At 38.5% G+C, this 60948-nt stretch overlaps 3 protein-coding genes across 3 annotated transcripts; 1 reads left to right on the top strand and 2 right to left on the bottom strand.

Moving 5' to 3' along the window:
- Positions 1-359: 359 nt before the first annotated feature.
- Positions 360-3900, bottom strand: lage3 (L antigen family member 3). Its single transcript, XM_002937932.5, has 3 exons — positions 3775-3900; positions 2862-2990; positions 360-1325 (listed from the first exon to the last, which is right to left on the bottom strand). Exons 1-3 carry the CDS (start codon positions 3795-3797, stop codon positions 1208-1210), a joined length of 270 nt encoding a protein of 89 aa, XP_002937978.1. The 5' UTR covers positions 3798-3900; the 3' UTR covers positions 360-1207.
- Positions 3901-4181: 281 nt separating this feature from the next.
- Positions 4182-24228, top strand: ankle1 (ankyrin repeat and LEM domain containing 1). Its single transcript, XM_002937942.5, has 9 exons — positions 4182-4494; positions 6560-6712; positions 9972-10077; positions 12267-12378; positions 12758-15844; positions 17006-17168; positions 19869-20028; positions 21581-21710; positions 22751-24228. The coding sequence occupies exons 1-9, from the start codon at positions 4436-4438 to the stop codon at positions 22921-22923; spliced, it is 4143 nt and encodes a 1380-aa protein (XP_002937988.3). The 5' UTR covers positions 4182-4435; the 3' UTR covers positions 22924-24228.
- Positions 24229-24911: 683 nt separating this feature from the next.
- On the bottom strand, positions 24912-36503 carry ccl25 (C-C motif chemokine ligand 25). The gene is made up of 3 exons (XM_031905116.1): positions 36341-36503; positions 30103-30211; positions 24912-25556 (listed from the first exon to the last, which is right to left on the bottom strand). The coding sequence occupies exons 1-3, from the start codon at positions 36481-36483 to the stop codon at positions 25539-25541; spliced, it is 270 nt and encodes an 89-aa protein (XP_031760976.1). The 5' UTR covers positions 36484-36503; the 3' UTR covers positions 24912-25538.
- Between the last annotated feature and the right edge of the window lie 24445 nt (positions 36504-60948).

Below are 60948 nucleotides of genomic sequence, written 5' to 3'. Positions count from 1 at the left end.
GTCTAAAACCAAAAAACCCAAGGACTGCCCAGTTCAAAACCAGATAGGTGGTGAACCTAGATATGCTAAGTCTTAGCTTTTATCACTATAATAGGATTACATTTCGGTGTATACAATTTGGGTGCCATCTGAAAGGCATGTATAATGCGCCCATAATTATATCACCTTTAAAATGCATTTTTCAGTCCATACTACTATTTCCCACCAATTACAACCAATGAAGCAGGCAAATAATGTTTGTATCTTCGTTCTATCGTTATAAGAATGCACTTTAACAATAACTCTGCTGTGGTTTGTACAAAAGTTTGGCACTGCCCTCTAGTGAGAAATATCATAAAGACACGTTAAAGAACAAGTAATTAACATAAGGTCATTTTATTTTAGGATGACTTTTCTTTACGCACAAGACCATGTGGGGAGAAAATATGCTGTACAGTGCAAGTTTTGAGTCAATATTTGAGGGAAAAAAAGTTTGTAAAAATGTGTAGTTTAAAGTGAAAAGACATGCAGTGTTTACTCATTTTAATTGTCCTGAAAGTGTAGTTCTAGTTCTTGTTTTTTATGCACCAATAATATTTAGGTGTGTCTACACCTGGTTATCAAAAATAAAAAACTTGCCACATAATGTAATCTCCACTTTTATGAATTCACCCTTTGTGTTCGATAGTTTTGCTCAGCCTTTAAAAACATACTTTATGACTCGCCCCTCTACAATTTGTGACATTATTTTTATTATTATCGAGCAGCAAATTTAGAAACTGGTTGCATTAAATATAGCAGAGTACCCTTATATTTGTTACTGTGACCCAAATGCATACACCAGCATTGTTAAACAGTTCAACATCTGATGTAAAAAATAATTTATTCATGTAAAATATCAGCAATGCAATTCTTATCAGAATGGTCACATACTACAAATGAAAGACATTAAAGAAAAATATATGCTAAAGTTAAAGTAGTTTGTAACCCACAAACTTATTTTTAGATTTTCAAATGTTGTCAGCAATGTGAAATCCTTGCTGAGTGGGCAGAGTCTTCCATAAAATCCCAACATTAAGGTCAAAGCAATATACCTTGATATTCTAAACAGAAGAAGGCCCTGGAGTTATGTCATTGTACATAAATCAGGGACTAGTTATATAATTTGTTCAGGTCAATCAGTAAATGCTTGAACATTCACGAAACAATAAGAATCTGTTTAATCATGTCAGGGATTATCCAGAGGAGGGCCAAATCTGTCCATAGTCAATACAACAAGTGATAGGTGTTCCAGAAAGGAACTGACAGACACACGCAGGATACGTGCTTCATCTGCTTTCCAGTTTCTGTTTAGAAAAGGAAAATATGTCAGGATTGGGTCTTTACAAACAAAGAACATTTATCATTGGTAAATGAACAGAGTAATGAACTTTAATCATTTAAAATTATGTGTGCTTTCTTATTATTTAAGTTTGGTATTATTGCCCTGAAATTTTAATATCACCAGAGTTGAAAAAAAAAAAAAAAAAAAAAGCTTGAACCCTTTTTTAGGGCTGTGGCACACGGGGAGATTAGTCGCCCACCATCCCACCAGCGAGAATGTAAATCGGTGGTGGGATGGCATACGTGACTCCGGGGAAATCGCTGCACCGCGTATGCCATCCCATCGGCGATTTACATTCTCGCCGGTGGGATGGCATTTCGGGGAGATTTTCGCGACTAATCTCCCCATGTGCCACAGCCCTTAAAGTGAATATATGGGTAAATAATTAGTTTACTTTGATATATTTTATTGCATAGTGATATTTTATTTTGCCACACAACTAATAAATGTATTTTTAGATACATCTCCAACTAAAATACACACTATCCTATTTCTTTGTTGCTTGTTGCAGCCTATTGTATGTTATTGCTGCTGGAACTGTACAGTTCAGGCTGTTGATACATTTGTAAAGTGTGTATGCTGTATAATAATGCGCCTCAATTTAATTACAGTAAGTACTGCAAGTTACAAAAAGCAACTTTAGTGTATTAAAGCATGTCAACCCCAAAAATCATTTTTTGCCTAATAAAAGAAAACATAATTCTAAGCAACTTTTCAATATTAATTTATTATTTTTAGTGCTTTAAGTTATTTGTAAATGTAACTGCTATTGAAAGCAGCATTTGCTGAATTCCTGGTTGTTACTTTCTAAACAATGTTGCAAAGGTCAGTCTCCTCCAACAAACAAGTCTGCTGCTTTGTGTAACATTGTTTCAACAGCCTGACCCACCTGACAGCAAGGACAGGCAAACACTGCTTTTATTAGTAATTATACATACAAATACTACAAAAATCATTACAAATCTGTAATGAATGTTTATTGCAAAGTTGCTTAAAATTTTATTTTCTTTTATTAGGCAAAAATTATATTTTGGGTTGACTTAACAGACATTTTTGACTCCAATAGTGCAGATTATGTCTTGTCTTTGTCTAGACTCATTTTGGCATCCTATATCATAATGAAACTATGCCCCCTACATAAAGAATTATTTTTTCACATACACACAGGTGTAAGGGCAATATCTCCCCAGCCATTTTGATTACTGCTACAAGAAGTGCCCATCAGAATACATATGAATGACACAATAGGTCACATACTACTATACTATACTTATTGCATGATTGCAGGTAATACTTGTATGACTCATACATATAAATACTTGTCAAGTAAAATACATTAAAGAGAAACAATACTTATATCTATGCACTATTTATCCATTTACACCCACAAGTCCAAAGTAATATTACCCATATACACAACAGACAGAAGAGGAAAGGTAACAGCCAATTATAAAATGAAGTATTGTATGTGGTTTTATAATGTATTGGTTGAACTTACACATGCAGAATATTGTCTGTAACACTCAGAGTTTTGCTTACACCTCCTTTTCTAGGCTCTGCATCGGGGCACAGGGAATTATAGGCTATCTCAGCCTCCTTTGAGCTTGGGAAAGGCACACAGAGCTTGCTGAATAAAAGTTATGGAATCAGTGCGGCAAAGGGTATGACTTTCTATTTGTATCTGTATTAAATGTTCCTTTGTTTGCAGTTTTCCAAGTTGACCATATATTTGTAATGTCATCCAAGTGAAATATATAACATAACAGGAAAGCACAAAACAAATGTATGTTAACATAACAAATTATTATAGCACAGCCCCTCAAAGACTTTCAAGCACATTTGTAGTAGTCTTTCATGTTCCTAGGTAGTTTGAATTACTATTCACTGAAGCAGACTATTGTGGAGTCTAAGCTGTTGGTGATCTATTTTCTTTGCTATTATTATTGGTCTGATATTCCCATGTAGGTTTCTGTGTGACTTTCTTATGACATTACAATATATTAGTTTTCACCAACCCTTGAGAAAAACTATTAAGCAAAATGATATGATCTTATGTTTTCTGTGCAGCTGCTTAAAATAGCACTATACCTAGTATTCATGTACTTAGCAAAAACAAAAAAAACTATTGTTTGTTCTGCCTGTTCTTGCCACCGTACTGCCAAGTATAAAGTTTGTCACCAATGGGTGCAAAACTATACAACACTCATTACGTCACTTTGGCTTCACGGGTTGCCATGCAAGGCCTACCCTAAATAAACGCACCAAGGCTTAAGAAACCTCCGTTTAACCGGAACATAATAGCACTGGCACTTCATTTCCCTGTCAAAACCTTTACTACTGTCCCCCAACATTCTAATTATATCTAAATTCAGTAACGCAAAGTTAAAGCGCTCCCTCCAAGCAAAGGATACAATTGCAGCATGGGTGACACCATCTTAACTATTGGCGGAAGACGGAACCATTGGAGGCTTCCCTACATCCCAAGCGCCTTTCCGGCGGTCCTGTTGATGGTTACCCAGTGCATTAAATCTCGCTGCGACACCTGCTGGCCAATGTGAAGTTACAAGAATCTGTAATAGAACAGATTCTTGGAGAACAAAAAACAACTGACCCCAGCTAAGCGATTAGTCTACTTTTTTTTATAACAACGCAGTGAATTACTGTAAAGGATAGCATGGCATATACTGGGCTACTGCATGGGTTGGTAAATGAGGTGGCTGGCGCAGACCGTAGGGAAAGGAGAGGGACGTCCGCCTGTGATATTTTGAAGGGACATGGGTGGTGCAATGGGAGATGGGCTGGGCCTGGAGAAGTGGGCTGTCCAACGCCGCTGGTGGGAAGTTTGAACCCACGATACCATTGTTCCGGGCTCCACAGCTGTCAGAAATGTGGGCTAAAGCCCCGCTGAGGGTTTACCTTGGGGCCCATTTGGTACACGCTAATCTCGGTGCAGTATAACACGCAGCGTTAGCTTTCCCTGCCGAGGCTCTTGGAACCTTTTGTTTGATTTCGCTTTGGCCAGAGTTCGGGGCCATCAGCGATCCCTGTAGTTTCCCATGTCCCGATACCAGAATGGACACGCTGGCTTTGGCTCGGCTTTTGTGCGAAGCTGTGGAGAATGAAGACGCAAAGTAAGTAAATGCAGCCAAACCCTGGAATATCTCCTCCCAATTCCTGCTTCATTCTGCAAAAGCCACACATTCATGTTCTATAGAAGCTCTAAGTATAGGACTTGCCCGGGCATATACTTTACAGGAAGAAGCAGCCTAATGTGGTATGAATTTCTTGCTGTAACTATATAAAAGTACTATACTATCCCAGTATAAAAGGTCATCAGGATACAGTTACACAGCTAATGATTATTTAAACCACAGGTTCCCAACAGAAAACATATCTATTATCTGTTATTTATATAGCACCAACACATTTCCACAGCACCTTACAGATGTTAATCATCATTTACATCTGTCCATGCCTTGCCCCAGTGCAGTCGGGAGCTTACAATCTAATTGATCTAAAGGTGGCCATACACGGGCCGATTCTAGCCGACGATATCGGTCCCTTAGACAGATTCGGCGACTAATCGGCCCGTGTAGGGGCACCAACGGGCCTGCCGACCGATATCTGGCCTGAAATCGGGCAGGTTAAAAAATTTAGTCGGATTGGGCTTTGCCTATACTCAGGGCCAAACTACCGAATTAGCCTGGATTCTCCTGATATCGCCCACCCGTAGGTCGCCAAGCGAGCGGATCTGAAGGTGTATGGCCACCTTTACACACAGAAAGAAAGCCAGCCCAGACTATTCAGTAAGTTTGTACTTACTTGGGTACAAGTGCCAAACACAGGTAGAACACAACTTGATGCGTTTCGGCACTTCCCTGTAGTAGAGTGAGTACAAATGAATAGGCAGTGGTATTTTTATGTACATGAAAAAACACCCATATGTAAGAGCCCTCAGGTCAGGTCAGTTTTCATCAAAAGCCAAGAAACCTGCCTCTGTGTTTTTAGAGGAAACCCATGCAGACACAGGGAGAACATACATCAGGACCCCAGAACTGCAAGACACAAGTGTACTGACACAGGCGCATGTAAGCATGTTCTTTTCCACCTGCGTTTGGCACTTACATTTACCTGTGTCAGAACCAGCACATTAGGGAGAATAGGATGCTTTTATTTCTGCGCTTTCCTGCATTGCACAAAGGCTCTCCAGTAGAAACCCTAAGGTCCCTATCGTGGTCACAAACTATGGTCAGCTTTATCAGTTGGCAATAAACCTGCCCGTTTATTTTTGATACATTGAAAAAAATCATGCAACCACAGAGAGCAATATTATTAGATATTGAGCTGGTGATCAGTAGCTCGCAACTGCCCAGCTTTGCCACAAATAACTGAATTAGGCTAATGTCAAAAATAGCATTTTCTTTGCAGGCAGAGAAAACGCAATCACCACCCAGAATTGCTGGAGTCTAAAGGGCTAAACTCCACAGGGGTTTTTGTTGGATGGAGTCAGATTAACAAAACACTTCCTACAAGTCAGATGTAGGTGCATGGATCACAATATAATGGGACTGATAGAAAAATCTGATGTGTAAAATACAGTATTGCCATCTGAGATGACACTCCTTTTGGGAAGAAATTCTGCATCTGCATCCCACTACATAAAATCTGATGGTGTCAGACAGGCTCTTTTTTTTCTCATTGAAATAAATTGACATTGTCAGATGGAGGCATATGAACAACAGCATGGGGTGATGCTTTAACTTCACTAAAACTAGACAGCAGTCATCTGGGCACTCCTTGCTTTAAACGTTTCATATATTTTCCATTTTATTACTGTATGACATAACAGTTGATGAAAATTACAAGATTATTACAAATAAAATAAAACGGTTAATTCAAAACTAACTTGCTTGTCCAGTTGATTTTCTAAATGTCCTATCCACCTTTTTCAGTTTAGTTATCTAACCCTCTTATATACCCACGTAATTATAGTCAATAACCATCTTTTCTAAAAAAAATACATATTTATACATTTAAAAGCAAAGTTTTCTGAGAAACAGTCTACTGTAGACATGAATGTGTCTGTCTATACTATTTTATTTTACCTGACCTAAGAGTTCAGTTTATTAGGTTTCATTGGGTAAAAGGTAATTATTGCCTTAATACTACTAATTCTACAACTCATATTTTCTCTAGGGAGGTTGAAAATCTATTAAAAAATGGGGCAGACCCAAACCTTGTTTTGCCCACTGGTATTGCAGCCATCCACCTGGCTGCTGGGAAAGAGAATGAGAGTGCCCTAAGGTGTCTAACGCTAATCCTGCAGGAAGGAGGGGATCCCAATGTGAGGTATGTTTGTCTTTTACATAACAAAACAGAGCAACCAGTGAGGTCATAGTGAGATGGGCTAAATTTACACTACTTATTTCGGTTGGTATTAAAGAAATAATTATTTTTTTCAGTTGCTTTCTATTTTTTTCTGATATTTAAGTTTACATTTTAATATTCCTCTCTTTTAGTTATCCAGGCGCAGGCTCTGAGCTGTTACAGTTTGCTACATTAGTTGATACATTTCCCATCAGCGTCTGTGGGAAGGTTAGAAACTATTGTATCAATTATAGCAGTTGCCTTTAATGAAACTCAGGGTTTATGCTTAGCAGGGCTAAAGATAAGAAATGTATCAAATAGAACAGTTTATAGAGTCTGTGAACCCCTCCATGAGCTGCTCCACGGAAACACAGTAGGTGAAAATAGAAAATTTCAATATTAGAACAAAGGTCAAGATAAAAAATAGAAAGAAAATGAGAAACGTCTGTATCTCTGGTGTACTATCTGAAAACAACTAAACTGAAAAATATGTTCAGAAGGTGAACAACTCATTTAAGTCACACATATAACCAACAGTGCTTTAAACGCTACCTTACAGGGTTTTTGTTATCTGTGCCAAGCTCCGTGTTTACTTGCTTCAACATTCCATTAACTTTTAATACAATGTAGAAAATTATATTTTAAGATAAGTCTTTATTTCTTTGTGTTTTTTAAATTATTACTACTTTATTTATATTGTAGTCCATCAGCTCTCCAGTTTGGATTTCTGGAGCTAGCCCATTGCTAGGATCCAATTTAACCTAGCAAAAGGTAGAGGGTGATTTATTATCAGCCCTGACTATTTTGCCAACCTGACTGACCCTGATAAATTTGTATGTCAAAATTTCCAACAACAGACTACTAAAGTAGAAATATGGCAGCCCCCCTTATATTATGTTATGATAGTTGTAAAACTGAAAACATGATTTTCTAGTATCTCTTTAAATAGCATATTTTATTTATCTAAGTAGAGCAAAGCACTATTATGGTTGTTTGCTAAAGGTAGTAAAATTAATATATCCATCCACAATTCCTTAAAAAGTTTATGCTTTTTTTCTGGTTTTGAACCAGAAATTCATTGTTGGGACAGCAAAGGCCTCTTCAAGAAAATTGCTTTTACTTAAGCAGTCAGCAGCATGTAAAAATGCAGTTTTCTTCCATAACAGTCCAAAAACACAAAAATAGATTTCAGCAGCAAGACAATGCGAGAAAAAACTGCAAGGACATTGGCTTCTATGTGTCTCATTCTCAAACTTCTGTAAGACTGACCATGGTTTTAAAGGACACCTATTTAAAAAAATTGTCTCACGCACTCCAGTAGGGGGAAACAAAAGTTTTTTTTGTTTTTCTTTTAAATTAAATATGATCACTCTTAGTGCTAAGCCACTAAGAGCCCATTACCTGCTACAAAAGTATTTTGTCTTGGTTTTACCCATTGAGCCTTTCTTGGTATTTGCTGCTAGGGCAGCTTCTCTTAAGGAGCACAAGACAGCCTTTAGCCGGTCCAGATGACCTTGCCATGTTTTCCTGAAAACTACAACATCATCAAGATAGAAAGCTGCTCAGGGCATTAGTTTAGACATCAAACTTAGACAATTCACAGAACTTGTGCAGGTCTACATAAAACTATATTGAACCTCATTTAGGGACCAGGACTATGAGTATGACTTATCATCTCTGTTTCCGAGACTTTTTTTAGGCGCTGTCTGGATAAAAATGTCTGCATTTCACAGGGGAAGATAACACTAACACAGGGTTAGGCAGCAAAGGTGCATCCCCAACACAAAGGGAAACTGGTTGGTCATTAACCTTCAATGTTACCTGGGCTTTAATATTTCTTTATATCCCCATGAATAAGAGGTAACTGAATAGTTAATGAGCTTCTAGCAAATAGACTCTCTTAAAATAAGAGTGGTCATGGACCCAGAATCCGCCAACTCTGGTAACCTGTTTCCCATAGACCTCTACTCTTACAACTGGGGATGAAGACGTTCCTTGATGGTTGATGTTGTTGTGGTTCTAGGAAATGTGCAGTTCATATTGGAATCGTCAGAGGGGAGACAATAGAACTGTCAAAAGGAGGTTTGATAATCTCCTTGCTATTGTAGCCTTGGCCACAATGGGAGCCGACTGCTCTGAGATTTAACCAGTTGTGTTGTCACTTGTCCTTGTCCCTTAAACAAGGGGATTCCCTTTTCCATAAGGGAGACCATGAAGTAGTTTGGGGTAATGACTGTAACTTGAGGACACTGGCTGTACGGACAACTGTAGCTGGATTTCCTTTTCTATTAAAAGATAACTTTCCACTAGTTGTCAAGCTACTGCCCTCCTGCTAGCTGAACATCTTTGGACCCACTGCTGTTTCTTAACAGACAGGACAAGCAGGAACTACTTCCAAGGCTTCTGTTACCTGATTCCTGGATTTTGGTGCAGGCTGGATTAATTTGGTGCAAAAGTACATCAAGCGCTGGGCTAAATCTCTGGGACAGATGTGTAGATTATAGCTCTGACCAGAATCTTCAGCAGTATAACTCTGGCATGAGGCCCAATATGTCCAGTAAAGTGGACTTTACTTCTTGGTAGATTTTTTCTTTGTTTGTAGAAAGGCATCTGTAAGCTCACTGCTCTTTAACAGTCAGAAGTGATTCCAGCAATATTGCCTACTTCTCCTTAGGTTATTTCTAGCCAGAGGCTACCCTTTTAAAAAATTATGAGAAATGTCTTTGAATCATCAGAATGTCTCATTTTCATTAGGAGAGGTTGAGGTGTGGTTGCTGTCTTCAGACTGGATTGTGTGGCCTGGAGTTGTGCCAGTTGCTTCTGCTGTCTGGAATGCTGATCCTGCAACTACCTGATTTGTTTGACGTGCTGATCCTGTTGCTGGATCTGTTAATGCTGCTGCTGCTTAAAAAAAACAAAACAAACTTTTTTTTTTTTTTTGCTTTCAGCCCGCTCTTACCACCAAGGGCCAGTCTGCAGATTAATAGCACACTTCTGGCACCAAATGTGATTGTACAGGTATTGGACCTATTATCCAGAATGCTCGGGACCTGGGGGTTTCCGGATAAGATCCATACCTTAAGGCTGACTAGCCTGGAGCACTTAACCATGCTACACATACCTTTTGCTTTATAGGGTTTTGCTTACCAGTCAGGATTCTATCAAATATTTAATAATCTACTGCTTATGCTTGAGTTCTAAATTAGAATTTTTGTTTAATAAAATATATTTGCTGTTACAGATCCATGGAACTGTTGACTCCTGTACATGTTGCTGCATCCTGGGGCTGTCATAAGGCACTGGTATTCTTGTTGAGGAAAGGTGGTAACCCCACTCTTGAAGATCAGGTTTGTTTTTAATGTTCTGAATGAGCTTGCTGCGTATTGCTTAATCTCCTGTCAACGTTTTCTTTCCAAAGTAAATATTCAATATGAGGGACATGTATTTCCAGTGTGCCTACAGTGTATGTGTGTGTGTGTGTGTATATATATATATATATATATATATATATATATGAGAAAGGCCGCTGTTGTGGCCGAAACGTCAGTTCCTGTGTTATTCACTTTAATAAAGATGGAATGTTTTCTTCATAAGTCCTGAGTGATGCGATCCATTTTTTGTTTATTATATATATATATATATATATATATATATATATATATAAAATAATATAGAATCCAGGATTGAGATTTGGCTAAACACGTAGGGTCAGATTTACTAAAACTCTCACGTTTCTCATTTTTTTCTTTTTAAAAATTCTAATAAACTCATCCACAGATGTCTGACATTTATTAAAAAGTCTGAACCGAACAATTCAGTGAGGAAAAAGTGGCTAAAACCACTACTTTTTCAAATTGTCAGATAAAAAACCAGTGTTAAAAATCCAAAAACTTCTATTATTATTATCATTTATTTATAAAGCACCAACATATTCCACAGCGCTGTACAATAAGTGGGTTTCATACATTGGACATACAGAGTAACATATAAAGCAACCAATACAAGAGGTGAAGAGGGCCCTGCCCAAAAGAGCTTACAATCTACAAATATATACTAAAGTTTCAAAGCAAAGAAGGATCCTCCAGGAAAGGGGAGGACATCTGCCACTGACTTCTACATGATCACTGCAAGTGTTAGCTGGCGAGTTGTTGGATTCAGATTTTTAGCTGTTTTGTTACATAGTAAATCTCAAAGTCTCAACTTTTTTTTCTGTGCATCTCTAATACATTTTGCAATTTTTTAAAATCTGAATATGCAAATAAGTGTTTGGGTTTGATTTTGTATTTGTCCAAATCTTTTGTAGAGAAGGTTGTATATGGCCAAATCCAAAAACTATGGATATGGTGCTTACCTACTATATATTGTATTCTAATTATGACATTTTAGCTGTGTCACGGAATGTGCCAGAAGAACCAGGAAAAACAGTGATATAAGATGTGATGTAAGTTAACCATGTTTTACACCCCTGCAGCCTATGGTGATAAGAAAAGGTATGTTGCTGCCTATCTTGATAACCATATATTACCTTTATTAATTTTCAAGGTCCCCATACACCTTCAGACCCGCTCGCTTGGCGACATCGCACCTACGGGTGGGCGATATCGGGAGAATTCAGGGGGCCAAAACGATATCGGCAGCTAGAATCAGCCCGTTTATGCAGACCTTAACACATACTATGGGGCAGATTTACTAAGACACGAACGCTAGGAGCGTTCATTTGAACGCTCCAAGCGTATTTTTGCCGATTGCACGATTTTTTAGTACGCTTGCGCAAAAATTTTTTAAAGGTTTTCCTGCTGTTTACAATCATTCGGTATGAAAATTTTGTGACTTTCGGATCGCCAATACGATATTATCGTGACTAATATGATTTTTTTCGTAAGCATTTTCGTGATATTTGCGATCTTCAGAAATCCGAATTTATCCCATTTGGGATTCGAACTCATGATTTCATGAATCTGCCCCTAAGAGTGTGTTACCCACTGAAAGCACTAATTCTTTTAGATGTGTGGTAACAGACTAGCTTTAAAGAAGTATGTAGGAAAAATCTATTCACCGTTTTGTAAGCTGCTACTTTTTTTTTTTATTACCATAAACAACTATAAATGAACTGTGCGCTTTACTATGTTTGTTAGTAATTTAATGTAATCAACCTGCGTGGTGTCTCAAACTGGCATTCATTTAATTAAAAAAAAAATAGGGAAGCAAATCTGTTTCTCTCCACCTGATGGAAGCGAACAAACTCTATAATCCTGTGTTTGTAAGGAAGCAGATATGCATATGTATAGGGAAATGCATGCCACTATGTAAGCAAAATGGTCTTATTTTCCATACACATTGGTTTTTAGGCACAGGTGGAAAGGGGAATATCAACTGGCCCTTGTGAAAGCTTTCTTTTTTTAAAAATGAAATACATTTCTGATAGACAATACAATTTATTTTACAAAAATACCTGCCACAATGTGTACTCTTTGTTTTCTCACGTTCCATAAGTCTAATGTGTTTGTTCTTGCGCCTCTGTTATTTTTTGGCTAAGGAAGGGAATACTGCATCAGATTTGGCGTTAATGGAGGGGAATCGGAGATGTGTTGTGGCTCTGCAGGAGTATGACAGGAGTGTGGAAATCCCATGGATGGAAGAAAACCGCGGTAAATTATTTAACAGGTCTTGTTCCTTTTGCTCTGTTTTCAGAAAAATGGAGTCCTGTGTTCCCTGAAGCCTGTAATCTTGATCAGATATCCATCTGCTGGTGGATCTTTTATGATAGTGAATGCTTAGTAACTGGTCTGATTGTAGTCATTAAGACATTTATAAAATTAAATTACACAAACAAAAATAAAGGGTCTTATGTAGCTATACCATTACCTTACCTCTGTTTGTTTGTTTGTTGCTAGCTGTAATTTAATTTAAATAATCCCTACACACATTGAGACAAAGTCTTTATCATATAGCATAAGTTTTGCAATTATTTGTTATAATTAATGGCACCAGTAAGTTCTAACGTAAAAATGAATCCTTTCTTTGCAGGTTATGGAAACTATGATGATATAACACAAATTAGCAGCATTTCTCTCCTTCTTGAGTCTACAGATGACAACTCTCCATACAGTAGCACCAAAATATATCCTTTTTCTCCTATGTGCAAGAAAGAAAATATAACACAGGGCATGAATAATGCAGTGGTGACAAGCCAACTGGATCCTCCAGGCAGGGATGGTAAAATCAACTCACAGGGGGAACGAAGTGTTGACTTGAAGATCAAGACACACCAGAAAAATGAGGGATCATCAGAACACCTAAGTGTTAGCTTGCAAACCATCCACAATGATTTCTGTGAAGATAATCTAACTGACTTTGGAGTACTGTGCAGCACCAAGCTTTCACAAACCAGCCACTGCATTGCAGATGCCTCTGATAATCTATATATTGATCTCATAGATACAGGTGTTTTACCCCAAGAAGAACAAAAAGAAAACAATAACCTGTCAAATAATTCTCAAACCTTGATGTGCAATGCGAGTAATCTGTCACAAAATGTTAATATCACCCAAAATCAAATGGAAAAGGACATTTGTAGCAATAGTACTAATACATCTGCAAAAAGATTTTTAAAATCTATTGGAGAGCTTATTCTGGACTTTTCCACCAGCAGTCGACTAATAGACTCCAATTCCCGTTCAAGACAAATAAAAGGTTTAGATGTAACGTCACCAGACCATGTCTATATCTTCAGCAAAAGCAAAACCACCTATGATGATAGCTTGGAGAAGACTTTTATTCTTGATAGCAGTAATGGTGTTAATGCAGAAGAAAAGGATCAAAGTTCCAGCAGCAATTACAACAGTTGTGAGAGTGAGTGTTTTGCTAGTCTTGGAGAAAGTCCTTCCTCATCTGAAAAGAAAAAGAGGTCAAAACGGGACTCTGGATGCTGCATCAGTCCAAAAAATAGCACAAATGTTTACAATCTAAAAAATGGTGAGGAAAAGGCAGATATTAAGATGTCAGTATTTGAAACTGATGATACTGATTCTCTAGGGCAACATCAGAATCCTGTGCACAACAGTCAATGTCCTGGAGAGAGAGACTCACAACTTCCATGCAAATCTCAGTCTGCAACACTGTGTGTAGGTTATGCTGGTGAACATACTAATTTAAATGTTAAAAGTTCAAAAGGCCAGTCAAGGAATCATATGTTTTGCAACAAGGACTTTCTTGCAAACAACAAAAGCCAAATCTGTTTGCATGATTCAAACGCGCTTAAAGATAATAATCAGATAAAACTGACTAGGGAAGAACAACACCATGTACTGGGTAGGCAACATAACGATATCATAGTTTTGACCGTGCAACAAGACGGAACATCTAATTTGATGGCTAAACCAGACATACTCACAATAGAAGGAGCTGCACATGATTTGCATGATACAAGTAATGTTAATGTAGACCATGTATTTAATAACCAGTTAAACGATATGATGATTTTGACCAAGCAGCAAATCAGTCCCAGTAATTTTACATCCACATGTGGAACCCAAATCCAGATTTATGATTCAGACACTCTTCCAATTGCTAGTCAGATACATCTGAATGGGAAAGAAAACAAGGTACTGGATGGGCAATTAAAAGATATGTTGTTTTTGACGAAGCAACAAGTTATTTCCTCTAATTTCATTGCTACATCTGACACACTTTCAGTAGAACCAGGTACAGAAGATGTGCATGATAATGCTGATCCAGAACAGGAAATTATTAAGCAGCTGAAAGATATGATGTTTTTAACCAAGCAACAAGTCAGTCACTGTAATTTTACACCCATCCCTGAAACACAAACTGAGGGATATGATTCGGACACTCTTCCAGTTACCAATCAGACAAGTCTAACTGGGGAAAAAGCCAAGGTACTGGATGGGCAATTGAAACATATGATGTTTTTGACCAAGCAACAAGTCAGCCCCTCTAATTTCTTGGCTACATCTGACACATTTGTAGTGGAGTCAACTGCAGAAGATGTGCAAGATAATAGTAATGCCGATCTAAACACAGAGCTGAGGAAAATAATGATGTTAACTAAGACTTCCCAGTCTCATCCAGATCAGGAAAAAAGCTTTTGCCATTTCACTCCTCGTACAAAAAGCCGTCTTCTTTCTTCCAGTTCTCGCTCTAGCAGTTCACTTTTTGATGAGACAGTGGAAATGCCCCAGCGAGGAAGAAGAATCCGAAGCCCAGATGCTCAAAAGTCTCCGTATGGGTCAGCCATGAGTGGCTCCAGGAGAGGTTTGTTTCATTGTAGCTTGGCATGTGACCAAGCAGAAAATTCAGCTTCATGTGCTGATAGACAGAAAATACAACAGGCAGCTGCTGTAAGAAATGTAAATATTAGCAACTTTCTAACTGATGACCTGACCTCTTCAGATACAGAAGGATCAAAGTCAGATACACGTTGCCACCAAAAATGTGAAAGCCATGGAGCAGATAGTGTGGTGTCTGCAACCACATGGCTTACAGAGGATGGAGAAGATGAAAGTTGTGGTGATACTGTCCATGTAGATAATATGCAGCAGAGCACTAGGTTGAATGACTTAGTAGCAAAAGATATACCTACAAGAAAGGTGTCACGTTACAGCTTCAGTAGACTATCTTGTGTTCTGAAATCAGATGATGGGGCACCAAACTCTTGCCAGCTTAATACAGTTAATGAGTCTTCTGTCCAAGATGTACCTCTATCTCCTGGTGGCCGGCCTTTGAATGAGAGTACGGCTGAACCTGTGGAATATCTTTATATGGATTGTGAAAGGGGCCATTCTCTTATAGAAAGACATGTTCCTTGTACAGATGAGTCTGCTACTGAAATCAGTGAGAATTCTGATGATACAATTATTTATGACTGGAGGGAGTATAAGAACAACAAGCAAAATGTTATCCAGGGACAAATAGCACCTTCTAATAAAGTGTCTGTTGAATTGTACAGACTGTCTAATAATGATATTGCAAGCAGGCTAAATGAGCTGGGAGAGGAAACAGGACCTGTAACCAGCCAAACCAGAAAAATGTACATTGCTCTACTAGATAAGCGTCTGAAAGAATCATCGGTTAGAGGATCCACTGGAATTTCAGGTAAAAAAGGCATTTTGTACTGCACCATTTCAGTGTATGTTTATATAAAAAATATTAAGGATGCACTAAATTCACATACAGTTTGGAATTTGGCCACATCCCCAGCATGCTTTGCAGGATTCAGGTGGGGGCATACAAACCCGTAAAGGGGTGGTTCACCTTTAAGTTGACTTTTAGTGTGTTAAAGAATGGCCAATTCTGAGCAACTTTTCAATTGGTCTTCATTATTTATTTTTGATTGTTTTTGAATTATTTGCCTTATTCTTCGGACAATTCTAGCTTTCAAAAGGGGGTCACTGACACCCAGCAGTCAAAAAACTTTCTCTGCGAGGCTACAATTTTATTGTTATTACTTGTTTTATTTTTCATGTCCTTTCCTATCCATATATCAGTCTCTCATTCAAATTATTCCCTGGTTGCTAAGATCATTTGGACCCCAGCAACCAAAAAGCTGCTGAAACTCCAAACTGGAGAGCTGCTCAACAAAAAGTGAAATAATTGAAAAAAACTATAATAAAAAATGAAGACCAATTGCAAATTGTCTTAGAATATTATTCTCTACATCAGTGCTGTCCAACTTCTGTGGTACCGAGGGCCAGAATTTTTCTGGCCTACATGGTGGAGAGCCGATAATCGAAGTTGGTTTTGACCACTACTCTTTTTTTTTTTTTAAACGACACCCACTTCAAACCACACCCATGTTATCACAATGCTTTAAATACCATACCCACATTAATGGTGGTAGCGCAGCAAAAACCCAAATGGTTGGTGCACACTTTAGGGATATTACCCTACATTCATATGTAAAAGAATAATATTATGTCATATTAAGACACACTCTTAAATCCTTATGGCTCCTCCTCCCCTGTGGATAGCACAGCAAACCCCAGCATATAATTACACACCTAATGGACCATATAATAACTATTTTCAAATGCTTACAAACTCCCAGAACAAACCTCTGCCAAGTTCACCTCACTCAGGCAGCACAGGGCAGGCCCTCGGTACACACAGGCAGCATAGGGCTGGCAGAGTATGGCACACACAGGCGCAGAATATGGCAGGCAGAGTATTGAACCAAAGTTGAAGATTTCTTCAAGTAAGTGGTTTTAGAAGTTGAATGTCACTTGATCTGTTATTTGACTTTAATTTTGTCTTCAGGATTCAGCCGAGAACTTTCCCTAGCTCTCCGCAGTTTTCAGATACCTGACAGTAGCACAGATGAATCTACACTATCTAAAGAATTTGACAAGCCGGATAAGAGCCAAAAGTGGAGAGAGGGGGTTCTAAAATCCAGTTTTAATTACTTGCTGCTAGACCCCAGGTGAGACACAATTCCTATTTTTACTCATTTTGCCCAGGCAGTTTTTACTGTGTTTTAGGTATTTTTGTTATATATATATATATATATATATATATATATATATATATATATATAGCAAATGGAAATTATATTTTGATGGGTTAGTAATGGGAAAAGCTATAAGATTCCTATGTGTCATAAATGTGCACTGGGGTTTAAATCTTACTGGGGTTTAAGCCTGCCCTCTTAATTGAAATCTCTGAAGAAAGCAGCTCACAAAGCACCATGGTCAGCCAGAAAATGAATAAAACTCAAACTTTATTTACATTCTTAAAAACCCAGAACGCCTGGCGCGTTTCGTGCGTACCCGCACTTAATCATAGGCATGCATTCTGAGACAGTAACATGCTATATAAAGCCTATCAATTAATGACATCACATATTTTTTCTTCTCTTTATGTGTATAAAAATGAAACGGAACGAAATAAAGAAAGATAGACTAACATGACATATACAATTCTCTGGCAACATCACTTTGAGGGAACATAACAATTAATATCAAATATAGAATTTAAACCATGTGGTTGGCGCGTGCCCAAAATAAATATCCATTTTACTTCCCTCTGCAAAAGTTTCGTCCACAGATTCCCACCTCGTTCATCTGGAAACACCCTGTCAATGACCTGAATCTGCAGCAAAGCAACATTACTATTGCAACAGTCAATAAAGTGCCTAGAAACTGGACTATTACTTTTTTTTGCAACAATGTGTGCAATATGTTCCCGCATGCTATGTTTAAGTGGACGAATAGTACAGCCCACATACTGAAGGGAACAATTCATACAAGTCAACAAATATACCACATGGTGTGTGTTGCAATTAGCGTAAAAAGCGCATGTCAAAAGAACACTTGGTCACAGTGCTTTCAAAAGCAGTGGAACGCTTGACATATGTGCACGTAATACATCTCCGCGCACCACAAGGATATGTCCCCTTAATATCAAGCCATGTAGCTTTAGCTTTTGCTGATTTCAGAACTGTTGGAGATAAATAATTGCCCAAAGTGGGGGCTGTACGTGAAACAAATTTACAACCATCCGCTACCACAGGGGCTAACTGGGGGTCATTGAGGAGAACTGGTAACAAATTTTAAATGATCTTTTTGATTCTATAAAATTGCCTACTATATGTAGTCACAAAGATGGGAACATCTTTTTTGCCCCCCATCACAAAGGGTCCCCCCCGAACTCCACCAGCCATTTCCCCAGATCTTTTATGCAACAGAAGCCCGCCTATCCATATTAAGCGTTCTCTCAAAGGCTGGTAAGAGGTGTTTCATAGTGTAACCCCGACTTAGAAAACGATCCCTTAACTGACAGGATTGCTTAACCAAACTGGCCTCAGTATTGCAATTCCTCCTTAATCGACAAAACTGTCCTAAGGGAATCCCTTTGAACTCTGTCATCCTGGATGACAAGAGTCAGCCCTCAAAAGGGAGGCTACCTATAGACATCAGTTTAAATAGACCCGCCGTGACACCTTAATTCAAGGTCCAAAAACGTGATCCAAGTTTTACCATACTCGCTTGTGAATTTTAAATTTAAATCATTCATATTCAAAAATTCCACAAATTGTGAAAAAGCATATTCAGTGCCCCTCCATACAAAAAGGAGGCCATCCACAAACCTCCTATATAACACCACGTGCTGTAATAAAGGTGCCTCACCACCAAAGATGTACAGGTTGGCATAGGTGGGCGCAAATTAAGCACCCATTGTGGTCCCGCATCTCTGGAGGTAAAAGACACCCTCAAATTTGAAAAAAATTGTGCGCCAATAAATATAAAACAGCATCCAAAATAAAATCCTTAAGAACGCTATCATATGAACTATAATTATCCAAGTGAAAAGAGATAGCCTGCAAACCTTTTTCATGGGGGATGCAGGAATAAAGAGTTGTGACATCTATCGTGCCCCAAGAAAAACCATCCTGCCACTCAAAATCCCCTAAAATCTGCAAAATATGTTTTGTGTCACGAACATATGAAGTTAAACGCAACACTAAAGGCTGCAACAAAATGTCTATAAATTCAGATAGTCTTTCATTTAGGGACATAATCCCCGACACTATAGGCCTACCAATCGGTGGCCGCTCTGCCTTGTGTACTTTCGGAAGGTGATGAAACACAGGAATCTTAACATTAGTGGGGATCAAATAATCCCTAATTTTTGTATTGATGAGACCATTAGTATAGGCCTTAAAAATCAAAGCACTAAGAATCCGTGTGAAATCATCAGTAGGGTTGAATTTCAGGATCTTATAAGTGGAAACATCACTCAATTGCCGCATTGCCTCAGCTTTGTAAGCGGCTGTATCCAAAACTACCACCATCCCCCCTTTATCCGCACTTTTAATTACCAGGGACTTGTCTTCCCTTAACTGTTTAAGTGCCAAACGTTCACCTTTGCTAAGGTTGGAGGACACATATTGATCATCTGTTTCCCTTTTTAAAGCCAACAATTGTTTCTCAACTAAGTCAAACCTCAACTTATTCATGATGTCCCTAATCTCAACCCCAACTCTCTCAACCCTCTTAATTGGCCAATTAAAAAAAGGAAAAATAAAATAGTAAATATTATCTTTGTTGCCTTTGGAATGTATCTGTATTGTTAACTACAAATTAAAAGTTATAAAGCAACAAAAATGTTGTCTGTCCTACAGAGTCACTCGGAATCTGCCTGCACGCTGTCGTACTCTTTCGAAGCCTGACTGCTTTCGGACATTCATCAGCTCTATCTTTTATGTGGGCAAAGGAAAAAGATCGCGTCCATACTTCCACCTCTATGAGGCCTTAACCCACTACAAAAGCAAGAACAAAAAGGTAAAAAATTTAAGCCCCCAAATACTTCTCGTCTTATGTTTGGGGGGCTGTAGAATTATTGACTAGGAATAATAACTGCCTTTTTATTGTTTATTATTTCTGGCTGTTCTCCCTGTGCCAAAGTTTTACCAAGTAAAAGCATGGATCATATGTGTTTTACAGGCTGTATTTGCCTCTGGAAATTCCAGATGTGTGTACAATATGAGAGGAATATATATAGGTTGTTGTATATGCTTGTGGTACTTGATGTAAAAGGGCAAAGGCTTTGCCCAAACATTGTTCATATATTTTTAAACCTGGAGGTGCATGACAGCTAATAGCTTTACTGGGAGTGTGCTTTTGATAGGAGTGTCTCTTTGAAGGAGTGGAGCAAATACTGATGGGTTCACTCTGAAAGGTAGCAGAAATTTATCACTGTAGAATAGCTGCCTAATTATAACATTGATATAGACTCTGAGGAGGGTTAAAACGAATGACTGGGCCTTTGTTCCTGCAATATTCAAAATCCATACTAAACTGATGTCAAGGTCCCAAAGAATATTTTTTTAGAAGGAAAAAATATCTGTCTACAGATGATATCTTGTTAGTTAGTGACCCCCCATGTGAAAGCTTAAAAAGAGGCAGAAGAGGAAGGCATTTTATTTAAAAACTATAAAAAATTAATTGCTCATCCTACTAAATTTGAACTCAAAGTTAAACTACCCCTTTAACTGCAATGTAATTTCACCTTATTACTATTTAAAAGTTGTCTAAAAGGGACATTAACTTATGGCAAGTACAATGTACCAAGTGCAGTTTCAGATACAACATGCATTTTACCCACAATTCAGCATCATTTCTCTGCAAGGCAGAGGTATGCCTGATATATATGGTCTGTGCATCAAAATGTCTGCATTTACGTATGCTCTTCAACTTGAATTGGACAGAATTTCACGGAAAGTCAAAATGTGTTAATTTCTTGACATAGCTTGCTGTGAGAACCCTAGAGCTACTGCTGCCTTCAGATGATGTGTTCCCCTGTGTCAATGGATGCACATGTGCAAAATGAGTAACAGAAGGCATGACAAAGGCAGCGGTGCGCAACTATACTGTAGTTCAAGAAGTGGTCTTGGATGCAACTACCTTTTAATAAATTAAGCTTTTGGCACAATGACTGTGCCAAATTTTGCAAGATAATGGTTGTACTTGTAGTAAGTAAATGAACCCCTTCCTTAAAAGTTATATTAAGAGTGAATTTTCCCTTGAAATACTTTAGCCTGTTTATGATTTCTATGCACTAATACACAATAACATTCTGGTTAGGAATACACAAAAAGACTATATTTTGTATATGGGCTGCTCGTAGGAAAAAACAGCTCAAACTTGTTTTTTCTTAAGCAAAAGACTGTTTTGAGAAAATTAATTTACTTCTCAATGGATTTATACTTGTTTACAACCAAAAAGTATTGAATACCCGTTCTATACAAGTTCATGACCTAATGCCACAGTTTGGCGCTTTTCTCAAAGGTCAAAATAAATTATTTGTTTTCATGATTGATTCATTGCTTTCCAGCCTTGTCCCAAGGTGCAGCACATTCTGGACATTTGGAATAGTGGCCATGGGGTGATTTCTCTACACTGTTTCCAGAACACCATTCCCGTGGAAGCGTATACACGAGAAGCATGCATGGTGGATACAATTGGTAAAACTTTTTGCAAAAAAAAATTGTAGCAATTAATTTTTGAATATAGTCTGGTTATGGTTTATGGGCTAGGAGGCTATGTAAGACCTGTTCAAAGAAGGGGTTACTGCATTAAAGGCGTTTTTCAAATTCAAACTAACTTTTAGTATGATGTAGACATAGATATTTAGAGACAATTTGCAACTGGTTTTCATTTTTTATTTTTTGTTGTATTTCAGTTATTTAGCTTTTTGTTTATTTGCTCTTCAGTTTGGAATTTTAGCAGCTATCTGATTCCTAGGGTCTTGTTTACCTTAGCAACCAAGCACTGGAATATTAATAGAACAAAGACTGAATAGAAAGATAAGTAATAAAAATAACAATAATAATACAATTGTAAGATCACAGAGCAATAGTTTTGCTGGCTGCTGGGGTCAGTGACCCCTATTTGAAAGCTGAAAAGATGTAAAAGGCAAATAATTTAAGAACTATAAAATATAAATAATAAAGACCAATTGCAAAGTTGCTAGAAACAGGACATTCTATAACATACTAAAGTTAATGTAAAACTTAACCATCCCTTTAAAAGGTGGCAAACTTGAAGATAGTCCAGTAACCTATAACAACCAAATGTGTATTTTTATACAGCTTACCAGCCAATGCTACCTGCTGATTCACTGCTATAGATGCTAGAAATGGAGCACATTTAGTTCTATTGCTACCCAAATGTGCTGGTGGAAAAAATCAAGTTTAAATATTATAAAATCAAGATTAAATGTATAAAGTATGCAGATACATAAGATTATGATGAATGGCGGAAGGTGTGTTTTTTACAAATTAGACATAGTATGCTAGTTAAGAAAATAAAAGGGTCATATTAAATAGAACAATTTAAATAAAGATATGGGCATTCAGGCTTGCATCAGTTTGTCTTGCTTACCCCTGGTTAATTATGTAACATAAAATAATAATCACATAATCAGTTATGAAACATAGTGTAACAGAAATATATGTTATACCTCCAACTTGGTGTGATGCAATTTTCATTTTTGGTTTTTAAGGTTTGAAGATGTTAACCAATCAAAAGAAGGGTGTTTACTATGGCCAGTTGCAGAGTTGGAGCCCCAGTCGCCGTCAGCTGCTTGGTGTACACATGTTGCACAGAGCAATGCAGATCTTCTTGGCTGAGGGAGAACGTCAGCTTCGACCCCCAGACATACGCTCAGGTTCATGACAACATCACGCAATCTCATCAGTAACAAAAACTACATAAATCCGATCAGCATGTTTGCCCAGAAAATACTTGCTGCGCAGGCACCTCCCAGCTTTGACTTTGATTCAAAAAGATCACATTTCTGTAATATCTATGAAAGGGCCCACTTTGTAAAAAATAAGCACTTTTGAAGCAATAAGTAGAACCACAATATAACAATGACGCCTAATATCCCTTCTTTACAATAATTTGTACTCCTGTTGCTTTTTTCACAAGGAGAAGAAAGGGTCTTAGGCACCCCAATGAGCTTAGTACTGCTTTCGTTTGCTGAAAATTACACCAGTTAGAGATACTATTGTAGGAGCAACACCTCACAATCCTCTTCTACTTCTTTGATCTTCTGAACCCCCAGGTCAGATGCACAAACGCAGTAGAGTGAAAAGACAGCTTTTTGCTTCCGTTTTCAGCTTCTAGATTAACCGTACTGCGTGTTTGCACCACGACTGGAACGTAGTGAAGATTTTGAACGATAAAGATAACTGTGGTGCAAAGCTCTTAAACTAGTACCACAGGGCAGCACAGTTGATAGCAGGAGCACTGTCCCACGGTCTTCAGTAACCAATTTAAATCACTGGTGGGGGGGTGTCTAACAAACAACCCGCCATTTATACCTTTCCGTTTCCTTTCTAAGATCTGTAAATCAGCAAGGAAAATAACTGATTTTCTAACACTCAATTTTATACTTGGAATTGTAGAATATTGTATATAAAGAATTCTAGAATATTTCCAATCCTTTAGAGGTGGTTTTTGAAGTGTAGTTTTGTCCTGAAAAATTTCAGTTGCATAGTATTAACTTTTATAAATGAATTGGCATTTATGACAACTAGGTATGAATTGAGGAATTCAGTGCAAATATAATAAATGTAAAATCAATTTTTAATACGTTTGGAAAGTCCAAATGTTTCTTAGGTAGGGAGTACCTACAGCTAATTTGAAAATACCTTCTTTCTTAATAAATGACAACAGTAAAATTAATACAAAATGAATTATTATAAATTATTTATTGCCGAATGTTAAAAAAAAAGCCAAATGCAAACTGAGGTCAGCATATTCATGAAATAGATGATGCAGTTTTTCCACTGTTGAAACCAAGTGAATTCAGTCCAGTGGCATAACCATCTATTTGCCAAGTTTGCCAGTAACCCAACTTCTATCTGTATCTCTCAACATTTTTCATCCATAGATTTTTTTTTATACCTACTGTTTTGTATGTTTTTTTCTTTGTCTATTTTTGTTTGTTTTATAATAAAGCTCTTAGTCTCAACATTAGCTGTTTATATACCAATGAATGTCACATTTTAATTACAGTATATGGTTGGAAGGGCATGGTTTATGATCAGCAGTAAGTTTTGTGTAGTTATGATAATGATGTTTGAGAGTTCATATCACCTAAAACTTTAAGGCTGATGTCTCACGGGAAGATTAGTTAAATCTCTGCTACCACAGGCAACTAATCTCCTCAAAATGCCTTTTTCACCTGCAACAAAGTAAATCACAGGTGGAAAGGCACACGTTGCTTAGTTTATTCCAGTTATGCAAAGTTTTCTCCTACAGGCAAGTTTGCACGATTTTGGAAATCAAAGCAACGCATAATCCTTTCCACCGGCGATTCACTTTATCACTGACGTAAAGGCATTTCAGGGAGATTAGTCACCAGGGGTAGCCAAGATTAACCATGGGTGATGAATCTCCCTGTGGCCCATGACTGAGGGCTGAAATGCACAGAGGGCTGAGATGCACTATTTGTAGCCAGCTACTTGTCATGGCTACTAAATGCCAGAAAATACCCTACCATATGCAATGCTAAATTAGCAGTATTGTCTCTTTTGTAGCTGCGACAAGTAGCTAGCTACAATTATCCGCTTGACCAACAGTGATAGGTATATTAAGGGTTTCTGGGTTACAAAAGCCTTACAAAAGTAAAGTATTGAAACCTCATGAACAACACATAATATATAAAAACACATTACTTTATTTAATCACAGAGCCATCTCAAAATAACAATACATCATACAGTAATTTTGCTTACTTACAGAGCTTTTGACATCACCAGGAAGGTTTTATTTACTGTAAGGGCAGCAGAACAATTTTCTTGACATTTCAGGTTTGGGTGAACCCTTCATCGTTACATTTAACGTGTCCTGTTTTCCATTGACCTGAATCACTTCAAAACTGGTGGGCCTTTGGGAAGTGGGTGGAATTTCTGACAGAAACATGTGATTCCTCTTTTTCAAATTTAAATATTGGGGGGCATGAAATGTAAACAATGCTGTATTAGCTTTTTTGTTTATACTTATTCTGCAGTCAGGCACTAAGCCACATAAAAGATGAAAATTAGCCAGCAGAACAGAGAGGTCATGGGCGCTAATTTAGGGACATTATAGTAACATCCCAAAAACAATATAAAGCCATTATAATGTATGTAGTTAGAACATGATTATTTTCCATTATGCTCTGGTAATATTATTTTTTAGATTAAGCTAAATAATGTTAACATGATACATTCTTGCCAAACGGAAACTCATTTTCAATGTCATGTTTCATCACTTTTCCTTTTGCAGAAAATACTCTGCATATTATCCAGAATACATTGCCTGAAAACAAAGAAGTCATTGCATGTTACAATATACTGGTATAGTCCATATTTATACACCTTTCTTTACAGACTGTACATGATACAAGATACCTGCAGGATACTTAAAAACCTTTCAAGTAACAGTAATTAATGATGCAGATAAGGGTAAAGAACTTTAAAGTGGTTTTATGTGGTTTTTGAGTTATTTAGCTTTTTTTTATGTTTAGCAGCTCTCCAGTTTGGAATTCCAGCAGCTATCTGGTTGCTAGGGTCTGAATTACCTTAGCAACCAGGCAGTAGTTTGAATGAGTGACAGGAATATGAATAGGACTGGACTGGAATTGAAAAAAAAGTAATAAAAAGTAACAATCGCAACAAAATTGTAGCCTCACAGAGAAATCGTTTTTTGGCTATTGGGGACAGTGACCCCCATCTGAAAGCTGGAAATATTCAGAACAAGGTGGCAAATAATTATAAAAAATTAAAAGTTGCTTAGAATTGGCTATTCCGTCACTATCCTCATTAGGAAAAACACTCCCTTTAAATTGACCCAGTTGATAACAGACCACTACGGGCGCTTCATCATACTCGCCTGTCTCATAGCCAATAGGCCCATAACTATAGTCAACCTATATGCCCCACCCCCATTCACTACCTCCCTATTAGACCACATTGCCAAAAAGCTGGCTGACCTGCCTCCCGCTCCAACCTGTATACTCGGTGATTTTAATCAAGTAATGGACCTGGGTAAGGATAAACTACACTCAACCTCCACCGGTGCTACCAACCTCACACGCTGGGCAAAGGCCCTACACCTTACAGACACATGGCGCTGGAAGCACCCTACGGACAAGGTATTCTCCTGCCACTCCCTCCCCCACAAAACATTCTCCAGAATAGATATAGCACTTGTATCTCCAGACATTCTACCCACAGTGGACACTGTGCAATACCTCCCCCAGGCCCTATCAGACCACTCGCCACTACAACTAACCCTGAGATGGCTTCCATCTCCCCACGATAAACTGTGGCGATTGAGCCCCCTGTGGCTCAAAAATGAGGAAGTAGCCGAGACAAACAACACAGCGTACAAAGAGTACTGGGAACTCAACTCTGGCACAGCCTCACCTTCCATAGTGTGGGAGGCCTCCAAGGCAGTCATGAGAGGCTCCCTCTCTGCGGCCATCGCCCATGCTAGACAAACTGCTCAAGAATCAGTCCAAGCTGCTGAGAAACAGCTAGCCGACTCCCAAGAACAGCACTTTGCCAATCCCTCCCTGCTCACCTACTCTTCCCTTCTGGAAGCTAGAGCGGCTCTAGAAAGACTAGACTAGAAAGACTGCAATAACTAGGAAAGCTCTCCTATACAGCTCCCAGCGAATATATGACCAGGGGGATAAAAACAGCAAAGTACTGGCCTACTTTGCCAAAACCCAACACACCACCACGGCCATCCCTAGAATTAAAACCCCAGAAGGGAGAATGCTAAGCGACTCCAGGGAAATAGCTGCCACCTTTGCCAAGTTTTATCAAGACTTATATGCATCTAAGATCTCTTATACAAATCCACAACTAACACAATTCCTAGACAACATCCCCATCCCCCCCTCTCCCCAGCAGAAAGAGCCTGGCTCAACCTCCCCATAACACCAGGAGAGGTGCAATTAGCCATACAGGCCCTACCCCCCAACAAAACACCCGGCCTGGATGGGCTACCACCTGATTGGTACAAAGGGCTGGCAGATGCAATACCCACACACCTCCTAACCACACTTCAAGACGCATGGGACATCGGTGTTCTACCTCCATCCTTCACTGAGGCCCTAATTGTTGTTATCCCCAAACCAGATAGGGACCCTACAATATGTGGCTCCTACCGGCCAATATCTTTAATCAACACCGACGCCAAAATTCTGGCTAAAGTCCTAGCGAGCAGACTGGCCAAAGTGGTAGAGGATCTTGTCCACCCAGACCAGTCTGGGTTTTTGCCTGGTAGAGCAACAGATATTAACCTCTAACTATTCACAAACCTACAAACCCCCCACAGAGAAACAGGTTTGAGGATTATAGCCTCTTTAGACTCGGAGAAAGCATTCGACTCCATTGAATGGCCCTACCTGTGGGAGGTCCTTAACAGCATTTTATTAAATGGGTCCAGTTGCTATACCAAAACCCCACAGCTAAAATTAGGGTTAACTGCATTACCTCAGAGCCCTTTGCCCTCTCTTGAGGGATTCACCAAGGCTGTCCCCTTTCTCCCACTCTATTTGCCCTTGCCATTGAACCCCTGGCCATCCTTATACGTAACTCCCCTAACATACAAGGTCTCACATATGCCAACATAACCGAAAAGGTATCACTATTTGCAGATGATGTTCTAGTGTATCTAGCCAACCCAGCCTAATCCCTCCCCGCGCTCCTACAAGAGGTTCAAAACTTCGGCAACTTCTCCGGTCTCAGAATCAACTGACATAAGTCCCAAGTATACGCCCTAGACCACACACCAGTAATTCCTCTCCCATCTGGTATGAAACTGCAATGGGTCCAATCCTTCAAATATTTGGGGGTCTGGGTCCACTCAGACCCCACACAGTTCACCAAACTTAACCTCGACCCACTGATGGACCGACTGGCCCTAACGTTGAAAACCTGGGTAAAACTACTGCTCACACTGTGGGGGTGTATCAACCTGCTGAAAATGGTCTTCCTCCCTAAATTTCTGTATATTTTCCATGCCACACCATATCCCCTCCCACGCTCATTGTTCCACAGACTCAATACCTTAATAATACCATACATATGGGCAAACAAAACACTGCGTATATCCTGGCAATGACTAGCAGCACCGCTACAACAAGGAGGCCTAGCCCTCCCACACCTCTTTCTCTATTACCTGGCTTCCCAAATATCATCCTTACACTGGCAATTCTGCCCCAACCCATACAACCCCAACACGGCCCTACACGCCTCCCTCCTTGACTCTATGGAAGGCTTAAGCAACTTCCCCTATACACACAGCACTGATGGGGGAGCTCTACCAGACTCTTTAAAAACCCCTCACAAAGCTTGGGTAGTGGCACTCAAACTTATGGGCCATCCACTACCCCACCTATCTCACATATTTTTCACAATTTTGCCCCTATGGGGAAATTTCCTACTCCCCCACCTCAAGAACATACCCGACTTTATAATCTGGCCGAGATTTGGGATTAAAAGATTAGGAGACCTAGTCCAAGGTGCACACTTCCCTACACACCATGAGCTGCGAGAAAAAGAACCCCAAGTGCACCTGCACCTATTCAGATACCTGCAGCTTAGACATGCCTTCCTGGCCCAGTTTCAAACCCTTACTCCAACCCTGGTCTCACTGGACCTAGAAGAAACATTGCACCAACCTATAGCCAAAAAGATTTTATCCAGACTCTATGCAAACCTCCTGGAATCTAATGCCAAACCATTTGAGCGTGCCCGTGAACTGTGGACCACCTCAATCCCTAGCTTAACGCCAGAGCAATGGGAGGAAGCCACAGAAAGCTGCTATGAGTTTCTAATTTCCCTACGGGACAGGCTGATCCAGTATAAGGTCCTGCACCAATTGTACATCACACCCACTAAACTCCATAAATTTGGTAAAGCACCAAATGACTGCTGCCTGAGGTGCAAATCCCCCCAAGCTGACTTTCTCCATCTAATATGGAGCTGTCCCCCCATTGCGCAGTTCTGGACCAAAGTGATGAACACCATAGCAACAGAACTAGCACTACCCAATGTGATCAATCCTTTTAGGCACAGTAGAGGACATACTCCCCACCAATGCAGCCAGGGCAAGATTTAGTTCCCTTACATTCTATGCAAAAAAAGCAATCATAATGAGGTGGATGGGCAACAGTGTTCCCACACTAGAATTCTGGCAACAGCTCATCAACGCTGCCCTACCCCTCATAAAACTCACCTACGAGACTAGAGGGGCACAAGGGAAATTTGAAAAAATTTGGGGAATGTGGTGCGAGACAAGCTGGCCTTTAGCCAGTTAAAATGGGGTTATGCCCAAATTAACAGTAACGAACCAGGGTCATGTCTGCGCAACCAACCTGTAATTCTGAAATGAAAATGTACCAAACACTCATTTTTATCTATGTAACCTGTTTTATTTAAGTGTTGTATTTTATTTTATTTTATTGTTACAATAAAAGAAAAATAAACCTTTAGAATTGGCTATACTACAACAGTCTAAAAGTTAACTGAAAGATGAACTGCCGCTTTAAATTCAGCAAGTTTCTGCACTCTTCATAACTCAGCAGTCCAAAGTTTTTTTTAGATTGCTTTGCAAATGTCCAAAAACACAAAAATCATTTGGTTAACAAAAGGGTTAGTTCATTCATATTAGCTTATTGTTGCTAATGTCAGAAACTTCTGCTACAGAGATGCACACCAAGGAGGAATAGTGAGGAATAGTACAAATAATGTTAATATTCACCAGAATGTTTATTACACTTTCAACATGGACTCTTTATGGGAAAATGCATTTTATTTGTAAATAAAGGTACAGTTTTATAAACTCTTACCTTCATCTGCTGATGTTTTGGGTATTTCATTTTGTGAAATTGTTTTATTGCTAGTCCTACCCATTGTTCCATTGGATTAGCACAGATAATTCTCTTTTTTAAATAAAATCTAGAGTGAAAGATATTGAAGAGAATTATTAAGTACAAAATACTTACTGTTGTAATACCATTTGATTTCTCATAAAGAAGTAAATTGTGACTGGACAGTTCTTAGGGCATAGACATAAGAGAGGGCAAGAAGAAGGAAGGACAGATAAGGACAAAAAGGGTGAAGAAAGAGCAGCATGAGTAATGTGTATGTTATCCTGGTTTTGTTGTTAAACTGTTGGAAAGTTTACAAAGGTGTTTAGAAGGTTGTTTTGGACCAGTGTTGTTGTTGGAGTACCGCAGGGGTCAGTCCTTGGTCCTTTGCTTTTTAACTTGTTTATTAATGACCTTGAGGTGGGCATAGAGAGTACTGTTTCTATTTTTGGTAATGATGCTAAATTGTGCAAAAATATAAGTTCCATGCAGGATGCTGACACTTTGAAGAGAAGGAAATTTTTTTACGAAAATGAGGTTCAGTGTTGAAAAGTGCACTTTGTTATGCACTTTGGTAGAAATAACAGAAACGCAAGTTATAAACTAAATGGTAGTGTGTTGGGGGATCCTTAATTGAGAAGGATCTGGGTTTTTTTCTAGATAAAAGTTATCTACAAAACATTTTATAGGTCTCTGGTAAGGCCTCACCTTGAGTATGCAGTGCAGTTTTGGGCTCCAGTCCTTAAGAAGGATATTAATGAGCTGGAGAGAGTGCAGAGACGTGCAACTAAACTGGTAAAGGGGATGGAAGATTTAAGCTATGAGGTTAGACTGAGTAAAAATGATCCTATTTTGAGACAAATTCTCAACAATGGATACAGATTTGTAACCAGAAAGACAGAAACTTTACATAATAAACTATCTCCCAGCGTAATTCACACTAATAAACCTACCAATACATGGTTATCCATAAAGGGCTGTTTAAATGCATTACTTGTAATTACATTTACAAAACTACAACATTTACCTCATCAATTACGATGAAAAAATATCAGATCAAACATTTCATTAATTGTAATACAAAACATGTTATTTACCTACTTACCTGTACAAAGTGTATGAAACAATATGTTGGTCAAACCAGTCGAAAGTTAAAAGATAGGATTAGAGAACATATTTTAAATATCACAAATGAGAATTGTCACACGACAGTAGCAAAACACTTTCAAGAATGCTCAAATAGATCGTTGTCATTTCTTAACATTATAGGAATCGATAAAGTTATCCCTAATCCCAGAGGAGGTAATATTAATTCTATATTAGTAAGAAAAGAGACTAAATGGATATTTTTCCTGAAAACGAGACAACCATATGGTTTAAACTTTGATTATGATGTAACCTGCTATGTCTGATATATACTTATATGTAGCCTAAATGAAATAATTTTTTTTTTTTTAACAATTCTTTTATTGAGCATTACAAAATATATATGACATATTGACTGTGTTACAACATGCTTGTTTTCATTAAAGTAAAAGATATAAATAAAAAATAACAGTTCAACTTAACATAGATGGTGTTGTGTTTCTTGTTGTTTCTAGGGTGTGCTAGAGTTTGATTGTCAAGTATTGGTTTGGATTGGGGAGGGGCTTCAGAAATACAGTTTAACCCTTAGTTTCTGTGTTTACCTTGTATAGAGGGTCTAGACTACATCTGGGTCTGGGTCTATCCAGGGTTCCCAAACCTTATAGAATTTATCCGGACAGCCTCTGCTCATGTAAGTAAGCTTATAGAGTGGAATTGCCTTTTCGATCAGTTGTTCCCATGAGTGTATAGAAGGCCCCCCACTGGATTTCCAGTGAATTGCAATTGCTTTTTTTGCATACATGCATAGAATAGACATTAGTGTACATAGTGCCCTTCGTGGTGTTACCTCTCCCAGCTGGTTAAGTAATATAATTGTAGGGTCCGATGGGAGTATAATACCAGTTTTTTCTTTTATCAGCTGTATTACATTTCCCCAGAAAGGTAGGGCAGTCCCATACCATGTGAATGAAGTTTGCAGGAACATGTTGGCAGCGTGGGCAATTTTGAGGTATGTTGGGGTTCATGTCGTGTAACCTCTGCGGGGTTAGGTATACCCTGTGTAAGTAGTTCATTTGCGTCATCTTATCTTTACTGCTAATGACCCCCTCGAAGGCTGAGTCCAAAATATCCAGCCATTGCTCTGATGTGATTTGGGGGATGTCTCTCTGCCATTTTGTGTACAGTTTACTCAGGGATACACTTCCAACTTGTATTAGTTGTGCATAGAAGCTTGAGAGAGGCTTTTTTAGAGTTTCGCTATGTATCATTGTTTCTATATGCCTTGGAGTGGTATCTATTGGCAGGTGCCCAAACTGTGCTTCAGCAGCATGCCTTAGCTGAAGGTATCTGAAGAGCATCCTATTCGGAAGTAAGTGTTTTTGTTGTAAGTCATGGTAGGGGAGCAAAGTTCCATTTGTCATGATGTCTGCCAGGTACTTGATGCTGTGTTGTGCCCATAGTTGTGGGTCTGGTATTGTTTTGAAGTGTTTTAGATGGGGGTTGTACCAGAGTGTGGTATATTCTGAGTGGTACTGTTGGGGTCTGGGGTAGAAGCAAATTGCTGTTTGCCAGACTCTGACTGTTGCCTTCATTAATGGAGAGGCCTTTTTTTGTATTTATAGCCTCTATACAGCAGGTTTTTGCTAAATGAAATAATTTAACACTAGTCTTTTACTATAAGAATTTCACTAAATTATCCTTATGTAAACTACTTTTACTTTTTTAACCACCCACTTCCAGTCATATGACTACTCAATGGTTGTGATTTGCCAATTGTAGAGCTCTCCCCATTGGCCACCCTGTCTTTAAATAATGTGCCTGTTGTAAATAGAATTTAGCCTATGATTAAGTACCCTGTGGTACGAAACGCGTAAGGCTTTCCTTGTTTTTTATATATGGATTAAATAAAAATTTATTTTTACTACAATTTGGCTGCTTCTCTCTACAATTTTAAATATCTGGAGTGCCTGCCTGCATTATTCTTGAAATGATTTTCCTATGAGGTTGGGGTTGTTTTCTCTGGAAATAAAGAGCTTGCGAGGGGACATGATTACTCTGTACAAGTACATTAGAGGGGATTATAGGCAGATAGGGGATGTTCTTTTTTCCCATAAAAACAATCTGTGCACCAGAGGCCACCCCTTTGGATTAGAGGAACGGAACTTTAATTTGAGGTTTTTTATGGTGAGGGCAGTGAGGTTTGGGAATGCCCTTCCTAGTGATGTTGTGATGACAAATTCTGTTGATGTCTATAAGAGGGGCTTGGATTATTCCTTGAACAAGCATAGTATCCAAGGCTATTGTGATACTAAAATCTACAATTAGTATTGATGTTGGTATATATAGTTTACAGTATGTATGTGAGTGTATAGATTGGTCGGTATGGGTATATGTGTGTGCGTTGGGGTTTGCTTGGAAGCGTTGAACTTTCTATGGGATTTCTATGGGAATTTTTGTAAACATATTTACCATTTAGTGAAAGTTCATCCATTGATAAATACACTTCAGAAAATCCCATAGGAATGAATAGAACATGGGTGAGTTTTTATGTATTAAGCTCTAAACTCACATTTTGATAAATTTGCCCCTTAGTGTTAAATATACTCCAATTGTAGAAAGAGTTAAAGAAAGTCATGAATCATATTCTTAATAGTGTTATAAATTGTGGAGACTGGCTAAAGGTATAGGGAACATGACCCAAAATTATCAACGCATGAGGTCTACTGCATAAAATGAAAGCAGGCTGCTGGCTATATGAGTGGGAATCTATTTTCTTGATGCATAGTGAATGCTTAGCTATATACAGGTCCTTTTCAAAAAATTAGCATATTGTGATAAAGTTCATTATTTTCTGTAATGTACTGATAAACATTAGACTTTCATATATTTTAGATTCATTACACACAACTGAAGTAGTTCAAGCCTTTTCTTGTTTTAATATTGATGATTGTGGCATACAGCTCATGAAAACCCAAAATTCCTATCTCAAAAAATTAGCATATCATGAAAAGGTTCTCTAAACGAGCTATTAACCTAATCATCTGAATCAACAAATTAACTCTAAAAACCTGCAAAAGATTCCTGAGGCTTTTAAAAACTCCCAGCCTGGTTCATTACTCAAAACCGCAATCATGGGTAAGACTGCCGACCTGACTGCTGTCCAGAAGGCCATCATTGACACCCTCAAGCAAGAGGGTAAGACACAAAAAGAAATTTCTGAACAAATAGGCTGTTCCCAGAGTGCTGTATCAAGGCACCTCAGTGGGAAGTCTGTGGGAAGGAAAAAGTGTGGCAGAAAACGCTGCACAACGAGAAGAGGTGACTGGGCCCTGAGGAAGATTGTGGAGAAGGACCGATTCCTGACCTTGGGGGACCTGCGGAAGCAGTGGACTGAGTCTGGAGTAGAAACATCCAGAGCCACCGTGTACAGGCGCGTGCAGGAAATGGGCTACAGGTGCTGCATTCCCCAGGTCAAGCCACTTTTGAACCAGAAACAGCGGCAGAAGCGCCTGACCTGGGCTACAGAGAAGCAGCACTGGACTGTTGCTCAGTGGTCCAAAGTATGTCATTCGGAAATCAAGGTGCCAGAGTCTGGAGGAAGACTGGGGAGAGGGAAATGCCAAAATGCCTGAAGTTCAGTGTCAAGTACCCACAGTCAGTGATGGTCTGGGGTGCCATGTCAGCTGCTGGTGTTGGTCCACTGTGTTTTATCAAGGGCAGGGTCAATGCAGCTAGCTATCAGGAGATTTTGGAGCACTTCATGCTTCCATCTGCTGAAAAGCTTTATGGAGATGAAGATTTCATTTTTCAGCATGACCTGGCACCTGCTCACAGTGCCAAAACCACTGGTAAATGGTTTACTGCCCATGGTATTACTGTGCTCAATTGGCCTGCCAACTCTCCTGACCTGAACCCCATAGAGAATCTGTGGGATATTGTGAAGAGAAAGTTGAGAGACACAAGACCCAACACTCTGGATGAGCTTAAGGCTGCTATTGAAGCATCCTGGGCCTCCATAACACCTGAGCAGTGCCACAGGCTGATTGCCTCCATGCCACGCCACATTGAAGCAGTCATTTCTGCAAAAGGATTCCCGACCAAGTATTGAGTGCATAACTGAACATAATTATTTGAAGGTTGACTTTTTTTGTATTAAAAACACTTTTCTTTTATTGGGCGGATGAAATATGCTAATTTTTTGAGATAGGAATTTTGGGTTTTCATGAGCTGTATGCCACAATCATCAATATTAAAACAAGAAAAGGCTTGAACTACTTCAGTTGTGTGTAATGAATCTAAAATATATGAAAGTCTAATGTTTATCAGTACATTACAGAAAATAATGAACTTTATCACAATATGCTAATTTTCTGAAAAGGACCTGTAACTTACTAAGAGTTATTGACATCCTTAGCAGTCTGTTGCAGTTAAGAGGATGAATGTAGAGTTTGTTCTTTGTATGTTGACCTCAACTTTGTTTCCTACCTTTCACGTTAACGTATCTAATTATTGGCAAATACCCTTTGCTGTCCTGATTTGTTAATTAATGCTTGCCTCCTATGTCATTAGCTCTTGTTAGCATATCCCATAATCCCTTTTAACCTGTTCTTTAATAATTGTACTGTACATGCTCCTCATGATGTCCCTAAAATCTCTGCTTTCCTGGTCTGTTGCCGTATATTTTCCTGCTGCTCCATGTCTGTAACCAGTACACCTCTGCCGTCATACTATAATGTGCAAACCTCATTACACAATTGCTAACCATTGCTTACTTCTCTCCACTGTGCTTGCTATTACCCATTTCACAACTGGGGGGCTGTGGGTTTGGGACTAGTTTTGTTATTGCATTAAAATTATTTTCTTTATTTTCATTCTCTAAGCATGCTTTTTTATTGCATACCTTGTTTTCTAAAGCCGTGGTTGCATATACCTGTAGCCCTTTCTATGACTATAGAGGGAGTATACATGTTATATAGTAAATTCTATTGGATACCCTATGTGAGAACTATAGCCTTCCCATGTAACTGTCAGCCTTTGCAAGTTATATAGTACATATAATGTAGTATACAATGACCATTATAGTAAATGTATAGATATGGACATTATTTACATAAATATAAGGAATACTTACATCACAGCTCTCATGTTACAGCTTTCACTGATTTCTTGTAGTTGATAGTATCTGATATGCTTATAAAGCCCTGAATACTGTGTTACCTTGGCATAGGACAGGCAACAATTTTCAAAATCACCTGTAGAAAATGTAATGAACATTACAGTGGGAAAGACACAATACAAATCTGGTTTTGCATCTAATCTGTAACCTTGGTATACCCCATAGCCAAGAGATCATAATGTTATGTGCAGTTAAAGTTTAGATTAGGCAGAGCTTTTATACCTCATGGATGTTAGCGTTAAGGTGGGTAACCCTGATAGTGCTGCTAGATTCTAGAGATTTAGTCAATTCTTTCAGCCAAGGCAGCTACATGTCATACCTATACAAGAGCTCTGAGTTTGGGTTCACCTATTTTTGAAGATGTACACACTGGGGGACACCATTTAACAAATGTGTTAATGGAACAAATCATGCCACTAAATTTATCAAAATCTTACAACGTAGCCGTTTTCACTTGTTCAAGGTATTTATGGAAAGGTGTTTTTAAAAATTGCTCTATCGTCCGTTGACAGTATGTGTGCAGATGTTTTATGCACACCTTCCAGCATCTCAGTTGGAATATTGTCTGACAAATGTGCACTACATAAGTTATCAAGTAGTGACCACATTTAGTCTACGGTCCAAGAAAATAGCACAACAGTTGGAGGTCAGCTGCTTTTTCACATCTAAGATGATAATTGCATGGTTGTCCAGATTTGTTGAGATTAAAAACATTGGTCTGTTTGTTACTTGGACTATGTATTATCCTCCTGAGCCACTGAAAGCTTTTTGAGCACCTATTTGTTGTCAGCTCTAATAAACTTAATTATACTGACTTTATTCTCTGTATCTCATCATTTACTCTAGCTGCTGGTAACTGCATATTTAATGGCCAGTGTAAGCCTTCCAACTCCACCATTGCTGGATCATTGAGTCAATTCCTTGGTCTAGCTCCCATGTTCCTGAGTTTCTTGATTCCATTAGTCCATTGTTCCAGTGTCCCTTCCTGCTTATTCTTTTTTCTTCATATTCATGTCCCACTTTTGACTGGTCATTTTATACAGACTTTTGCTATATGCCGTCAGCTCTGACCTTCAGCCTGATCACGACACGTTTTTTATTTTGCTGCCAATCCTGACCTTTGTTATATGGACTTCATATCTTCATTTGTTTTTTCTTTAAACTTTTTATTGTGCAAAGAAACCTTCTCCTGGTTGTTCACATAGTTCATAGATTCTTATCTGCCAGTCACACATTTTTGTCTGAATGTCTGAATGTGACAATGTTGCTTAATTTTGCCTGAAAGGTTCCTTAATCTTAATATACACATACTTTTATAAGTAAAATATAAATTGTATCTGCCTAACCAGCTGCTGTCTGTATGTGTTTTACTAACCTGGCTGCTAACTTACTAGATGGTAATAATATCTTATTAGTAGGGAAAATTTCTTAAATATGTGCCCTATACACAGTGTTGAAAACAAGAGCTCTGGCTTGCTGCACTTTGGAGAATATGCTATGAACATTTGTTCACATACCTGTTGTGCCGGATATACAGAAATAGATACAAGTAACCAAAACCAGGAGACGCAGGTGCATTGTTTTCTACTTCAGCTTTAACAATTAAAGAAAGTTCAGCAGTTACACATCAAGGTACGGTTTTTCAGCAGCAGTCCCTACAAACAAATATACGATTAATTGTTTATTTACCCTTAAACCGCTTACTCCTGACATTTTCTACTGTACATAAACAGTACAAGACTAAAGAAGTTCTGGAAATGTGGCTTCTAGATTTAACTTTATTAATATATTTGCAAATTTTATTAAGACCCTGGATTACCCCATTCTCCAATATCTAATTTTTAGTGGCCAGGCACAAAATGAATGTCCTTTCATAAGGATGGGTGAGAGCCTTGCTGCACATTACCAGAACCATTAAAAAGCAGCCCTAATTATTTTGAGTTGATTTTGTTTTAATTTGATGCATGCCTCCTTTAGTCTGATTTGCCAATCTTACAGTTTTGCAATGTAAATAAGTCTTCATGTGTACTTACAGGAATGACATATTTAGGTTGGGTTAAAAAAAGACCAGAGTCCATCAAGTACAACCCTTCCAAGTGAACCTAGCACACACATAAACCTATAATGCCCTATCTATACACTCACATACATACACTACATTACCATTCAGAAACAAATTAAAAACATCTGCCATTGACATCTAAATCTGTTTACAGTTCTGTCCTAACACCTGTGATAGTACATCTGCCCATTAATGCAAAATCTTCTTCTGCTGTCTTCAACATCTACTGCTTAACGCCCCTCTCACTTCTTCACATGCACCACATTTTCTAGAGCTGCACCATTTTTTAATACACTATGACAGTCTATCATACATTCCCATTACTGCAATATTACACACTTATTAAACACATTTCCAATCCATTTTCCTTGTGATAAAATGCATACCACTGCAACCAACTAAAATTCACAGAATTTTCCTTACTATCTCTAAACTTCTTATGTCTTTCTTCTCCTTCTCCTTTTAGATTGTAGGATCTAATGGACAGGACCCTTTGTATCTCTTGTATATAATGTATATGTTTCCCCACTCTCAACCAAATTGGAGACAATATCCTTAGAGAGGAGTTTGGTTTAACTTGATGAACATTGTCTATTTTTAAACTCTAACATGCCCACTTTATGTTGTTCGTACTATGAAATATGTTGGCACTTGATAAATATTATTAATCTTATATAAATACCACAAAACCAATAAATGACTAAAGCATTGGCACAGCTCAAGAGACTGCAGGACAAATGCAAAAGGTGTTTTTCTTCCATCTGACAGGACAAGACTGCAGATGATTTTATGTAGAAATTTAGTGGGGCTAATTATTTAAAGGCTGAGGTTTTAAATGGTGATTAGGATAAGGTGAAAAGTAATTAGGATCCTGGCACATAGTGCTACAGAGGGGAGCAGTAGGAATTGGGAATGGGCAAGAAAGACTAGCAGTTTAGAAATAATGAAATATTTGGAGGTGTTGGGACTGTTCAGAGTAGGCTCCGACTGGCAATCTGTGAATTCTGGATAATGGCAGAGGGGTGGCTGTAAGATGCCATAGGCAGTCAGTATTTGTTAAGGGTCTGTTTGGGCCTCTGTACTTGAAATGCCAGGGCCTATTTTGAATCCCAGTCTGGGCCTGGTGCAGGCTACACCTGTGTGTTAGGCAGAAAAGGTGTGGGCCAGAAACATGTGAAAAAAGATCAAAAGAAATTCTTGAAAGAAAGGTGTGTAGATAAATTGGGTAGTAATGCTGTATATGAGATAATACGGATAAGAACAGGGTTGTTGGAAGATTGCATATAGAAAGGTATGACTGGGTGTTAATGAATAGCTTAAAACTTAAGAAGCAGTGTCAGGGACAAAGAAAAATTCCCATCTCTAACAAAACACCCTCATGGCAAAAGCCCATAGTACCCAATCCGTAATTAGTTTTGAGTAATCTACTGGAGGTTTATGCAGCAATGAAATAATTGCAAGCAAATGTCTGTCTGTTACTTCAGTCAGCCTGTGAATAAGCGTTTATCCACAGGTTGATGACCCTCACGCTCTTGCGCTAACATTCTGGGACATACCAGCTTTGCTTATCATTTAAAGGAGCTGTTTCTATTTCCAACTTGTTCTTTAAAAGCAAATTGACTATAAGGCTATAAAGCTGTAGGGTTGGACCACTATTTACTATCTGTAGTAGACATTTTTAAACATCAATAGTAATAATAAATCATGTTCCAGTGTGGAGGTGTGGCTGAATCTCTACATGACTTGGATTTCTGCATAAATGTGGATAACATCAAGGTAAAAAATATAGCAAACCTTCAACTTTGAATGTTGTATGGCCAGATTGCTGGAGGATGAGGCAAGGTTGGTGGCCCCTAAGCAAACAGACCACGGAGAAGGAATGAGGTGCAATAAGTTGTGTAACGTAAGGTTTATGAATGCCTCACCTAAATTTGCTCTCCCCATTCACCACTCTTCTGGGATGTTACAATTTATCAAAGCTAAGAAAGCAAACATTGCTGTGGTAAGGATCAGCATGGAGGCTATCGTTATGATGCCATGGACATAGACATTTTTGCCATAATGACCATTGCCATGAATACCTTCTCCTAGTGACTATTTCAATGAAAAACATCTTTGTATTGCTAACACTAACCTGTATGGATCTGGTCAATTAATACAGGGCAGCATTATTTGTTTTAACAAAGACTTGTTGACTTTCTTACTTAGTAAATGCAAAAGACAATGCAATATTATATGTCAGCATCACAAAAGTTGTCCCTAAGAGAATATCAAAATATTTTACATTTGAGTTTCCTTTTGTTTTCATCAGGTTTGTTACATCATCTTAAAAGGTACAATTAGTTCTTGTTTAAGTGTAAAATACATGAAACATTTATTCAAGCTGCACTGAGATCAAGATCTGGGCACAGCTGTATCTTATACATGTCAATGATCTGGCAGCAAAAAGATAAAGTAAATATTACTCACAGCCTTCCCTTGGTGAACGTTTTTCTTCTTATTAGTATTGCAGTACTTTGCAGCTTGGAAAGTGTCTCAAAATTTTATAGTAAAGCTCCACCCATCAGATCTTTGACCCATAACATATAAGTTTCAATTTCCAAGCTTACTACAGGCATTCATTTAGCAACAACACAAAGTCTTGGCATTACCAATGCGTCCAGCAATTTCAAACATGATTCTGAGTAACACTAAGTGGTTCTGAATTTCCTTTACTTGCAAAAAAATTTTCTGGGAACAAATCTGATTAAAAATTATTTCCAGGGACAAAATTCCGATTTCCTTTTTGCTGTATCTATTATAATATCTGTTTCTAAATGTAAATACAGCAGTGTCTGGCATTGTACAGGTGTTTATTTGTATGTATCTCCTGGTTTCTGTACAGGAAGGTATAAATGTCAATGTTTCCTTATTAAGGTCTAATAAAAAAAAAAAATAATTACTAACTTACTGTACTTATTATTATGGCCTTTGTGGCATGGGCATGAATACAATAAGCTGCAGCTGCAATTTACATTCTGATCTACTGAGCATAATAGTTATAGTGCTAGCAAAGTAGTTATAAAGATGTATAGTAGCTTAAAGAAGGAAAGATAAAAACTAAGAAAGCTTTATCAGAAAGGTCTATGTAAATACAGCCATAAGCACACATTGAGTCCTCTATCAAAAGAAACACAGGATTTATTGTCTCCTTTTTTGTAAACATGTTCTTGGGTGAACAAAAAGTTGTTTACTTGCTATAGGGACCTGTATATGTCTGTTCAAATTTCTGAAGCCCAGCATCAGCTCCTTGTATAACATAACCCCCTCCCTCAGATAACCCACGTCACTCACCAGTTCAGCGTGATGTATGCTTACTCTCTTTGTCTGTTCCAGAACAGTACTTACCCCACACTGTCCATCACTGTTCCAGCCCAGTTCTCTCTTCCTACTTCCTAAAAAATATGTCAGCAGAATTCTGATCACTTCCTCTTTGCTCCATAGCCTTAAGCCTACTCATGTTTCCCAATCATCTTTCCGTTCTTAGCTTAGTCCCACCTTTGCATAGCAAAATCCCTGTCCTTCACAGACTCAATTCTCAGCAACTACTCTATGCTCTCCTCCTTCACCAGCTCACTCTCAACACTCTGAAGGGGTGTATAATCCAAAAGAACATCCTCATAATTGAGCTAGCATTGAGCTAACAGTCTAAGACCTGAAAGAGAAAAGGGAATTCTTATCTTCTGTTTCATTTTAATTTTCTAGCAATCACATTGTCTTCAAACATAAGTTTTACAAGTCAGGCTGATGAAATGCCAGCAATGTAGCAACCCTTAGTACATAATTTGTCTCAATATAACAGTGTGTATATTTCTGTTGAAGATCAGAGAACCTTTTCCTCTGTTTTGAAATAATCCAGCCACATTACAGATGGGAGAGAAATCCAATTGGCTGGGAGCCCCAGTGCACCTCTGGGAAAAGAGGAGGAGGCCGGGAGTGCCTTGCTTTGGAGCCAAATCCATGTTTTGGACCAGAAGTTTATAAAGAAACCCTGCTGCAGAGCCAGACAGATCCAGTAAAGCAGGAAGGAGTGAAAGAGCTCCAAGCAACATTTATGGCTGCGGAATGCTCAGCTTGGGACAGCTTTGAACTCCAGCCCTAGAGAGAGTCCTGTTCTGTTGCTGTTGATGCCTGTTGCCATCCTTGTATGTCCCATGTGTAAGGACATGTGGTTCTTGTGAGCCTGCTATGTGGGAGCAACTGCCTGATTCAAAGGGAGAGGTACTTTGGGGCAGGTAGCGCTTGCTAGGGGTATAAGAGCTCTTGGGAAGGGACACTGAACTGAACATTATTTAAACCCCTCTGGAGTAAAGTGTGGGACTGTGATATTAAAAAGGACTGTGCTAGGTAGGCAGTAAGTTTTTTTTTCATTTTATTGAAGTGTTGCAAAAATAATTTCTATTATAGGAGGGGTTTCCTCTTTTACCCAATAATAAAATAATGCTTTTTTAGAGGCAGCCATAAACAAGAATAATAATTTATCAATTTTTTGTGCTAAGGAGACTGGTAAAATGCTTGATAACACCTCCTCTTTTTTAATGTGTAATAGAGCGAAACTAGGAGATAACTTTATATTTACATTCAACCTGTGGTTAAAGAATCTTTCCACCATGTTCCAGAAGTTACCAATCTTCGGACAAGACCATAGGTAGTGGAATAAATGAACACCAGTTTTGTTACATTTGGGGCAAAAAGAGTTTGTTTTAAAGCACTACGAACAAGGCAGTCAGTTTTATATGCTAGTGAGACAGATAGGTCCACAAAGTTAATCTTTGTTGTTGCAAACTGTGTGTGTTTTATTTTTCCTAGTGAAATTCCGCTGAGGTATAATCCTCAGTGTCTACTAGGTGGAGGCACTGTGGTGGATATCACAGTTCCTTTCATGTAAAGGGGCAAGGTCTGCTGGATTCCAAATACAGGTAATGAGTGAATCTGTCATGTTTCTATTCGCCTGAAAAATTTGAAACGCAAAAAATTTGCAAAATGCCCCTACCGCAAGACATTTTTGATGTGCACATCTTTTTTGACATGACCACGTCTTATTCCTCATTCTGCAAGGAATTGTCTCGCAAAATTGTTGCTTCAGTTTTGCGAAAAATTTCACCAATGACAAAATGTGGAATGTCACAGCGAATCCAAGTTTGCTGAAAAATTTCACTTATCACTACAGGTAACAGCCAAAAAAAGAGAGTGTGATCTGATTCTACAGGAGTGCGGTAAGAAAATGGTTACATGTCTAATTTCTCATTCAATACCCTGCAAGAAATTATTATCATTTCACAGCTGTAACAGTTTAATGGTTAAACTATGTAAAACTAAGGTGTCATAAAGATGAACAATCTCCCTTTTAATAAAATTGGAAAACACCAAATGTTTAAACCAGGAACATGTTGCACTTTGCAACTGATAAGTATCAGTCTTCCAGACAATAACATGAGTCTATGATTAAGTGTGTCTTGGTGACAAAAAACGCATAAGGCTTTTTTTCTTATATATTAATAATGTAAAATAAATCCAAATTCTGTTAAACAATAATTTAAGGCTCCTGGTTTCAACTGCTTAATCCGGATTGGTGCCAGCCTGCAATTGTGTTCTTGTATAACTCTAAAGTACAGGTCCTTTTCAAAAAATTAGCATATTGTGATAAAGTTCATTATTTTCTGTAATGTACTGATAAACATTAGACTTTCATATATTTTAGATTCATTACACACAACTGAAGTAGTTCAAGCCTTTTCTTGTTTTAATATTGATGATTGTGGCATACAGCTCATGAAAACCCAAAATTCCTATCTCAAAAAATTAGCATATTTCATCCGCCCAATAAAAGAAAAGTGTTTTTAATACAAAAAAAGTCAACCTTCAAATAATTATGTTCAGTTATGCACTCAATACTTGGTCGGGAATCCTTTTGCAGAAATGACTGCTTCAATGTGGCGTGGCATGGAGGCAATCAGCCTGTGGCACTGCTCAGGTGTTATGGAGGCCCAGGATGCTTCAATAGCGGCCTTAAGCTCATCCAGAGTGTTGGCTCTTGTGTCTCTCAACTTTCTCTTCACAATATCCCACAGATTCTCTATGGGGTTCAGGTCAGGAGAGTTGGCAGGCCAATTGAGCACAGTAATACCATGGTCAGTAAACCATTTACCAGTGGTTTTGGCACTGTGAGCAGGTGCCAGGTCATGCTGAAAAATGAAATCTTCATCTCCATAAAGCTTTTCAGCAGATGGAAGCATGAAGTGCTCCAAAATCTCCTGATAGCTAGCTGCATTGACCCTGCCCTTGATAAAACACAGTGGACCAACACCAGCAGCTGACATGGCACCCCAGACCATCACTGACTGTGGGTACTTGACACTGAACTTCAGGCATTTTGGCATTTCCCTCTCCCCAGTCTTCCTCCAGACTCTGGCACCTTGATTTCCGAATGACATACTTTGGACCACTGAGCAACAGTCCAGTGCTGCTTCTCTGTAGCCCAGGTCAGGCGCTTCTGCCGCTGTTTCTGGTTCAAAAGTGGCTTGACCTGGGGAATGCAGCACCTGTAGCCCATTTCCTGCACGCGCCTGTACACGGTGGCTCTGGATGTTTCTACTCCAGACTCAGTCCACTGCTTCCGCAGGTCCCCCAAGGTCAGGAATTGGTCCTTCTCCACAATCTTCCTCAGGGCCCAGTCACCTCTTCTCGTTGTGCAGCGTTTTCTGCCACACTTTTTCCTTCCCACAGACTTCCCACTGAGGTGCCTTGATACAGCACTCTGGGAACAGCCTATTTGTTCAGAAATTTCTTTTTGTGTCTTACCCTCTTGCTTGAGGGTGTCAATGATGGCCTTCTGGACAGCAGTCAGGTCGGCAGTCTTACCCATGATTGCGGTTTTGAGTAATGAACCAGGCTGGGAGTTTTTAAAAGCCTCAGGAATCTTTTGCAGGTTTTTAGAGTTAATTTGTTGATTCAGATGATTAGGTTAATAGCTCGTTTAGAGAACCTTTTCATGATATGCTAATTTTTTGAGATAGGAATTTTGGGTTTTCATGAGCTGTATGCCACAATCATCAATATTAAAACAAGAAAAGGCTTGAACTACTTCAGTTGTGTGTAATGAATCTAAAATATATGAAAGTCTAATGTTTATCAGTACATTACAGAAAATAATGAACTTTATCACAATATGCTAATTTTTTGAAAAGGACCTGTATGTCCAACATACCCCTTAAAAAATGCTTGCCAGAACTACCTGCAAACCTTCCTGGGCTTCCTGACATGCCAGCCCTATCCTGCTCAAGGGAGCAGGATAGGCAAGTGAAACTAGGCAACCACCAGTCCGCTATTTGCGTAATAACGATTGGATATAAGTGCCGAAATGGCAAGCATTCCACCGCCAGCTGTGACAAACAAAAAAACACAGAAATGCCCTATACTAGTGATCCTCAACCAGTGGCTTTTGGGCAACATGTTGCTCACCAACCCCTTGGATATTGAGCAGATAGTGTGCATAGAGCTAATGCATTTGGATATGGAAATGGATATTTGTAAGACACACAAAAGCAATGAAAACAATCATAACTGACTATAGTCTTATTTGTGCATGTGATAGCAAGTTAGACTCCACTGGGACATGGGCAAGCCAATCTTAGCCCTTATTTGGCACCTCCATGAACTTTTATGATTTATGTGTTGCTCTCCAAGTCTTTTTACATTTGACTGTGGCTCACGAGTAAGAAAGGTTGGGGACCCCAGCCCTATAGCATAGGCGCTAACAGTTGTGTGGATGGGTAGACAGGACATTGCTGTGGCTGACTGATGCGGGGTGGTACTGTGCACCACTTCCTTTTCCCCTGCAATAACTTTTCCACCCCCATGTCACCTCTTGCCCTTCCTGACCCTGTCACTAGCCTTTTATTATTGCAAGTGATGCACAACTGGTTCAGGTACCTCAGGTACCAGTTGAGAGGATGATGATTAAAGTGATAAACTTTAATCATCTTCTAAAATTATGCAGATTGTCAAGTGCAAGAAGGTGAGTTTTAGGAGAAATTGTTTACTGTACAGTAAACTTTCAGCTTGACATACTTGTGTTACTATAAGACTAAAGTCTGAGTTTATTGCCATATGTTTGCTTATCTATATCCTTATTACAGGCATTATTGACCTGTTATAAAAGATTCAGAATTTCTGAACATTTGTGACATGGAATTTTCTTTGGTTGTTTGTTATGTGTACTTTCAGGATAAATATCATGTAACTACCCAGTGCACAAAGTTAGATAAAAATGGTTTCTGCCCAACCTAATCCAGATAGAACAGAAAGAATTATTAGTGGGAGGCAGGAAATACACTTCCATTTACATACACAAAACATTTGATTTGATTGATGTGTGTCTTTTTCCAGCCTACATTACTATGTATGGTCTAAAATAAAGTTATTTGACTAATAAGTAAAAAACAGCAAATTAGCCTGGTAAAAATGTGTTTTCTATTGATTTTTAGTATTATATTGTCACTCACTACAACATCTATTTATAATATCATTGAATGTAGTATGTAATATTACATATAATATATGTGCATTCATTATTTAGAAAATATACACAAATTCCATTGAGCACTAATTATATGATCTGAGAAGGGGAGAGAATTAAAGGGATTCTGTCATGATTTTTATGGTATACTTTTAATTTCTAAATTACACTGATTGCACAGCCAATACAGTAATTCACTCTACCATTTAAAATGTTATTCTTCAACTAACAAATATATTTTTTTTAATAATATTGGTGTGTAGGCAGCCATCTCAGTGCATTGTGCCTGAGTCTGAGCTTTCAGAAAGAGCCAGCGCTACACATTAGAACTGCTTTCAGGTAACCTATTGTTTCTCCTACTCCCATGTAACTGGAGGAGTCCCAAGCTGGACTTGGATTTCTTACTTTTGAGTGCCATTCTGATTCCTACTGGGAGCTGCTATCTTGCTCCCTTTCCATTGTTCTGTTGATCGGCTGCTGGGAGGGGGGTGATATCACTCCAACTTGCAGCTCAGCAGTAAAGTGTGACTGATGTTTATCAAAGCACAGGTCACATGGCCGTGGACCCCTGGGAAATGAAAAACATGGCTAACCCCGTGTGAAATTTTAAAATTAAATATAAAAAAATATGTTTTTTAAAAACAGATTTCAATGCAGGATTCTGCTGGAGAAGCTCTAATAACTGATGTGTTTAGAAAAAACTTGTTTTCCCATGACAGTATTCCTTTAAGTTAAAAAAAAAACAAAAAACTAGCTACAAAGTTCAATTGTGGAGTCAAAATATTTCAAATACGGGGAAAATTCAGTTTGAAAATTTGGATTTAAAAAACCTTAATAAGGCAAACAACTTGCTTCTGACCTATACAAACTTTTTGAATATTGGTCCCTTTATGTTCAATCTTACATTACTTGTTTGTTGCTTCAATTTATTAACCATTCCCATACTTGGTATTCCTCTTCCTCTAAAAAATTTACTACCCCTTCCTAAAAATTCCATCCTATGGTAACTAAAGTATAATTACCATTGTACCCTAAATAGGTATTTCCTGTGCTATGCTTTCCAGTTCATTTAAACACAACTAAACAATCTCAATTTGTTTCTGAAGTTATATTTAACCTCAGTTAAAGTCTCCAATAATGTCCCTGGCTTCTGGCTGTCTCCAGGTCCCTTAGACCAGCAGTGATGTCAGAAGTAGTGATAGTTTGTGGCAAAATATTTTCACGAAACTAGCACAAAAATTTGCTGTGAAAAGTTTCCACAGAAACACGCCCACACACCAATAGACCCCAAAAAAGGATGTTGCGAAAAAAGTTGCCACAAAAAACACATGTATTTTCCATGGAAAAAGTAGGTGTGAAAAAAGTTGCTGAGAGAATATCGTATCAAAAAACCACATATTGCCTTTTCGTGAATCTTCCCATAATTTCACAAATTATTGGGGGTAACAGGACAGATTTGCTCAGCACTAGTCACAAGGTTGTGTCACTAGCTGAGGACACACAGGGCATCCTGGAGTTATGCTGGAGCAGAGCATAACTGACCATTTGACATTCAATTATGTTTAATATCTTAAAAAAATATTTGTAGTTTATGGATAAAGCTGCAATTTATTTTTTTCTCATCAAAATATAACTCCTAATATCATTATAGAATAAGGGGAAAATGCCACACTCTAAAAAAAAGTAGTTTATTCCATTTATTGTAAAAACATGGCTGGCGGCACTTTTTTTTATAGAGGAGTATGCCTTTTCCCTTTTTTCTATGGTGTTATAGCAGCGGAGCACTGCGTGAATATGGCCAGCACCCAACTCTAGCTTCTTCTCTGGATATTATGAAGGCACATAGTAGGGTGTGAGTCTGTTCGAGGTATATATATTTTTTTATTGCTTTTTCTAATATCATTATACAAAACTGTACTTATTCTATATATTTGCTCTATGAGTAGGGGAATATTTTCTAAAGAGAAGAATGTTTCTTACTTTAGTGTGGAGTGTATTACAGCACTCAGTTTACTTGAATAATGTTTCCATTAGTCATTAATCACCTCTGTTTGTCTGGGAATGATAATAATACTAAGCGGTCATTTCAACGCTTCAAGCTTTTAACACAGTCAATGAACTGCGGAGGCACCAGTAATAATGCTTCAGCAAGTAATGCTAGGTATAATAACAAGTTCTAAAATAGAATCAAATGTTGGAAAGAGAGTGGAATGTTTCATCCCATCTCAGTATGACAAAAAAATCTTAAATGTAAAATAGCCAATCTGTCATTAGAATTTTCTGGAACTGTTGATGATATTGGCTGTAAAATTGATATTATTGGCGCTAAAATGTCCCATCTAGTAGCAAGTATTAATGTTTTGTAATATATTGTAGACTGAAACTGATATTGCTTAGAAAAAAGCTACATTTTTGTGTCGGATGTTTATTAGATTCTTTTGGAAAAGGTATAACCCTTTGTGAGCGTTTGGTATTACCTTTGTATATACTGAGGTTTTTAGATTAAATATTGAATGCGCTATTTTTATTTGTTGTCAGTGTGTGAATATAGGAGGTCCTATGTAATGTACAATTTCCTTTATTTAAATTTCTGTATCATATGTAAAATGGTTGCATGTAAGGACTGAATTGTAAAATTGAAAGCTAAGGCAGCAGCCCTTAAATTAGGACAGGCAGGGATGAATCGAAGGTCCAGTATATCATTTGAAAAAGCTCTGAAATTGGATCAGGGGGTAGGAGGGTCACACTCATGGCCAAGACATGGTTACCTTCCAATTTTTTAACAGTACATTTTCACCTACTGGGTTGTATAATCAGAGGCCAGTACTTAGTAGATGTATGACTAGTTATTGGCTGCTCAATATCATGTTGTTATTTTGAATTGTTTAGCACCTCCCTAGAGTGGATTGTCAGCCAGGAAATACCAACCTATGTTCCAGTACTTGGATGGTTTACTGCTGTGTGGGCCAGCCTAAAACCTGGCGGTTGGCCATGTTTGGGTCAGCACAAGGCTAAGAAGGCCCACATCACTTCAAATGATTTATTAAAAATCTGTTGTATGATCTAGCTATTTGGAAGATCTCCTCCTAAGTAATTTTTGCATACCTTTTGACATCTGTGACTTTACCTTTCATTAGGTAGGGAGCAACAATAGTGTACAACATGTCGTGAAGTAAGTCCACTGTTAAATAGAGTATAGAAAGAAAAGTGCATTTACACATGCTGGTATAGGAGCCCAACATATAATATGCAACATTTGGGGCCTACTTTTTTTAATTAAGCCTTTGTTCCCAGATTGAAGTCAAGCAGCATATGCTATTCATCATTTTCTACATGATAAGGGTGATTTTTAAAAATGCTATATGTCCCTATAACAACAGGTAGAAGCACAAATAAGATATTTGGACTTTGCTTATCTACCCAAGCCTCACGCCTCTTGTATGCTCTCAGACACAGTTTTGGGTTAAGTGTTTGAACACATAACATAGTCACAGCTTAGAAAGAACCTTAATGAAAAGGGTGGTGTGGCATGGATCATAATTAAATGAATGTCTCAATAATATAAAGCAAATAAACAAAACTGGGGTGGTGGACACATAGCAAATATTAGCCATTACCCACTCTACATGGTGTAGAAACACCCAGGGCCATATCTACCATGTAGGCAGTAGTGGGCCTGTGGTACCTAGGGCAACACCTTTTGGGGGGAACAGATGCCAGTATAGTAAATAAAAAAAAACCCTTCTTTACCTTTTTTATCCCCACCAGCAAGATTATCTATAAAAAGAGTTAAAAAAAGGAAAAATAGGCAGATAATTTTGCTGGTCAGGATAGAAAAAAGGTATATAATGGTAGTAATCCTGGGGCAGTAATTAACATTCTGCATAAGTTGTTATATTTGCATTATGGTATAGAGGAGGAATAGGTTAAAATGTATTAACCCATCTTATTAGGAAACACTAGTAACACAATTATATATTGCTTTACACTGAAGTGGACTATGGACTACAGTATGTGGCTTAAGCTTCACTATGGATTTCAAGTGTGGTTTTAGACTTGCACTGTACTGTGGGGGATGTTGGGAAAAAGAGGCAGGACTATTTGTGCCTTAAATATTTTGTTAGCACAAATGTTGTATCCTGACAAAGGGTGGGTTGTGCCCCCCAAAATGTGGTCACAATAAGAGGGGTAAGCTCCCTGCTTGTAAAAGTTGTGTGTTTGCTTTAGAAACACTATTATTATTTATATAAACAAGATGTGTAGTCATGGGGGCAGCTAAAAATAGTTGAGCTAAAATAGTAGAAAAGGCACAGATTACACAGTAGATAACAGATAAGTTTTGTAGAATGCAATGCGTTAAGTTCTTACACAGGAAGGTAAGCAAGGGTTAAATGTCACAAAACTATAGAACGAATCCTCTTTTATATAAAATAGGACATTTGTTGCCAAGAAATACATAGTTAATTTATTGGCAGCTGAGAGAGGCCATTTACCAGGGATGGCAAAGACCCAACTTTCTTTTTTTCAAAAGGGAAATTCCACTTTTAAAGATGCAGCCACCCCTTGATTTGCTTTGATGTCAAAAAGGTAAATGCAGAGCGCATGAGTTGAGGGTGGCAGCAACCCCAGAAATGCCTGTGTAGATCAACATACACAAACTAAATGTTAACAGATATTTTCAGTTTTTTGACATTACTGATCCTTTAAAAAAAAAGAGTATTCTGTTTAAAAACAACACATGATAAGTGCTACTGTTAGCCAGAGTGTATTTTGAGCTGATTTGATTGGGCAGTGGTCTGACATCACCTCTGCAATGTAGTCTGAAGTTGCACCCACACCAGCCAGTCTCTCACAATGGACAGAAAACCCAGAAAGCACTTGTGGCCACATATTGCAAAAGACAACACTAGCTAATAGTGTAACTTCTGTTGTACCAAGGGCCAGAATTTTTCTGTCCTACATGGTGGAGGGCAGATAATGTAAGACAGTTTTGACCATGCCCCTTTTAAAAACCACACCCACTTCAAACCACACGAATATTATCACAAGAAATTTTAAGACCATTTCCACATTAATGGTGGTAGCGCAGCAAAAAACCAAAATGGCTGATGCTCACTGTAGGGATATCACCATTAATTCCTATGTGAAAGAAGTTTAGGGCAGCATAGGACAGGCAGAGTATGGTACACACAGGAAGCATAGTGCAGGCAGAGTATGGCACACACAGGCAGGGTAGGGCAGGCAGAGAATGGTACACGAGCAGGGTAGGGCAGGCAGAGTATGGCACACACATAGGCAGTACTCTGCCTGTCCTATGCTGCTTGTGTGTGCCATACTCTGCCAGACCTATGCTGCCTGTATGTGTCATACTCTGCCTGCCCTGTACTGCCTGTGTGTGCCATACTCTGCCTGCCCTATGCTGCCTATATGTGTCATACTCTGCCAGCCCTATGCTGTCTGTATGTGCCATACTCTGCCTGCCGTATGCTGCCTGTGTGTGCCATACACACAGGCAGTATAGGGAAGGCAGTACATACAGTAACACACTGCTGGTGCAGCTCCTACTGAGGTGTAAACAGGTGAACAATGTGGGGGCTTACAGTCTGAGCCTGAGGTGTGAACAATGCAGGGACTAAAAGGTGTGAACAGTACAGGGGATTATATGTTTAAACAATGCAGAGGTTTACATCTTGAATCTGAGGTGTGAACAATGCAGTGGAGTTAATCTCACCACTGATACAATTTTAAGATTACACAAAGGAAAGCAGTCACAGCAGCCAGACAGGTGGGGGGCAGGCCCATGGGCCACCAGTTGGACATCACTGATTTAAAGCAATACTGTCATGGAAAAACATGTTTTTTTCAAAATTCAATAGAACTTTTCCAGCAGAATCCTGCATTGAAATCCATTTTTCAAATACAGATATTTGTTTTTAATTTTGAAATAACACATGGGGCTAGCATTATTCTTCATTTCCCAGGGTGCCAAAGCCATGTGACCTGTGCTCTGATAAACTTCAGTCACACTTTACTACTGAGCTACAACTTGGAGTGATATCACCCCCCTTCCAGCAGCCGCTCAGCAGAATAATGGGAAGGTAGCACTTAATAGTAAGAAATAGAGATGTAGCGAACTGTTCGCCGGAGAACTAATTCGCACGAAAATCGGGTGTTCGCAAGTTCGCAAACTTTTAGCGATGTTCGCAATTTTGGGTTCGCCTTAGCTGGAGCCAAATTTTGACCTCTCACCCCAGAGCCAGCAGATACATGGCAGCCAATCAGGCAGCTCTCCCTCCTGGACCACCCCTGGACTACTCCCTTCCATATATAAACCAAAGCCCAGCAGCCATTTTACATTTTGCCTGTGTGTGCTTGATGAGTTAGCATAGGGAGAGAGCTGTGCAGGGGTTTGAGGGACAGTTTAGGTAGCTTTGCTGACTAGTAATCTACTTTCTACTGCTCTGCATGTAGCTGCTGTGGGCAGCTGTCCTACTGATCATCTGCTGTAACCCAATAGTCCTTGTAAGGACTGCTTTTATTTTCTGATTACTGTTACTCTTCTTTTCATTGTACTGCAGCTCCGTCTGTGTGTGTTGGAGACAGGTGTGCTGCTCATAGTAGTGCACTAAGCACCAACCACACATTCACATCATTTTTTTTCATTTGTGTTTTTTTACTTTGCTACTGTAATTTATAGAGCCCAGTGCTATTAGTCTAGCTGTGTTGGGGACTGGTGTGCTGCTCCTAGTAGTTCACCCCCAGCACCAACCAGAGATTGTTTAGAAATGTAGTGTGATTTCTGCCCTTTACAGCACATAACGCAACGCTGTGTCAACAACGTATTTTTCAGAGAAAGTTTTGCCCTTGATCCCCCTCCTGCATGCCACTGTCCAGGTCGTGGCACCCTTTAAAAAACTTTAAAATCAGTTTTCTGGCCAGAAATGGCTTTTCTAGTTTATAAAGTTCGCCTTCTCATTGAAGTCTATGGGGTTCGCAAAGTTCGCAAAAGTTCGCACTTTTTGGCAGAAGTTCGCGAACGGGTTCGCGAACTTTTTTTGTGAGGTTCGCTACATCTCTAGTAAGAAATCCAAGTCAGGCTTGGGACTCTTACAAGGGAGTAGGAGAAACAATAGGTTACCTAAAAGCAGCTGTAATGGGTAGCGCTGGCTCCTTCTGAAAGCTCAGGCACAATGCAATGCAATATTGACTGCCTACACACCAATATTACAACTAAAAAATACGGCAACTAAACCCCAGAAAATACCTTACCATAGACAATGCTGAAAATTCGCTCTGCTAAAACACACATAGAGACAGTTATCAGTAAATGATCAGCATTGTCTATTTTAGTAGCCACAACAAGTAGCTGCTACTAGTAGCTCTGTGTGTCTTCCCCCTTTAAGGTGCCCATACACTTGAAGACCTACGGGTGGGTGATTTCGGGGAAAATGTAGGCTAATTCGATCATTTGGCCCTTGAGCCAAACAATCGAATTTTAATGGCGGCAATGGGGCAATCGGTTTGGGGTCCACATCAATGAGCTGATGCGGTTTCCGATCCGCCTTAATCTTTTAACTTGCCTGATCGATATCTGGCCAATTTCAGGCCAGATATCGGTCAGGCATGCCCCTAGTCCAAGGGACCGATATCAGCAGCTACAATTGGCCCGTGTATGGCCACCTTTAGACACCCCTTAGTTGGCCTTCTCTAATGAGTTCAAACCTGCCTTTATCAATCAGCCGTGTGCTGCAGAAAACCGGATGTCTTTAAAACAAGTCAGATTGGTAACTGTGTCCTATTTGCATAGACTAAAATAAAACATTGTAGGCACATCCGGAACAGGCATTATGCAGAAAACCTGATATGCATGTTCTGTCTTATATTACTTATATAGATATATAATTCTCTAGCTGTTTACTGAAACTACATTGTTTACTCAAGAGTTGATACTGTACAAGAGCCCATACATGATATGGCCACCTTTCTATTGGGCCAACAACCCAGATAATAGGAAGTAAAGTGGAGCTGTGTCTATATACAGACTGAATAACATTGTACATCAGCAGATTTTCAAAACCTGTTGGAATAATGAACCAACCGATATCCATGGTATTGGTCAAGATCCAGCAGCATTAGGGATTTTGTCTGCCCATTTATAACCTTGTTTTTTCTCTCCTACCCTGGCTCTTTTCTCTCCATATTCAGGGCTCTCTAGTAGGCCTTCACTACCACCTGTTGTTTGTAACCTCGATCTACAAATCTTCTACCCATATCTCCAGCCTGATCACAGAAGCAGCAATTCCTGCACAACCTCAGGAACTGACCAACAGGTATCCCCTATATCAGACTCTTCAGATGACATGGTGATGCATGTAGGAGAGTATCGCCACTAGATGGCTTCAGGAAAATTGTAGAGTGAATCTCCTTGTCCACTACCATCAATTCCACATCCAAGAATTCTATCCTCTCCCTTAAATTTAAATTATTAATGTTAATATCAAGTTTCAAGTTTCACAATTCCACATCCAAGAATTCTATCCTCTCCCTCTACCTTAAATTTAAATTATTAATGTTAATATCACGTACAAAGTTCTCAAACTGCTCCTGATCTCCTCCCCAAATACATAGGTCATCAATGTACTGCAAATACATCTTGAAATGCCCTCTCATAGCTACAGAGATGTAGGTCTCCTCCCACCAACCAATATATAGATTGGCATATGAGGGGCCAAATTTTGCCCCATCGCGGTACCACAACTCTGCAGATAGAAACAAGCATCAAAGATGAAATAGTTGTGTTCTAATAAAAAGCAAATGGCCTTTAATAAAAATTATATCAATGCACCAGAATAGTTGCTGTATTTATCTAAATGATACTGAACTGCAAGAAGACCCTGTTCATGTGGGATGGAGGCGTATATTGAGGACACATTGGGTATATTTATCATGCTGTGTAAAAAGTGGAGTAAAACATTACTGGTGATGTTGCTCATAGCAGCCAATGAGATGCTTTGCTTTGGTTTTCCAACTGTTGAAATCTAATTGTTGATTGGTTGCCCTGGGTAACATCACTGGTAATGGTTCACTCCACTTTTTACACAGCACGATAAATATATCTCCAAGTGTATCCCAACCATAACCCTCCATCCAACAGACACCATTCCACAACTGTTACAGATGTGAAGTGTCTTGAGTACTGTATAACTTTCAAGACTAGTAGACTCACTACTAGAAGCTGCAAATGAGCGTCTACTCATTCGGACGGGTGCTCATTTAATGACTCTGTGTCTGCGATAATGGGTCTTCCCAATGGTGGCCTTTGCTATTTGTGCACTTTCGGTAAGTGATAGAAAGTAGGATTTATCACTGATCGAGGAATTAAGTAGTCTCTTACCAATGAATCAATTAGACCATTCTCTAAGGCTTCATCTACCAAAGGAGTCATTTTGTCAGAAAGTGTTTAGTTGGATTACCACTAAGAATTTTATAGGTACATCTATCATTCTGCTGCCTAAGTGCTTCCATTTTGTATATTGAGGTATCTTGGACCACAACTAATTCACCCTTATCTGCTTTTTTTATAACTACACTTTTGTCTTTCTTTAATTCATTCTCTCACTCTCTCTCCTATTCAAATTTCATGAACAGGAATATATCCCTGATTCTCTATAGAGTCTCCAAAGATCTACCTCTACTCTTCTTTGAAACTGTTCAACTAAAGGATCCTTGAGATGGATGGGGTAAAACTCACTTTTGGACTTACATTTATCAATGTTTATATCTGTTAAGGCCTCTTTTCCTGAAGGTAAAACTATAGCTCCTGTCTCAGATACCTATGTCCCCTTCTCCTGATCTCTCTGTACAAAATATTTTTTAAATTTAATTCTCTGCACAAACTGATTACCATTAATCACATTTTCCAAAATGTTAAATTTCCTATCTGGTGCAAAATATAATCCTTTGCTCAGGACCTGTAAAAGTGTCAGTTGCTTTGAAGATAAATTCAATACTTTTTCTGATGCTGTTTCCATAGCATATACCGATCCCTCTCTTCTCTTTCCCTTGTCGGTTCCTCCTCCTGTTTCCTCCATAGGGCTCTGTTGGTTCTCTTTCGAGTTCATTGATTGGTAATTACAGATCTGTCCTTTAAAAAAGGTTGCTCACCCATGAATACATCATTCGCTTTATCACTCCGTCTGTTCTGCAAAGAGATAGGAGACGGCCAGACAGGGAACTTTCCGAAGGATCATGATCAACACTAGATCTGAGACAGGAGCTAGTGCCAGAAGTGCCAGAAGCAGTATCTGGGCTGTACTAATAGATCACTGAAGGAAAGTATAAGGGTATAAAGTATAATTATCTGAGTCAGATAAAAAATCCCCAAGCAATTGAGAAGAGCAATATAACAAGATATTTTGCATTATGCAACAGGAGTAATAAAAAAATGTTTTCAGTCCAAGGCATTGAAAAAGTAAGACTAGGTGTGGGGGGGGAGGGGGGACATACTCAGTCTTTTAGCAAGGAGGGAGGTATTTTTATTTACACATGCGTTTACCTTTTTTACCTTTACATGTTTTACTTGAGAGCAAAAATCCTTTTCTCCCTTTTGTCTACTGTGAAAAATCCTGAATATTGTGTATTCTGCATTAAAATGAATATCATTGGAATAGGGCTATATCAGGAGTTAGTGGCATTAAATGATGGTCTGGAATAGCAGTTTATAATGATATTACAATGTATAACATAAATATGTTTTCTTGAAAAAGATTTTTTAAGAATAAAACACTGGAATATATACCTGTATTTTACTAAATAATTATGCTGTTTAATAAAGTGCAGCTAATGGAGAGTTAATGGTAAAAGTTTTTACTTTTTTGTGATTTTGGCATAGTATCTATTATACAGAACCCTGAAAATGTATTTTTAAAAGCTACAAAACCCTGTTAATGTATTTGTGAAACATTTGGTATGTAGGGAGTGGTGTCTCCCTTTAATTAATAATGGTTTTAATGATGGGTGGGGCAACTTTGTGCTTAAAAATGTACTTTGGAACCCATCTATATATATATATCTATCAATCTATTGTCAATCACAATTTATATATAAGAGTTACTGAATCAGACTGAACAGATAATGGATTAAATAGCATCCAACCCTTTGCTGAAACTGTCTATTTTTTTCCCAGTACAACAGCCTTGAGGGAAATTTTCATAACTTTACAGCCCTGACTGCAAAAACCCTTTCCTTGTTTTAAGATGAAACCCCCTTTCTTCTATTATAAAAGGATTCCCTTATATCAACTAGAAGAACTAATTATGAATAAAGTATTTAATAAAATAATCCACAGCACTGTACAATTAAAAGGTACATATGTATTTGGAAACAAGTACTGACAGACACAGAAGATAAAGAGGGCCCTGCTAATTAGAGCTTATTATAATCACATTCTGTCATCTTACCTGATTACAAAATACTTTTCTAGTACATATGCACAAATACTGTATGGTCTTCAACCTTAATTTACTGATCTGCCTCTGTATGATTAATATGTTTGCACAGCTCAGTAATGCTATTGTATATGGCACCTTTTTTGTGACTTTATAAACATAAGCCATGTCTCTCCTCCAACATTTATTAAAGGACAAGGAAAGCCCAGTTAACATGCAATTGTATATGAAAAGCCTTACTTTAATACATCACCCTGGAATCAGCTTACATCACATCTGTTTTCTAGCGGCACCATCATCCATTCAAAAAAAGTGCAGAGTTGTAGATCGAATTTTCCCATAGTGCTACACTCTAAGACCAAGACCGGAGCATGTGTAGACACTCTACCCCTGTCCCTTCAGAATGAGATTTGGCCATTAGGGCATGTGCACTAAACCCCTTAGTCTATGTGCCTATGTTGGCGGGGAAAATGGCTGCCGTCAAAAAACTTGCCATTTGCTCAGTTCAAATGTGATGGTGCTGTCGATGGGAGCAGTTCTGGGCAGCGATAGTGATGCGGTCCTGGTGGGGGAAAGGTCCTCTTCAAATATGGGCTGTAAGTGATTTTAGAGTTCACATTTCCTTTAATACTTCTGGTCAGAGTTATTGTTATTTTACAGTTTTTCTTGACATGCAGAACCCCAATATTTTAAATTATTTTAAAATCCACTTTTACTTTGGGCAATGAGCAATTTTTTTTTATTTAAAATATCAGACAACAGAGATTTTTAAGGGCTTCCTTAATATCTTTATTACGGAGGCTATATATAATAGGGTTGAACAATGGGGTAAATACGGTATAGAGGAGAGATACGCATTTATTTAATGTAACTGAATGACCTCTGAAGGGAACCATGTATTTAGTGATCAGGGTTCCATAATATGCAGAGACTACTGCAAGGTGAGAGCTGCATGTAGAGAAGGATTTCTTTCTTGCATTAGAAGAAGGTATCTTGATGATTGTATGCCAGATGTAGCCATAAGTCACAACAATAAATATGAATGGTAAAACAATTGTTGGAACAGAGCACAGAAAGACTTCTCTTTCAATAAGGGAAGTGTCTGAGCAAGAAAGCTCCATAAGAGGGGCAAAATCACAATAGAAATGGTCAATAACATTAGGACCACAAAAATGTAACTGAAATACTGGAATGACAGCAATTAATGGCAACATCAAACCTAACATCCATGATAAGAGCACAAGACAGAGGCAAAGTTTCTCATCCATAATAGAAGTGTAACGTAATGGGTGGCAGATAGCCAAATAACGATCATAAGACATCACCATAAGGAGAAAACACTCTCCAATGGTTGAGGCACATAGGAGGTAAAATTGTGTAAGACACCCAGTAATCGATATTGGGCTCCTTCCTTTCAGTAATACACGTAACATATTTGGAACTGCGTTAGTAGTGAGAAGTATGTCAGATAATGACAAGTGGCTTAGGAAAAAGTACATAGGCGAATTCACTTTCTTACTTATTGATACCAAGACAATAATCAGTAGATTGCCTACTAAAGTCAAAATATAAATGATAAGAAACAAAAGAAAAACTAAAATGTTGAAGTTGTAAAGGTTTTCAAACCCCAAAAGCAGAAATTCTCTTACAGTTGTTAGATTCTTATAGATTTCCTGTTAATTAAAAAAAGTACAGTTTTCAAATATTAGATAAGCATTTTACATAACATTACATTTGTTAGATTCTTATACATTATTGCAAAAAAGGGAAAGTCGTGCTCACCACTAAAACCATTAGGCGGGGGGTGCAATGAGGCTGTGACCACAAAATTCATACAGACAAAGACAACAGGTCTTCTGCACTTACCAATTATCATTATATATAGGACACTAAAGGGAAGATTCATCAAAATGTAAGTGTGTAAGGAAAAAAAAAACGAAGACATGAAAAAAATAACTGCAACAAGATTTTTCAAATGTCAGCTTATTTAGGAACAAAACGCAACAGAATATTCACACAAGTTTTGTCTCAGGAAAAAAGACACACACTGGCGAGAACCACATTGTTCCGTTCATTTTCAATTAAGCTAACAACTCAACTGTTTTAGTAACCTGGGAAAATAAATAAATAAAATTGAGACAATTCCCATTGATTTCTATTGAACCTTGCTGGTTTTTGTTGCAACTTTTCACTTTTTTTTTGTTTAATTAATACTGACTATTCATGGTTCTTAAAAATATTCTCAAGATTCTTGTTTATGTTTTTTCACTGCGTTATGTCTCAAATTAAGTTTGTTTGTCTATATATTACAATATATTTGGTCTGGCCAGTCCTACCCTTACTTTACACCCTACTACACTCCACTGCTTTATTATACATTTTCACAGGGACAAAGTTTTACCTGCAACTTGGTCTCCAAGGTTAAAAGTCCCAGATCATTATACACTTCCTGTTAATAAAAAAAAAGTACAGTTTTTAGCAATTTTTATTTGTCAAT

This window comes from Xenopus tropicalis, chromosome 1, assembly GCF_000004195.4.
Source record: "Xenopus tropicalis strain Nigerian chromosome 1, UCB_Xtro_10.0, whole genome shotgun sequence".
Classification (NCBI taxonomy): Eukaryota; Metazoa; Chordata; class Amphibia; order Anura; family Pipidae; genus Xenopus; species Xenopus tropicalis.
This window is presented reverse-complemented; position numbering and strand designations above follow the sequence as displayed.

Excerpts from the sequence above, each read along its gene's own strand:
- ccl25 (XM_031905116.1), bottom strand. The coding sequence starts at position 36,483 with ATGTTCATTACATTTTCTACAGGTGATTTTGAAAATTGTTGCCTGTCC. Across the intron at positions 30,212-36,340 it reads TGTAACATGAGAGCTGTGAT|ATTTTATTTAAAAAAGAGAA; the intron begins GTAAGTATTCCT and ends CTTTCACTCTAG.
- lage3 (XM_002937932.5), bottom strand. The coding sequence starts at position 3,797 with ATGGTGTCACCCATGCTGCAATT. Across the intron at positions 2,991-3,774 it reads GTGTCACCCATGCTGCAATT|CAAGCTCTGTGTGCCTTTCC; the intron begins GTATCCTTTGCT and ends ACTTTTATTCAG. Across the intron at positions 1,326-2,861 it reads ACAGACAATATTCTGCATGT|AAACTGGAAAGCAGATGAAG; the intron begins GTAAGTTCAACC and ends TTTTCTAAACAG.
- ankle1 (XM_002937942.5), top strand. The coding sequence starts at position 4,436 with ATGGACACGCTGGCTTTGGCTCGGCTTTTGTGCGAAGCTGTGGAGAAT. Across the intron at positions 15,845-17,005 it reads AGGATCCACTGGAATTTCAG|GATTCAGCCGAGAACTTTCC; the intron begins GTAAAAAAGGCA and ends TTTTGTCTTCAG. Across the intron at positions 17,169-19,868 it reads TACTTGCTGCTAGACCCCAG|AGTCACTCGGAATCTGCCTG; the intron begins GTGAGACACAAT and ends TCTGTCCTACAG.